The sequence below is a fragment of the Neopelma chrysocephalum genome, unplaced genomic scaffold (genome assembly GCF_003984885.1).
Source record: "Neopelma chrysocephalum unplaced genomic scaffold, ASM398488v2 Primary Assembly neopelma1_24, whole genome shotgun sequence".
Lineage (NCBI taxonomy): Eukaryota > Metazoa > Chordata > Aves > Passeriformes > Pipridae > Neopelma > Neopelma chrysocephalum.
The window spans coordinates 15,817,857-15,878,193 of NW_020897693.1; the positions used below are offsets into that span (position 1 = coordinate 15,817,857).

Genomic DNA, 60,337 nt, shown 5'->3' on the forward strand with positions numbered 1-60,337 from the left:
CCCCGCACCCCCGCGGCCGCCAGCGCGGCCCGTGACTGACGCGCGCGGCGGCCAATGGGCGGCGGGGGCGGACGGGCGCGCGCCACATTGGAACGCGGGGGCGGGGCCGCGCGGGGCGCTCCTGGGGGCGAGGGAGTGGGACCGGGACCGGGACCCGGACCCGGACCCGAGGGAGACGGGAATCCAGCGGTGGCTGCACCCTGCTTGCGGGCACCGTGCTTGCAGCATCACCTGGGCCCCGTGCAGAGCGCCAGGGAAGAGTTGCCCTCTCATGGCTTAACCAGGATGCTCTCTTAACTCACATGGAAAAACTGCAAATGCATACTCTTGGGCCTTTTTTCCTCTATTTTTTTTAAATTATAGGATCTTTCAAGCTTCCTTGTCAATGTTCCTGTATTCTTTGTCGTATTTCAAAGGGAAACAGAAGATGCCTCCTGAGTTGCCTTTCAGATCCCTGAGAAGAAAAAAAAAAAAGCTGGCCTGTGGGCAAAACTGTTGGCTTAGTGTTGCTTCCTCTTTCTCCTGTGATTAATGTCTCTCATTAATGGGAGGAGAACTGGCAGAACCAGCTTAAAAAAATACCAGCCTAACTGTAAGATAAGGTTGTTTTCCAGCACTGCAGGTGTGTGCAGTGTTTTGTTGAGCAGCAAAAGAGCCCCAGCCCCAAATATCCAGCAGCCCCCTGGATCCAGTCCTGCTGGTGAGGTTTGACTCCCTTGAATCCCCGAGAGACTGGCAGAGCATGAACTCACTAAATTTCTGTTTGTCCAGTCACCAAGATTATAAGCAGTGAAAGTCAAAATGGAAATGACTCTTCTGTCTCTCTGATGGATTTTGTATAAACCCCACAATAGATTCACATGTCTGATGAGGACGGTGTGTTTTTTCAAGTGCAGGCTGCAATCAGAAACGAAAGTGTTCAGTTGATGGGTGTTTGCTTCTTGCAAGGGGTGCTCAGACCAAAGGTGCTTCTGCTCAAAAAAGAATAGTTTAACACAGGACTGAGTGATGTAAGGCTCTTGAATCACATGCAGCCTGCAAAGAGTTCAGGTGTCGGGCCTGTTGGTGGGGCCAGCAGAAGGACTGTGTTAGTGAAGGAAGGGTTGGCTAGCTGGAGCTGCTCACCAGGGAGGATTTGAAGTAGCCACGGGAGATGCTGAAGGTTGCCCTGGCTCTTGGCTAGGTGCTGAATTGGCCAATCCCACTGCAGTGTGGAGTAGTAGGATAGGGGAAGTCACAGTTCCCTCCTGCCTGGGAGTAATGTCAAAAGCTGCTGCTCCTTCTGGCTGTTTGTGGGGCATGAAGGAGGTCCTGCAGCTCTCAACTCAGTGCTGGCTTTGGTGTGGAGCTTTCTGGTTTTGAGATACCAACCTGTTACTCCTTTAGCGTCTTTGTGGACCATGCATGAGGCATGGTATTTTCTGGGCCAGTTTATGGGGGACTCTCTCATTGTGAGCCTTACTGATCGCTGATAGCAATTACTTGCACGTTTTTGACAATTAAAGAGGAGGATTATTGTGAGTGTGATACCTGATTTTAAATAGTAATGGCAAAAGCAAGAACTTCTTTGAAACGTTATTTTTTATGAACTGAGGCAAGGTCCATCTAATTGGAATGGGGTGGGGGCAGGTTGTTGCTTGTATTTCTTGCTGGAAAGCGATGGACCTGCTTGTGATGGGTAGGAGCAGTGTAAAGGTTGTGTCCATGAGTACTGCAAGAGGAGCCTGAAGCGGGAGGGCTCCTCCACTGCAGCAGGCTGGTATTGTGATTGGGGACCCACAGGCATTGTGGTCAGTGGAAGTTGCCACCCTGAATCAGGAATCAAAGTATATATATATTGAGGAGAAATACAACAAGCCCAGGCAAGAGAGGTTATAGAGAGTACCGTGTACACCTTATCCCTCTGTGTTTTTTTTAATATTCTTTTTTCCTTTCATAACTCCCGTCTCATGCTGGTTAATTCCCAAGTGGAGTTGTGGGTTTTTAAGCTTTTTTTCCCTCATGTCCATTTATGTAAGAGAAGTACGTGCTTTTACCTAGCTCTTTATTCTTAAAGTTGCTGTTAGCAGGGCCTGTCTCTTGCTGGTTCAGCTGTAAGTGCTACTAAACCATTTCCAGAACTCTTAAAATGCTGCCTAACATTCGTGATGTTTTGGAGTAGCATATTTAAAATTGTTATTGCCAACCCAGTGTTGTTACATAGGTGTGAAAATTTGCATGGAGAAACTAAACATGGTCCCAAAGACAAAATGTTTTGGGTTTGTTTTTAGTTTGATAAATAATAATACTGTAGGTTAACTGGGGGTCCTCCAGAAGGAAGAAATAAGCTGCTAAAACTTGATCTGAAGATACAAGTCAGGGTAGCTGTGAGAAGTAACTATTCTTGTTCCCAGTGGCTTGAGTGCAGGTGGGAACTTCTGATGTCTCTTTTGTATTGGGAACATGTGTATCTGAGACCTATGATTTTCCTAAGTAAAGCCAAAACAAGCAAACATCACTTTTATTCTTCAGTTTGGATTGCAGCTTTCCGGCATTTTTTAAGAAATCTGGAGTCAGTTGGATGCACATCAGGGTATGCTTGATGTATCTTCTTGCATCAGTGTTGAGTTGACTGATCTGGTCTATCACCTGAGCGCAAACCCTTGGGACCCCAGGGTTGAGAGCTGCTTGAGGCACAGGCTGGGGAAGGGGAGTCAGTATGTGCAATTGAGCTTGCATTGAGCGAGCGGCAAAATTCCTCCTGGCCTGCCACTGGGCAGCCCTGCTGTGGGATGCTTGCTTTGCTGCTTCATGTTTCGCTCCTTGTCATGCTTGTGGTGTATTTCATTGCAAGTGCATCTGTACAGCACTCCTGCCTGAGGCTCTGTTGTAGTGGGTGAAGTTTCTTGGACCAGAGCTCTTGTGCAGCTGCAGACAGTTTTAGTGCCTCCTCTTGCACTGACCTCTCTTCAGCAGTGGAGTAAAGAAGGCTTTAATTTCACAGGCTTTTCCGTTCTTCCCGTGACCTCTTCTCCGCTACTGAAGGCGTTTATAAATAAAGCCTCTAGAGCAATGTTCCGTCTAAAGCTGCATAGTGAAATGTTGCTTTTCAGGAATCCCTGCTAGTTAAACTTGCCTGTACAAGTGGGTTCCTGTAGCAAGTCCAGCCACTCAAAGAAAAAGCAGAGATAAGGTGAGAGGTTTGTATCACCCTTAATGGCATCTTCAGAAAGATGAGGGAAAAGTGCTTTGGAAAGGGAGGAAGTTTGCAGATAAGAGGCCGAAAAGCAGTGGAAAACACAGCTGTTCTGGAGCATCTTTGAAAGGTGGGAACAGCCAAGGTGGATGGAGAAGAAATCTGGTGAGGAGGGCAACACAAGTATCCCATATTAGAGAACCTTTTCTTTATAATGCCCATCATGTGATAGGCACTACAATGCTGATAGAAAAGACCAGGAGGATTGAGAGCAAGGAGGCAAAAAAAGCAGAGGTGAAGGGGTAAATTTTGACTTGACATCTAGAATCATGTTTGCAATGTGGTTTTTTTAGAAGTCTAGTCACTGTCCTCACCATGTAGGCTTTGGACTTCCGCTAGAGTCAGTGAAGGTGGTACTAGCACTGGCATTTTTCCTCCTCCATTCCAACCTCTGCACATAATTGTCAGAGCCTATGTTTCTGCAGAGAGACAGTCAAGCAATTAAGAACATTGACACTTAAGGCTTTACTGTCATGCTTCTGGGTCATTGATCCCTTTGTGGGAGCAGGATAGTTTGTATCCTTCAGAGCTGTTGCTCAAATGCCTGGTTTCTCTTTAGGACTGGGAGACAGTACTCTGGCATTTCGGACTCAGAACAGTTTCCCTGCAGTCAAAAGGTAAAAACGTTATACATATAATTTAAGATTTAAGCTGCAGAAACTGGCAGCCTCCAGAGGGAGATCAGTAATGTGTACTGCAGAACTGTTTCACCGCAGTCCCTCAGTCATGGACAACCATAGTAAGGGGCCCATCAGAAGGGTCAATCATAAGCCAAGTTGTCTAGTTTGAACACACTCTGATAAATGGCTTGGTTTCTCTGCCCCCTTTCTTCTCTCCTCCTTATGCTTTGGCTTTTCAGCAAGGCTAGTTTTACTTCGCCTGTAGTGACTTGTCCCAGAGGAGGGACTGCTCTTCTAAAGTCTCGGCATTGAGCCCTACCAGGGCTGCCACTCCCAGCAGCTCAACCGGGCTGCCTGAGCTGCTGTCAACTGAGGGCTGGCTTTTGCCAGTGGAAACTTAAGTGTGGGTACTGGGTGAGATGTGTAAGGACAGAGTGGTAAAAGTGCATGGGAGGTGATGTGGGGGATTATCTTGTGTGCCAGCTATAGAATTGCTGTAATTAGCTCCCCCTGAGAGTCAGCGGTGCTCCTGCCTTGCGCAGTGGGGAGCTGATACACTGAGCATCCTTTGCCAGCCCCCAAGCCAGGTCATTGCTGCATGCTGCAGAGCACTGTCTCTAGGCTCCTGACTATGGATTCGGTCATGTGGGGCTTCAATGGCCCCCACTAACATCCTTTCAGTGTTGAAGGCTGGTACTTGGAGCTGATATTGGTCAGGGCCATCAGGCATTTGCAGGCTGATAATCATTTTGAAATATTGACCAGTACATTCTTTTTTTGGTACAATGAAGCTTGATTTTGAAAATGTGTTGTATAAGCTGTATCATAATATGCTGAGTGGAGTTAAATGTGGTTCTTCAGCTGCAGATTAAATGTACACAGCATCTTCCTGGAAAGACGTCATGAGTTTGACTGGGATTACCTTTCCGCTCCCAGCATGTTCCTCTTTACACCTCTCATTTGTATAAACCTTGACTTCCTCGTGTATATCTGTGTATATCAAGGGGGTTTGCTGTTGTTTGGTTTTTTAAAATCTCTCTTCTTCTGAGGCTGCTGGAGTACTTCATGTTGTCTTCTGTTTTCTTTACATTGGAGACCTCTTGCTTGGAAAGGCTAATGATAATGTTAAATATGCCACAGTTTGCAGAGTCCAGTCCTTTTATTCCTTCAGATGAAATGAATGGAAACACTTGGAAACTGACTGCAGGAAAAATCAGTACTGATGAGACAGAAACATACTTTTATGAACAATAAAATATGGTCTATAGTTGTCATATTTCACATCGAGGCATGCAGACTATCTTTTCTGAGATCAAATTAGTTCAATCAGCTTTTGAAGAAACTTTTTAATTACTAATTTTCTCTTCCCTTCATGACTGGAAAGAGAACATTCTTAGGTATGATATGTGTGTAAGTTGCTTTGTTCCTTGAGAAATTTTACCTAAATCAAGTAGTTAAGGACTGGTGTATGGGTGTAGTGGTATCTCACCCTCGGCACAGTCACACCAGCTAATGCTGCATTGCTGTTACAAAGGCAGTACCGCCAGGATGGTGGATCCGCTTACTGCGTCTCCTGGATGTGTTGAGAGCTTGCACCAACTAAATCAGATGCTAATGTATCCTCTTTAGGTTTGATGGACTTAATTGGTGGTTGGTTGGGGTTTTTTAACTAGGTCTCATTCCTAGTGAGGTGATGAAATGTTGCTTTTGAATTCTGTTAGGGTAGTTGGTGAACTTTTGTAGTCCCTCAGTGACTTATGTATGTGAAGTCACTCTGACGTGCTCCCTCTGCTTATTGGACTGGAATTGAATGAGTTCTTGGGCTCTTTTCATGCTTCTGTTAATCAACGTTTTAAAATTGTCCATAGCATGAAGGACCAGGTATTTCTGTGCAACCTAATACCTTTATGTAGAAGATGCACTTCAGGAGCGGGCGTTGCACGAATGGACCAGAAGTGCTTGGCCCCTGCTGGAAATTTTTTTTCAAGTTAGCTGTGTTACAATCTACAGGGTTTGAACACCTCTCTCTCTCAGTATGGAAGGGAATGTGCAGATCAAGTGGTGGTAGTGGTGCATTCAGCACACGGATATCTGATTTCTTGGCAGATCTGACACTGGAGTATCTGGACTCCTGCCTGCCCCAAGGAAAAGGGTCGGTGTGACCCATGCTCAACCAGTACTCATCCAAGCCGCGTAACATGAGCCCCTAACCTGTAGACAGATTTACCAGCTCTGAATAATGTCTGTTGTGCTGTGAGATCTTATCTTCCTAATGGCCTGCAAGAGGGTACAAATGAGGAGAAATAAATATGGCTCTTGCTTTTGCTTCCTATGCATTTTATGGAACAGTCGATTTGTTCTCATTCTTCCATCTGTGTTCATTAGTGCTTTTAAAAGATTGAGCTAGTTTGTCAGAATTTTGGGAACAAGTATGATTTGCTCCTACCTTCTCATTTTCCCCCAAATATTCTTTCCCTTTTTGCTGAACAAGTAAAAAGAAAGGAGCCACTTGCCTTGTCCTGAAGCTCAAGTAGAGTGAAACCACTGTAACAAGCATAGAGGAACTGTCATGTAACATCCTTCGACAGAAATGAACAGGCACCAACTGAATAAATGGTGCCAAAGCAGGATTTTATCTTTATTTTGCATCTGTACTCACAGGTCCCAATGGAATGGGGATCCCCCTGCACCTGACACTGCCTGCCTAGAGGTATCCATGCTACAGAGGCTTTACAATTTGACAGTTGATTCCTGAAGCTTTTGAGTTGGGTGGTGGGAAGGGGCATTGCTCAATAACCAGGTGCCTACTGGAAGTCCAGAGGTCTCTTGGAAGGGTGGGGGTTTCTCATCTGCCTTTGGGATAAAGAGTTTTGGATTGTGATTTGTAAGTAATACTTTCTGCTCAAGAAACTTTCCGTCATGTGGCTGTATCAGGGGTGAAATTGTGTTTTGTTGTTCGTGACAGAATTTAAGGGCAGTCTTACAAAAAAAATCGATGTATATAAAGGCAGACCAGCAGCTGGTTGTTGCTTTTGAGTGTGGTATTGGCTTTGTGCAGGAAAAGGGAGCTCCAGCAAAATGCACTGAGTTTTCTGACTCAGTGGGGCAGTTTGAATTTAATGCATAGCTTGACCATGGCTTACAGATGTGTATGCAAGCCTGTCCGTCCCGTCCGGTCTTCTAACACCACTAAACATTTGACACTGGAAGAAAAAGACAGAGTATTGCAGGTAATTTTGTTTTCCTAAAAAAAAAAAAAAAAAAAAGAAACTGGAACTTCTAGAAAAGTGTTAAGTGAAAGCATGTCTTGTTAGAATATGGATGTGCTTTCAGAGGGGCTAATTTAGACACTAAGGAAATATAGGTGGAGCTGATTGCTGGCCGGGTACCAGTCACTGAAGGGCACCGGAGGCTGAAATGCCAGGCACTGCTGGTAGTGCTGGCACTTCAGCTCATGACGGTTGGGTTGCATGAATTATCTCTCTGCCTTCCAGCTAATTTTATCCTGTTGATTTTTCATGAATCATTTCCCATCTCTGCGGGTTAGAAATTAAAGTGGAAGTTTGCTAGCCAGAATAGCCACATCTGCTATTTACAAAATAGTGTCTGGGGTTTGCTTCCTGCCCACCCCTGCGCCTTCCCTTCCCTTTCCCTTTTTACCTCCATCATTGTTCAAATACATGAATCACTGGTGTTGCTCACCCACAGAAATTTTTAGACTGGCCAACCTGCACAAGTGCAGGGGTCCTCTGGATGTGCGTGACCTCAGTGTGGGTGGCTGGGCAGTGGGGGTGGCAGGTGGGTGCTGAGTGCTATGTGGCAGGGTCCCAGGTGCACAGTGAGGCTGGCAGGACCTCACTGGGGCATCTTGAATTTCCTGCATGTGCCTTATAAAACATTAAAGGCACTTTTCCCTCTCCCAGCACAGCAGAAGACTAGGAGTGTGGCAGTGGCCCAGCCTGTCGCATGCCTGTGCAAGTGCTCCCTCACTTCGGCCTTTTTGTCTGTCCATGGATGAGAGTAGGTCATTTGGGCAGTAAAGTCACATTGCTGCTTCCCTTTGTTGAGCTGCGTGCCCTTGATTGCCATTGAGGCTGACGTCTGGGCCAGCAGCAGGGAAAGGATAAGTTCATTATCCAGAAGTTGAGCACTACAAGTAGGGATTTAGGGACCCACATAGCAGTTGTATAGCTTGGGGCCCTGTGGGTAAGCAAAGTTTTGCTGGCAGCTGTGCTAAGGAAAAAGCACATTCCCATTAAACATAGTGAGCATTAGATGAATAAGAGGAAGTCTCTAGCTTGCTGATGTTCATTTTTAATCAGTCTTGGGATCACAGCAAATGCAGGAGACTGAAAGAGTAATCGTATTGGGACGGTTTTGAAAATTGCCAAGTGGATGGCCCAGGAAATGATAGGTGGAGTAGCATGACACCAATCCTGGGTGAATATAAAGTTATTCATGCTTGAAAACTGGTGTTACAGAACGTGTCTTGTACTTCTTAAAACAGGTCTGATTTTGTTCTTTGAGAAGCCTATCATTGGTTTAAAGAAAGATCTGTAGATGTGATATATTTACATATATAAGGCAGTTAACTCAGTGCGTGAGAACCCAATTACTATCTAATGCCAGAGAATATTAATAAAATACGAATGGCTTAGGAACTGAAGGTAGTGATTGATAGAGAGCCAGCATCCAATAAATATATTAAAGTGGCAGTATAAATAGTAAAGAGGATGAAGGATACTCTAAGGTAAAGGACAGTATTAGCACACTAATAAATCAACTGTTTGCAGATTAACTTTAAGGTGAACATAGAAAATGGTTTTTCAGCATCAAAAGATCACAGTTCTGGCATTGCCACTTTAGATGAGTGGAGCAAATAATCCAGCTATTTTAAGCTAGAGCTTGATCATTTTACAGAAGAGTCTCTGCAACATGATATGTGGAGGCTGCATTTTCAAAGAAGTAGACTTGATGACCCTTCCCTTCAGATGAGGGGAAGGGAGAAGCTAGTTCTGCCTGACACTTACTCAGTGATGCAGAAGAAAGCATGACACCACTGACAATATGTGTAGATGAAACATGTTTGGTGGATTGTAGCTGTTGATGGGGGCAGGATGGTATAATGCAGTTGGTTTGGTAAATGGAGCCATTGAAACAAAATAATTTTCATGCAGCCAAGTGGAGAGTTATGAATCTGGAAAGGCACGTCCTGAACGTGATCTGTGAAGGGAGGCTGTGTGCTGAGCAGTCCCGTGTGAGAACATGGGGGTCAGAATGGGCAGGCAGCTCTGGGGAGCTTTCTGTGCCAGGTCCTAGCTGGAAAAGACAACCATGATTTTGGACACAAACAGGGCGGTAATGAGTCAGAGTGAGGAGGTAGTTTTATGTCTGTAACCCTTATATTTACTTCAGACTCAGTCTGACATCAGTGTGGCTTTCTAGTGCCAGCATCTTGAAGCAATGTAGAGAAAATTGGAAGGATTACACAGTAGAATGATGAAAATTGTTGGAAAACTGAGAAGGTATTGCATGGGTACATATCCAGGGCTCTGCTATGTATGTGGTTTAATTCAGTGCTTATCACTATTGCTATCCAAACACCTTTCAGTAGTGCTTTAAGGAAGAAGGCTTACACCTGCCACTTAGTTGTATGCTTATTCTGTCCTTGGGGAGAAAAATGTTGGTGGAATAGCATCTAGTTTTAGTACTGGGGTTTTGTGTCTGTTTGTTCTAACTTTATAAATGAAGGTATATATTTATGTTGAAGAAGCCAAAGGCAAAGAAGTGCAACTGGCAGTTCTGACCAAAGATGGTGAGATTTGTTACAGCCATTAACCTGGGAAGCAATTATTTCCATTTGTTCAAAGCAGTGTCCCAAGATGTCAGGTATTTCAGCCTTTCCTGCCTATTTGCAAGGCCTTTTGAAAGAACAACTGACTGGTGCCCAGAACTAGAGAAGTCACATAGAACTTGTCTCTGAGGGGGATTAACAGTTGATATGAACTTCTGATGAAGTGTTGGTTTCTCTCCCTCTTGCTAGACTCAGATGGAGACTTTTGTCCTGTTTGTAGGCTAATGGGACGTACAGGGGATTGGTCAGGTTGACCTAATACTCCTTCCTACCCTTAAACTGTGAATCTGAGGTCAATGCAGGGAGCTGAGCACAACAAAAATAAAAAGTTTCCATGTATTTTAAAATTGCAAGTCACATATTCCTTCAGCTGCAGTACCTGCCTTGGTTCTGTGGCATGTCACACTGTTTCAGAGGCTTTTAGGCTGCATGGGATCCATTTGAAATGACAGGAGGAGTTCCAGGTTGGCAAATGGGAATTTCCCTATTCCCAACCTGTTTGCAGTCAGGATGACAGCGGGAATTTGGTGTTGTGGCATCCCTATGCTGTTTGTCATGTCAGTTGCTGGTCTTGGGCTGGTCATTAAGACCACTGTGAACTCTAAGCCCTCCCTGCTGGAAAACAGGTTTAAGTCTTTGCGGTTTTGAAGCTTCCTCTCCAAGCTTCTTCAGAAAGCTGCAGAAAAACTGGTAATTTTTCCAGGTATCTTTCATGTAGTCCTGATATTCTTCAGTGTTCTTTCAAAACTCAAAGAATGTAGTGGAGTAATTGGCAATGATTTAAACAAGTCCTGATCACAGTCCATGGCTGCTCAAATCCTACATCATGCATGCCCTATAATTTTCACTAATTAAGTTTGAATTTGTGACTGCTTCAGCTTGTCTCAGCTGTGCTGGCTGCATTCAGCCCTGCTCTGTGGCCGTCAGAGAAGAGTCCTGGCTTTGCAGCAGGTTAGGAGGCAGGTCATTGGCTCTTGCTGTGCCACCACCAGCCTTCACTGTGCCGGGATGCTGCTTTGCTGCACCACAGGGTGGAGATCAGCTTCATCCACAGGAGCATTGTACTTTTCGGGGGAAAGTTATGCCAGCGCTGTGGCAACTGTCAAGGCAAAAGCAATTTTCCTAGTGGTGCATTGGGTTATATCTGTCTGTGGACAGTGGTCCTCCTCTGAGCAAACTGGTTCTCCCTCTTATTTTGTGGGATCTTTCAGTGTTTGATTTGGCTGCGAGCATGAGCTGCATAGCCAGCTGGTACTTCATAAAGTGACCTGAAGTGGTTGGCATGGCCGAGGACCTTGGTAAGTTAATTCACCTCAGGGAGAACGGTCAGCCTGCGTCTTCCATGGCTGCATGGGGGGGGAGAGCTCAGTGCCTTGAATGCTGTGCTTTATTCCCCCTTCTCAGCTCATCAGTAGCCGACTGTTCTGGATTACTATTTCTGGTAATAATATGCAACTGTAGAAAAAGCGTATGAACTCAAGTCCATCTTTCACCATTGGCCTGCACTTTAAAACATGGTACAAGCTGTGCAAGAACTTTCTTAAAAGAAGAGGGGATGACCTCCAGAAGGCCAGCAGAGAGAAACTTGAGTGAAGGAGCTGTGTGCTGAGAAGGGGATGGATTCCTATATGACTGTTTCACATGCAAGAATGTCCCAGTCTGGGAAACCTGCCAGTAAAATGTAAAATTAAAGCTCTGTTTTGAAGGCTGATCCATGCAGATAAGAGTCTGTGACTGTTAACTAATAACTACAAGAGGGGCAGTGATAAAGGCAGCATACTTGAGGACAGGAATTCACAGGTTTGTTCATGTTTAACCCCATTTGGAGGTTTTTTCCTGCATTAGAGATTAACAGCTCAGATGTTCTTGTGTTTTCTACTTGCCTGATTTTGAGCAATATGGTGAAATCACTGGGAATCTTAACCTGTGTCACGCAGAAATGTGACAGGTCCTCGCCTACTTTTGAAGAAAACAGGAGACATTATGTGGCAGTGCCTGTGAACCTGGGGACAACCCAGGGATGCCTCTTGGGATTTGTAGCAGTCACACTGGTGTCCTGGGCCCACTGAGGACCATTGTGCTTTATACCACAACTGCCTTTGCTGTCCAAAGAGCTTGATGTTGTGTGCAAACAGCACCTGAACGTCACAGCATCTCTCTCACCTAGGAATTTTCCTCTCTGACATGCTGCTAGGACTTTATAGTAGGCTGTGTGCACACTGACATTTGGAGGGCTGAACGTCCTGGTGGGCACAGGAACATACACATGGGAGGCTGAGTACCCCCTGGGAATACCTTCAGCAGTAACCAAGGAGCCTGCTCTCCTTATGCTTCTCGACATCACCTGAAATCTTCAGAGGCTCTTCATATTTAGGTGCTAGAACAAAAATAACTATAAAAATTGCCAATAAAACCCCACAGCAATGAAGCGGAAGGAGTGAAAACTGCAGAATGTGAACTTTTGTAGCTGTGGAAAACTTAAAGGGGGAGGAGACAGGGCAAGAAAGAGAAACTAATGGGCAGTGAAATTAGGAAAAATTAAACACCGCTTTAAATACATCAGAATATAAAAGAGTCCTAAAAGCACAGTCATCTGCTGAGGTCTGGAACTGGAGAAATCTCCTGTGTTTCTTTTCTGGCAGAAAAGCTAGAAGATGGCACCAGTTGCAGCAGCAGCGTAATGCTCTCTGTTGTAGCAGTAGCTTGGGAAATTACCAAATAGCAGCTACTACAGCAGTACTTTTTAAAGTTTGCTGTTCTGGCTAACTTGCATCCAGGGATTCTAAAAGGGCTGGCTGAGCAGCGCTCTCTGGGTCATAAATGCTAATTTAAAAATAATTTTTTTTTAGAAAAAGTATACATAATGACTTAGACTGAAAAAAATGTTGTGTGTTACTCATAAGCAAGTAAGCCAATTTCAAGTTTAATTGGGCAAACTAGAACACTAACTGCAGTCTGATGTTTGCTTTCAGTAAAATAATGTAATAGCTGATACGGATTGTTTTGGTCATGATTTGAGGGAGTGTTAATTGTAATATTCAGTCTGTACTGATTTTTTTAAAATCATTCTTTTCTAACAGTGTGATTTTCTGGTGTTGCTGTAATTTTACTTGATAAAGGTAAAACTGTTGGTATGTCTTGCATGTTTATTGCAGTGAAGTTGTGCCACAGGTCATGGGAATAAACAGGTAGGATGATTCAGTGTGTCACACACACACTGTTGGAGTGAGTCCAGAGGAGGGCTGTGAAGATCAGAGGGCTGGAGCACCTCCTGTGAAGACAGTCTGAGAGAGTTGGGGTTGTTCAGCCTGGAGAAGAGAAGACTCTGGGGAAACCCTATTGTTGCCTTTCAGTACTTGAAGGAGACTTGTAAGAAGGCTGGGGACAAACTTTTTAGAGGGGCCCGTAGCAACAGGACAAGGGGGAATGGCTTTAAAGTGGAAGAGGATAGATTTAGATTAGATATTAGGGAGAAATTCTTTACTGTGAGGATGGTGAGACACTGGAACAGGTTGCTCAGAGAAGCTGTGGCTGCCCCATCACTGGAAATATTCAAGGCCAGATTGGATGGGGTTTTGAGCAACCTCGTCTAGTGGAAGGTGTTCCTGCCTATGGCAGTGGGATTGGAACTAGATGATCTTTAAGTCCCTTTCAGCCTAAATCATTCTATGATTCAATGCATAAAGGAAAACCTGACTAAATAAAAGGTCGCATTTTTTGTGACAACAGAAGGAGAGCTATTGCTGATAGTTGTAGTAGTGTCATCTGGGAATAGTTTTTTTGGCTTGATGCTAATCAAGAGGCAGGAGTGGGTCTCTTCTCCCATTTAACAAGTGATAGGATGTGAGGAAATGCCTTCAAGTTGCACCAGAGGAGTTTTAGATTGGATATTAGGAAAAATTTCCTCACTGAAAGAGTTATCAAACATTGGAAGAAATTGCCCAGGGAAGTGGCTAAGTCTCCATCACTGGAAGATGTTTAAAAGACAGGTAGCTGTGGCACTTAGGGATATGGTTTATTGGTGGACTTGGCAATACTAAGTTTATGGTTGGATTTGATGATTTTAAAGGTTGTTTCCAGCCTAAATGATTCTATGATTTAGTGGTGGACTTGGCAGTGCTAGATTTACATTGGACTCGATGATCATAAAGGTCATTTGCAGCCAAAATGATCCTTTGATTTTAAGTTTGTTGGTGTCCTGGAAGAAAATCCATCAAATTGGATTATGTTTGTGGACAACATAAAGTCTGAGCAAGTTGCAAGTAATGAAAAGAGGTGAGTCAGTGGTGGAGTTGGGATTGAATGTGTGCTGAGTGAGACAACAAGGAGGTATGTGAAAACCTTAAAGCAGTCATCTAGTCTCAGAGCAGGTGGGAGGGCTGACGGGATGCATGGTGGCCTGGGAGCTGTCGCAGGAGAGCTTTTACAGCAGTACAGCAGCTCACCACAAACAGAACCTGAGCTGTTTGGGCAGCTTTACTTGGACACAAGCATGGATATCCTGAGCAGGGCCAGGGAGGGTGTTATCTTGGTGCAAGGTGCTGCTCCTGCCAGCATAGGAATGCTGTGACCAGTGCTGCACAAGAATGTTGCTGATAAGTTAGAGGAAGTTCAGGGGGGACCATGAGAAGGAAGGGCTGCAAAATGTACCATACAGTAAAATGTGGAGCTTTGTGTGTAAAATAAACACTGTGTTTCTTCCCTTTTTTTTTTCCCCTTGTTTGGAGGTATGCTGTAATTTAGCCTGAAGTTCACTGAAGGAAGCACTGTGACCTGTCTTGGCAGAGGGTCAGACTGTGTCATCACAGGGTTTCTCTTGCTCTGTAAGTCTCCATGAGGCAAGAGTGGGAAAGGAAAAGCCACTTTATCTTCAGAGACAGATGTCTGTAACTCTTCCTACTGAAGCCTTGGGGATATGGGTGTTTTAACTTCAGGTGTCCTGTCTTCCAGGCGTCCAAAATGGAAGCAGTTGGTTGTTCTGACGGAGAGCATCTGCCCTGCAGCCAGCATCCACCTTTCATGTGGCAGTATAGGCCCCACAGCTAACCAGCTCTGGGGCACCTGTCTCTTCTCGTCTTTTAACATTTTCCCCCTCCCCAAGCTTTTTCCCTCTTCAGCTACTTTACTGCAGACTTTCCAGAAAAGACTTTTCCTTCTCCTTTGGGAAAGGCAAGAAGGCCCTACCTGCAGCACCAGCTGGTGCATAGGTACAGGACTGGAGAGCTTCCCTCTTGCTCCAGAGAGCACAGACAAGGGACTCAGCTTGCCGAAATAATGAGCCCCTCTTTGCCCTTAGTATCGCTTTCCTTCTGAATGGTGGTGATAATTCTGAAAGAAAATGTGTTTTGTTTTTGGCATCCTGTACAGGCTTAAAAGTGCATGTGTTTGCCTGTGTCTAATTGCAGTTACGCTGAGGCTTTGCTTTCAGACCACTATATGAATATTAAGTAATGCTCCTTAATACAGCCCTGATAAATGTCTTTCAGAGTGCACATTGACATGTGAGAAGTGGGACTGGAAAAACTATTCATTTGTTCGCTGGCACAAAGAGAAGCCAGAAAGGTTGGGGATAGTCTTCTTGCTGTAAACAGAGCAGAAATGAAGATCAGACTTCCATGGTGTTCAGCCCCATACAAGCATGTGTGGAATAAAAAAATTCCTGTCTTTAGGGTTTTATGAGCTTAGAACTTGAATTTAGGAATGCCCTGAGCTTAGTCATGATGGGGATGGGCTCTTCCACCAGCTCCCCCGACAGAAGGAGTCTGATAAGCTGCTTAGGCCCTTCCATCGGCACTGTAGGTATGCAGCATAACAAAGCATGTCATCCAGCAGTGGACATGGAAAGGGCGATCCCAGGGGGCTTTGGGGGGAGCAGTGTGAAATCTGTCTGATGTGGTATGGTACTTGAGAGCAGCCAGTTCATGTGCTTTGGAGGAAGTCTTAAGATGAATGCAATGAAGTGACCAGCACTCAGCTTTATTGCTTTTCTCAAGCTGGGATGCTCTTAAGCTTAGTGGCCTTTCCAAAAATCTAAATTAAACCCATTCCGAATTATCATCACTTGACACATCTATATATTCTCTTCAGCACCACCCCATGATGGGATGAGGAGGGAAGTGTTATCATTTTGGAGCTTGCTGTCATTAGACATCATTAAGTGACTGTTGATTCTGTGATTTTGTGAAGTGGCTCCTGGCTCTTGTGTTGAGCAAAGGGAGAGGCATTTTCACTACAGCAGACTCACGTGCCAGAGGGGTGGCTCAGTTCTGGACCTTGCAAAGGACAGGAAGATTGAGAGCATAATTTGTGCAATCTTGGTGGACTCCTGAAGGGCACTGTAAGCACTTACCTGTTTGTTAGAGGTGTCCAGAGCACATGGAAAGCTCCATCTGCAGGGGTGTAGTACACTGCGCTCTGTTCTCGGACGGAAACTGGCATATGTTATGTCCGTAGACAGATCCTGGTTCAGTGCCACAGTCTGTATTCCTCTTTATTGTCATTCTGTCCCCAAAGACATGCTCTGAAGTAGTGGTGCTCCATGTTCCCATAACATATCACACCCATCAGTCTTAAATTCCATATGCAACATTTTTAATGGGCATTGTGAAGCATACTTCAGATTCTCCATGCCTCAGATTGCTCTGTGGTGTTTCATGCTCTTCATCTGACCTAGAGCTGAACTGCTTTTCCCTCCCCAGCCCTGGAAGGCTTTTCCACCTACGTGCACATGTAGGCTCTCCAGTGTGTGATGGCAGCTCTTGGTGCCAGGAGGGAGCCTGCTCTGCTGGCTGTATCCTGACCTGGGAGAGGAAGCTTGTGATTTCCTGATGCTCATACTTCTCCTCTCTTCCTTCATTCCCTTTCAGAACATGAGTGAGAACTTGAAGGACTGTTTGATCCAGACCCAGGCTTCCTTAGGTGAGATGGTGACGATAAAAACAGAGGCCTGCTCTCCATGCCGGGACCAGGAGTATGGACAGCCTTGGTACGTGGCTGAGCTTCAGACTGATGTACTCCTTCTCTCCACCTACCCCCCAACTGGTTTTGGGGAATATACTTGAAATTCTTGAAGTTATTAAAGCCCTCCCTTGTGAGGTCTGCCTTGGGATGTTTGACGAGGGTGGTCACCTAGTAGTGCACGTACTCTAGATGAAGCCACTACCTGCTGTAGGCTTTAACCTTAAGCCATCTCAGGTACCAGCTTTTGGCAGGTTGGATGGCAAGTTGAATTATTTCTCTGCTGCGGTTTTAGGACTAAAGGAGTTTGTCAGGCCCCATTGCCTCAGCTCCTCTCTGTGTGCAGTCCCAATATCTTGGTAGGTTAACATCTTCTTTCTGTTGTTCCCTCCTCAGCTCTGGAAGGCCTGACCCACAGTCCATAGAGATGGAGCCTAAGAAACTGAAAGGGAAACGGGATTTAATCATGACCAAGAGCTTTCAGCAAGTGGATTTCTGGTGTAAGTATATTGTGAGTGAGGGAAAAGCACCACTGCTGCTTGTATAGACTTTGGTCTGTCCCTGCTGGTACCCTACTGGTTTGGGGCAAGAAGCAGGGGAAAAAGAAGCCAGGGACAATTTTACATGCTCTCCTGCAAAGGCTGGCACATTTAAAAGAGAAGCTGTTGCACAAAATCGGCTTGTCCATGAAGGAGTTATGCAGAGGTGGGGAACTAGGTGGAAAGTAAGCTGGAAACATGAAAACACACGTTGGAAAATCCTGAGAGTCTGCAAAAACTGAAGACTTGAATTCACTAACTGCAAAGGGAGTATTGTGCAAATGACAACTCTTTCCCCTATAGTCTGGAAAAGAAAACTGCTGCTACTTATGCATACCTACAAAAAAGGCAGACCTGTATCCCTGTCTGGACACAGGGAGAGTGCCTGGCGATGCTGTCTCTCTCCCAAGCACAGAATGAAGGCTATAGGATGAGGAATGTTTGTTTTAGCTCCCTCTGGTGTGTGGGGAATCAAATCTTGGTTGGAGGACTTAGCTGCTAACCAGGGATGTGCGGGAGCCCCTAGCCTCTGTCTCTGCAGGCAGTGACGGGGCCTTTCCCTGTGCATGCAGCCATCAGTGGCGAATGTGTGTAGAGCATCAGGGTTTATGCAAGTGCATGTGTTGGTTAGGCAGGTGTGGGTTGGGGCAGAGCCCTTGCTGAGAGATGTGGAGAAACAAGGGAGCAGCCAGTGAAGTGACTGCATGTGTGGAGGCTGGATATTGGGGAGGGGGCCCAGCTCGGCAGGGAGAAGGACAGGGAGCTGGCCTGAGTGCTGTGCATCCTGTGCACTGCGTGAGCTGCACAGACATCAGGTGTGCCCAACCTAACCCTGGTTCCCTTTGCATCTGCAGTCTGCGAGTCCTGCCAGGAGTACTTCGTGGATGAGTGTCCAAACCATGGCCCCCCAGTGTTTGTGTCTGACACACCAGTGCCTGTTGGCATTCCTGACCGGGCAGCGCTGACCATCCCTCCTGGAATGGAGGTGGTTAAAGAGCCCAGTGGGGAGAACGATGTGCGCTGTATGAATGAGGTGATCCCCAAAGGTCACATCTTCGGGCCGTACGAGGGGCAGATCTCTAGCCAGGACAGGTCTGCAGGATTCTTCTCGTGGCTGGTGAGTGACAAATCTCCCCAACTAAGTGACACCTCAGCCATACAGCTCAGAGCTGGGGGAGTTATGGGCTTGTGGTGCCAAACCTTAGCCATCTTCCCCCTTCTCTGAAGGTCTTCTGCTGACCTACATGTGCACTACACAACCATCGACCTACCAGAAATATTAGCAACTTTAGGGTATAGATATGTGAAAGGAGACCAGGTGCCATGACACCTGAGTTCAGTTCACAGTTGTAGGAAGCAGAACTTGCTTCTGCTCTCTTTCTTGCCAAGAGCCATATTCTTCCATCCCCACTCTGTCTAGGTGTCCTCTAGTACCTTTCTCTGCTCTGGTCATCATTTTGATGATAGAGGAAGGATTCTATCTAGAGGTAGCAGAGCTCTCTCATGGGCCTGCAGCACTCCCTCCCAGGTTGCCTGAGCAGAGGAGATGGCCAAGAGGGGAGAAAAGAGATCCAGTCCATCAGGAACTGATCTACATGCAGACTCCAGCACCAAACCCTGTATTTTTTTCCCCTCATACAAGCCTTGGGTAGCATATGAGATAGACCTGTCACTGGATCAACAGATGTTAATTATTATGAGAAATGCAATGTGGGATTTGAGTTATAGGTGGGGAAAAAATTGAGAGCTGCTGATATTAAATGCTCCTCACACTTCTCCATTTGTAAAATAAATGTGTCTCAGCCCTGTCCTGAAAGGGAAGTTAATCTTTTATTTCTCTGGATTGTTAACAATTTTGTCAGCTGCATCCGTAGTTTTGTTACAGATATCTGTACATAAAAAAATGCCTCTTAGTTCAGAGTAGCCTCCACGCACACATTCAGGTCAGCAGCCTGTTAGTACCATGAGAGCTGAGATTGATGACATAGAGTTTCACATCTTGACTTAAGGCTGGAACTGAAGCAGCGATCTGCGATTCATATACATTCTTCTGCCTGGACCTGTTGGTTGACATGCTGCATCTGTTCTCTTGTTCCATAGATTGTTGATAAGAACAACCGCTACAAATCCATTGATGGGACAGATGAAACCAAAGCAAACTGGATGAGGTGAGTCCAGTTCTCTTCTGCCTTTCCTTTTGGGGCTCTGTCTTCAGGAGAGAGGCCATCAAACACTACTTGTTGTTTTGTGTGTCAGAAAAACAAACCAAAATATCACCACCCATTTTGTAAATGGTGTACTTGTGCTCTTTCAGTATTTATTTTAATGAGTATCCTTTGGTGTCAGATTCAATGAAAGGATCTAAAACAAGACATAGATGTGTGTATGCAGGGATAGCTGTTTTCTGGAATAAGGATAAATGATAAAGATGATCCTATTTATCCACTCTTAAAAGTGCTGACAGGTCTCATTCCATTTTTTTATTTTTTTTTTTTATGTTATGCTCAAATATTTGCAAAATGCTTTGCATTATCCCCAAGGTAACATTTGATTTGGTTTGGGTTTTTTTTGTCCCTTCCCATTTGAAAGAGACTGAAAGAGGTGCTTTTTTTGTTTTCTTTCTGGGCTTCACTTGAAACAGCTGTCTGTGGTGGCTGTCATTTGGCAGTGTCAGCTGTCCTGTGCGAGGAGAAAGGCAAAATGAGTGAGCTGCAGCAGCACTGAAGGCAGACCTGGATGTGTGGGCTTGCGCTCCCTCTGCCGGCCCCGCGCCTCAGCAGAGCAGGGTCTCAGTACTGAGCCAGGAGTGGGGCTGGCTCTGGTTTGGGAACTGCAGCAGGAAGGGAAAGTGTGTAACCATGACACAGTGTTTCAAGTATTGGCATATATCTGTAAAATGTAGGTCACTGAGGCCTAGTATGTGTGGTATGTTGCCAGAACAGGGCATTGCTCTATACTAAGGCCTGTCCAACATTCAGACCAATCCTGTTTTCAGGGGTGAATTTTGGAAGCAGTTATTGTCAAGAAGGCATTTCCTAGAGAGTAAAGCAGTGTGGAATTACCTGGTTTGTTGACCTGGCTGTCTAGGATTTTCAGCTGTCACTCACTGAGGGAATAAAGAGTGTAAAGTACAGGTAGATGCAAGATTGACCTGATTGGTCATATGTGGTTGCACTGCTTTTGCTCCATTTGAGTCTTTACATGGATAGCAGCTGTTCTGTAATTTGTGTTCTATAAGTTCAGCAAAGGATTTAATTTTTCTGCATGACAGTGAAGCTGGGGCAAAACAGTCTTGGAAAGCAAAAATTCTATGATGATCTCTTTTTTCTACTGCCATGAACATAAGCTTGATGTCTGGATTTAAATGGGCAGTACTTGTGGTCCTAGCACTGAAAAGCAGAATGTTCTTGCCTGAACTTGTACTTGCCATGATTCAGTCTCACGATGAGTGTGGTCTGTGCTGTTCTGTACAGCCTGGAAAGACAAGGAGGTTATGGCTTTGCAGAAGGGGTATGTTTGCAACTGTTCTGGAAACAGGTGTACCAAAGGACCTGTGCAGGTTATCCCAGTGTTACTGATCTTTCTGATTTTACTCTCGAAAATTGCTTCTAACAGTAGTATTATGTAGAGTCTCAGTGACAGTTCAAGTGCCAATAGAGGTCCTCAAAAAGCCTTGATTTGGTTTGTTAGCACTTTTCAAACTGAGATGTGCTTGGTATCCTATGCCAGAACAGCACCTGACACTGAGATTGCTCACAGAAACCATACTTTCAGGACGCTGTAGACAGCGCTCTTTTTGTTTTTCAGATGGTGCTCTTTGCTATCACTCACAGATGGAGTGCTTTGCAAAGTAGATCTACTCACCCTCTGAGTAGGTGGGTATGGCGTGGGGAGGGCAGCTTGTGCTGACTCCTCTCTCTTCTTGTAGATCTCTGCCTATTGTTTTTGTTGTTTGAGTACCACATCTGAGCCCATTTTCATTTTCCCACTGAGGACAATATGTATACTGCAGCACTTGCTGGTTTAATTTCAAGTGACTGTTTACCCAGGGCAGTGGATGACAGGGAGGAAGGAGTATGAAGCACAGCAGGTGGCATGACAATGGTAGAATCCTTGTGCCCTTTCTCTCATGGTTCAGTTAGCCAATGTGAACTCCTGATGCTGGGAGCATGTTCTCCTAAGCTGGCTGCTGGCGGAAGAGTAATGCACCCTTCATCTCTGTCCAGAGTAAAGTGCTCTTGTTTGCAATACTTTATAAAACTGCATGGCTTTGATTTGTGCAAGCATCTTCCTCTGTTTTTATTTTTCTGGGCACTGATAATCATGGATTGCAGCAAACCCCAAATGAAATTAATGCTTTCTTGGACACAACCTGTAAATTGCTGCTGATGGGAGTTCTTGGGGCTTCTGAAGGGTTGCAGAGAACCAGTCGTTTTCCTGATTGCTTCTGAGGAAATTCTGTTATTTAGTTGTTAGTGTCCTCTAGAAATAATGGATATGAACAAAAAATGAAAGTAATTCAGAAAGTCCAGGAAACATCGCTCTGTCTATGTGTCACTTGGCTCAGACTGAGATGCAGGATAGGAAGTACCAGAAAACTGATGGTGCCCAACTGAACTGTTGGAGTGCACTGCCTCATATTTGGGGTTTCCAGGCTAGTTTAGGCATTTATAGTCTGTATCCCTTCTTACATGTGAGTACCTGAGTTCTTAGGCTTTTGGCACAGTTCAGATTCATCCTTTCTCATATGAAAAGTCTGTGCAAGTCTTCCTCACTTCTTTTTCCTTTGTCTTCCTTTCTGCCATCTTTCCTCTCCAAGCATAGTAACAAAGAGGTCATGGGAAGCCAGACTGTTCTATAAATCTTCCTGTATCCTTATGGTGGAGATGTCTGTGATTTGATCTTCATACAATAATAGAGCTTGGAAGGGAGCTCTGGTCGAGTGCTCCAGCAGCCTGCTTAAAGCAGGACCAACTTAGATCAGTAGATCTTTTAAGTACTAAGCTGCTGTTTCAACTTTACAGGACCTTTTAAAAATAAACATTAAAAAAAAGTCAGGGTTACTGTGGCTGCCCATGTGTTCAGGGTGAGTAAAAGTCACCAGTTTATGAATGTCATTTTGTGGAACTTCATAAACTGATTTCTGTTACCTTGCAGCAAGTGGAGCAAATGTTCTTATCCATTACAAATTTATGCAGAGCAAAAGGATCCTAAAGTACAGTGATCCCTGTAAAAAACCCCAAACTACTGCAAAGCCCTGGGAAAAGTTACATATTTGTTTCTTAGAGGCCAAGAACAGTGGGGTTGGTTGATATCTTTGTGGGGTGATCATTAAGTGCCCACTCTTCACGTAGTTTACAATGTCATTTGTTTTTAAAGAAATAGCTGTACTGTTTTGCACTGCAGATTGTCCTGGGCTGAGGTGTGAATTCACAGCCTCACAGCTGGGACTCCTCTGGAGCTTGCTGAAACACCACATGGCAACCCAGAGAGGTGCTTGCAAATATTGGTGACTGTCTCTAGGAACATACTGTGTGCTAGAGGAAATGCACGAGGGGAAACAGATCTCTCTGCTAGTAATACTGTCTGCATTTTTATAAGGAGGAGGTAAATGTGCCTGCTAGGAACCTAACATTAGTTGAATTTGTGATTAAAACTGGCCAGAGTTCATTACTCTATCTGTGCAAGTTTGCTATTGGAATCCGTAAGTTATCTTAAATGCTGGAGCAAATGAATTGAAACTCTGAAATCTGAATATCCAGGCCTACCACAGGCTGTCCTAAATGCATTTGATTGGATACCCTGTCTGGGAAGAGCAAAAAAGCTCTAATTCCCAATCAGTGCAGTTTTGCTAGTGACAGCAGCCGTGAATTCAGCGAGAAGAGGGTGTGTCAGCTTTCCTGACCTTGCAGCTCTGGGGAGACTTCTGTTCTGCAAGCTCACTGCTACCCAGGAGCGCTTTGCAAAATATTGGTACTTTTCACCAGAGCAGCTTGTTTCCGCCACATGGAGGTTTGTTTCTGCCGCATGGAGGCACTGATGATACTGTGCAGTCCTGAGTACCTGCTGAGAATATACACGAACCCCAGTTTGTCTGAATGTGATAAAAATCATAGTGTGAATATTCCCTTGCTCAATGTTCCGAGTAGCCTTTTCCCTCTTTCCAGTGTTCAGCTGGGAGAACTCATTTTTCCTTTTAATTTGGTGAGGGTTTTTTGTTGGTTTTTTTTGAGGTCAGTGTAGCAAGTGCTTTGCTGGCTTTTCATCTTTCATTACCATCTTTTCTAAACGCTCCTTCTTCCCCTCTATAAATGAAACTCCACCAAAACAGTATCTCAAGCATGCATTTATGTCTGTTCCAAAGAAGTGCATCTGTGCACTTAGGTCCCAGCTCTCCCTGTATATGGCCTGGATTTGAGCAGCTTTTCCTACTGGTTTTCCAGCTTTAACCAAGCTTCTGACACTTGCCCCAATATAGGGCAGCAGCATCAGTGAGACTGATTAAACAACAGTGTTAACAGCACTAAGGAGAAAATAGAACAACAACTGACAAGGGTCAGTGCCTTTCTGTAGGTTTTTCTTACTCTGCAGCCCACAAGCACCTTTCAGAGGAGTGCATCCTAAACGACTTATCTTGCGCTGGTCCAAGGCAGTGCTGAGAGGCATCTATCTCTGAGGAGGCACCAGCAGGACCATCACAAATGTGTAACCTTCACTTATACCAATTTTTCAGAAAGTACCATGGGGTGGGTTTTCTGCCTGCACAGAGGGCAGTTGGCCAAGATGTTACGATTAAATGTATTTCTTCAAAAGAGGAGGGTCTGAGCTAGCCCAGCCAGAATTTATTCCCCTAACATTGCAATGATACTAACAATAGATCCCAAATTAAATGAAATCAAATGTTCTGTCTACTAGTAGTAGCATCTTTGGTTTCATTTAATTTGGGGCCATAAGCAGAAAGAAACTGAACACATTGAGAAACCAATAGGTTTTCCCGCCCATGGTGTCACTTCAGAGATACAGTTGATAGGTGTCATAACCATTAAGATATCTTACTTCTTGTATGTGGCCTCTGATCTCCTCTGTGCTGTGCTGCATACATATACACAGATGTCCATTGCCCAGGCTGCAAATTATTCCTCTGTCTGCAATTCCACCTTGTTTATGTGCAAAACTGTGTGTTCAGACAGTCTGTTTTTTCCTTCCCTATTAAACAGATCTGCTGCCTTCTTTTCTTTCCCCAATAAAAAAACATAGTTAGGACTAATGTTTTGTTTATTTTTAAAGTTTCCTTTGACTGTGGCTGGAAAAATTAACACACACTCCCTTTGGACAAAACTGCTTTTTCTCAGGATGGCTGCCTCTTCTTCTCAATGGGCTGAGGCTATGAGTTGTTTGTTTGAAGCACCAGAAACAGGGTGCAGGCTCCTGTCAGTGGCAGTGATGGAAAACCTAGCCAGGAAAAATAAGTGGGTGGCCTCATTCCTTTTGAGAACAATGGGAAACAGCATCCATTTCTGGGTGAAGCAAGAGCTTGCTGTGAAGCAGACAAATGCTGGATGTGCAGTACCATGATGCTGAAAAAAAGACCTTTCCTCAGGGAAAGTGAGTTGCAGAAATTGCCTGAGTCTAGTCAAAATTGCTCTACTCTAAAAAAAATCTGATTGATACAGCCTCTGCATGACATCCTGCAAGTTGTAACAGAAAGGATGGTGTAAACAACATTCCACTGCATGTTGTGCCAGGCAGAACAATACGATATATTTCAGGCCTCTAAATTTCCTCAAAATTTTGAGCAGTATCACCTTATAAGCTAATTCACTTTGTGAGTGATTGTGAGTTTACACACTTTTTTCTGTGTACGAACTGTGGCAAGTGATACAAGACTGAACTGAAATTCTCATATGTAAGTCAGGGCATCAGACGAAGTGTAAAATTTCATTTTACCTGTAAAGCTGAGAAGGCTCCTTCACACTGGTGTTGCTTGGTGTTTTTTTTCTTAAGCTTGAAAATTGCCTCTTAAAAACAAAACGACTGCCTTTTCCTGGTGCAATTGAGGAAAACTGAGAGGTTGTTGCGGGTGGGGGGAGCTGGATCCCACCGAACTCCTCTGCCCCAGTGCTGCACTGGCCAAGTGGTTGGATGCAGGGGGCTGCTTTGCGCTGATTTCCTTTTACCCAATTATGCTTTGTGGGATGTTCAACCCAAGGAACATGGCTGAACGAAAGAGGAAGCCCAAGTTTTCCAAGGAAGAACTGGACATTCTGGTCACTGAGGTGACCCGAAATGAAGCCATGCTGTTTGGGAGGGAGACAATGCGTCTATCCCATGCCGACAGGGAAAAGATCTGGGAAGCCATAGCCAGGCAGATCACATCAGTCAGCCAGGTCCCCCGGTCTGTAAAAGACATTAAACACAGATGGGACGATATGAAGAGAAGGACCAAGGACAAACTGGCATTCATGCAGAGGTCCCTCTCCAGCCCTGGCAGCATGGGGCGGCCCTCGGCCATCATCCTGACCACCCATGAGAGAGCCATCGAGTCGACACTGCATTCATCCCACCAGATGCACAGCTTCCAGAGAGTGGATCTGGACGTGGTTGACAGCCTGTCAACAAGCTGTAAGTATCATTGCCTTAACACCTCTTTGTCTTATGCTTGGATACCTCGGTTTGACACCATAAGAGCGTTGTGTGTTGTGTGAGATGCTGGGTTGCCTGTCAAGACAGGTCTTACTGCTGTGGTTGGTTTCAAGACAACCTGCTCTGGTGGTTGTGGGGTGTTGAGGTGGATTGTTTCCAAGTTAAGATCATCTTCTTTATCTGTTTATCTAGTTCTTTTTTATACTGTCTTCTAAGGGTAGATGATGGATTATAAGTCTGATCTAATCCTACAAGTGAGGGAGCATCTGTAGTTGAAGCGCAACTACCTCCAGTCTGTGGGGAAAATGCTTGTAATGGATTAGGAGATCTTCACTGTGATAAAACAACAATGTTATCAAGCTGGGGATCATCTGCCAGTCACTAATGGATCACTTCCAAAAGGGCTGTTGGGGATCTCAGTGATCACTGGTGTTCGTTGCTCTGAGGCTGGGCCACTTATGATTTCTCAGTAGTGGTCTGAAGGATCAGCATAAATGCTGTGAAAAAGATAGATGATAACGACTGCTTCTTCATTGGTTTTAAGGGAACTGCTGGCCCTGCTTTTGAAGTTATCTTCTTCCACCACAATTCTCAGACACCTTCCAGCGCTAAACCACAAGCTGCTTTTGCAAGTTCTTTCCATAGCTGTGTACACACAGGTTTTCTTCATGGAGGTGCAGCTTCTTGGTCTGTGAGCTTTTAGGGATACAAAGGAGAGAAAGGGGATAACTTCTTGGGAAGTGAGTCAACTAACACCTCATGAGCGGCACTGTCCACATTAGATCTGATCTCAAATTTGTAGCAGTGTTGTTAGTGGGGAAAGCAAGGACAAAAATCTTCAATAACTTAAAAAGTGGGAATTGGTCATTCTTTGCATCTGTCTTGGAAGCCAGTGGCACTATTTTAGAGGTAAAAGGAAAACAGCTTATGCAAGGAGATAGTGGGCAGTTGCAACAAGTGAAGTCTTGTCTCTTCTTACTCTTGATATGCCTGTACCTGTAAACTGGCACATCAATATATATTTATCAGACTAATGAGAACTTTCCCCTGGTGTTTTGCTTTGGTTTTGATTTTGCATCAAGTATACTTGCCTGATTAACATAGGGTGCTGTTGCTGCTACGCCTGACTGCCTGATTGTCTTAGTGATATCAAGCTACATAGTGGCTTTGCAGTACACACTTTGTGAGCAGCAGATGGTACATCTATGCTTCTCTCAGTGCAGGGATTTTAAGAAATGACACAGGAGCAGAATTTTTGCATGAGGGGTCTGTGTCCCTCCAAAATATTGGAGTGTGGTAGCTACTTATGGTTTTGGGGAAAGGGAGTCATTGCTACTGTCTGAAATGGATTTATATTCTACTAACGAATGATGCTGTGTACAGGATACCATAATAGCTTGGATTCATCCACTCTTCCAGCTTCTTATGGCTAAGCTTGTCACCCAGATGCTAACGTTGCAGCACTTGCATGTTGAGTTATGCATTAGAAACTACAGGCTTGTCTGAAATGGCAGACTGAGGGGAGGGGAAAACCCTTTTTTACATGTTCTTTGAGATACCCTGAAAGAGAAGCCAGAGTTGTGAGGGATTTCACACTAATAATTCATGCTTCCTCTTCTATTTAAGCTGGTGAAGATGAAGAGATGCCAGGCACTTCTCAGGAACACCACTTCGCTTTGCTGCAGAGGGCTGGTGCAGGAGTCAATCATCTCTCTGGGCCCTCCTTCCTCCGCACTTCTTCCTCATCAGAGCACTCGGAAGCTAGCAGCCAAAGGCAGGAACTGCGCTGTCCATCCCCACGCACCACCTCGTCCTGCAGACCCCCGCACCCCCGCACAAGGAACCCACCCCTCTCCAGCTTCGATCGCCAGCTTCTCCATTCCCATGCTCAGCAAACAGACATGTTCGGGCAGTTCTGCCAGGAGCTGGTGGCCATTCATAGGGACATGGCAGACAGCATGCATGCCGTCAGTCAGAGGATGGCTGACCTCACCAGCCAGGTTGGCCAGATGTGCCAAACGTTAACAGAAATACGTAATGGGGTCCAGGCTCTCCGTAGGACACAAGATCCTAGTGTCATGCAAGGGTCTTGTCAACAAGATGCTTGCCCTAAACAGCCCCCAGAACCTAGTGCAGCATCTAACCAAAACCCTCTAAAACAGACGACTCCTGCACGGACTACCAGGTCACAAAAGAGAAAACGTTTTTAGTCTGTGTCATATAAAGTAAAGAAGGGTGCCCCTTCCTGAGCTGCTGCATGCTCACATGGCTTCTCTATGTGTATCAGTACTCTGTGGGGAAGGTAAACAGCTGACCCAACCCGTCCACCCCCCTGCTAGCTAACAGAGCTGTATGAATTATGGCAGCTAAATAATAGGACTTTCCCTCTGCAATGGCAAAGAGGAATCTCAAATATTATAGAACTTGGAATGTAGGACATCTTTCTATTCATAGAGACTAGGAGTTTTCACTGACTTCCCCATGCTTTAAAGGCTCTATAAACTAAGAGATGCAATAGGAATCATTATCTGGATCTCTTCCCATACCTGTGAAATGTTATTTATAGCGACAACATGCTAGAGAGCTCCCTTTGCAATTGACTAAAAAATTTACCCTACTGCTGCCTTCCCATCATTTTCCCGAAAATTAGTATAGGCAATATGTGCAGAAATACAGCCCTATGACTCTAAAGACTCTTACTACTCATTCTTTTATTGTGCGTTCAGCAATAGTGAGCAATCCACGGTTTATTCTGACTTATACACAGTTTTGGGAAGAGGGGTATAAAAGAGCTTTTGCAGAGAAGTGAAGAAATCTTGATGTTGAGGACAGGTCTGAGCACGGTGGTTTTAGACTTCTGAGAAGGGCTGTGATGGCATGGGCTTGGATCCTGCAGTAGCACATGCACTTATATTAAAGAATTTAAATTTTGTTTGCTCCGGTCTGAAACCCCTACCTACCCTTCACAATTGCAGTTAAAATACAATTATTTCATAATATGACAACATTTAAAGAGAATTGTATCATATTATTTTCTTGCATGTTGTAATCTTCAGTTTTGAATCACCTCACCTTCTTCAGAACATGAAAGACTGCACAGAAACAACAAAAGTTATAGGGCCTGCTTCTGACCTTAAGAACAGTTTGGTTTTGTTTCACTGTAATTTTGTCAGCTTCAGTACAGTTACTCTGCACTTAGTGTTATTTAGGGTGGGATCTGTTCTGTGTTCTATTGTGAAGAGTTTACAGTCTAAATTCACAGCTACATAGATTAAGATCTTAGATGTGTTGGTTTTGTACTGCTGTCTTTCCCCATAGAGATGCAAGAAAGAACTGTGTTACAACACTTGAATTGTTTAGTGCTGTGTGAGGTTCCCATGTACAACCCTGATTCTGGAACTAGGCTTTAATAGTGTCACCTCAGGTGGTGATAATGTATGTGGTAGCTCTTTTATAACATGTCTGTTTTCTCCTTGATTTGCACATCTGCATCTACCATGCTGCCCCCATTTCTGGAAAAATCTGGATCATTTTCATGATCAGCAGGGAAAAGGGCCGAGGTGTTAACCACACACAGCACACCACTGCTCTTCAGGCTGTCCTGTTGTTTTTGGAGGCAGGTTGCAGGAAGCTATTCCAGTTAATATGGATGAGCATCATCATGCCATGTCTGGGCTACAAACTTGGCTAAAAATTTACAGAAACTTCAGTGGGAATTGAACATAGGCAGCATGGTAAAGCAGAAGAATGGCTTGTTTTGTGTGATCTTCAGGGATCTTCTCTAATCTTTCTGACCTGTCCTTTGAAAGTGTAGTGCACTAGCTTCTCTTCTGGAAAGTTCATTGTATATCTGTTGTGTCAGGCATACTTGACCTGCTTTTCCTTTTTTTTTTTTCCTAGATGTTCTGTAATTTTAATTCAAGTAATTTATTTTTAGTGGTGCAGTAAAAGGCCCTTGCTCAAGGAAGCAGTGGTCTGGCTAGGAGAAAAGCCTCCTTTCTGGGGAATCACTCGACTGTTTTCATGCAGAGCTCATTCCTTGTAGTGCTGGTGCCAGACCGGGGCAGAACTTGCTCACCTTCCTCTGAGAATGTCTTTTTACTTCTGTTGTAACATTTGTATTCTACAAAAGTCACAGTCTCTCTTCAGATGAGAGATTGGGAAATCTGGCAGAAGTGGATCTAATTTATGAATCAGAGAGAACTGAAAAAAGGTGATATGCTTTAAAGGCTTTCTGGGTCAATGTAATGCTGCTACTATGTATTAAAAGTGGTATTTTATATTTTTATAATATTTGGTCTCTGCTGATGTTCTCCCATGGGTATACTGATAAGATTAGATCCTCTCATGTTGTCCAGGGGGATCTCTTCTGGGAACCCTTGGATCTGCAGAGAAGGAGACTCCTGCAGGTGCTGGGCACTGGAGGGAGTTAGCATCATTGCTGCCATCCAGTTGCCCACACAGATTGTGTTAAGAGAGAGAATCCTGGTGAAGGATGCACAGCTCTCAATACAAACCCCCAAAGGCTGAGTACTGGTCAGGAGAAAGGACCTTTTACTATAGAGTGCATGATATCTCCCGCAGTTTCCTCTGTGGACTATTACAGATTGGTCCAGATCAGGGGACGTATCTCCTGCCCTGTGTAGACCCCTCGGTGGAGTGGCTTTTCTGTACTGGCTCACAAAGGATACTTCCTCCTGCACCCATCATGCTAACTGGCTGTTGAAGTAAGTGCCTGTGTCAAAACAAACTGCTGTGCTCAACCTCAGTATCTCCATGTCTTGTACATGCTGAAAAAATTCTCTTTTTAAAAGTATTTTTGTTAAGAATGCAATAAATATATAACACTTTTAACATGGCTGCTGTTGAGTCATTTGTTTCTCTCATACAATTTTTGCCTGAGCTGGTAACAAGCCTGTCACGGATGTGGGTCTCCTGGAGACACTCAGCATCAGAGTGTTGAGGCAGGGTCTGTGGGTATGGCATCCCAGGGCACCAGCCTGGCCTGGTGGCAGCTCTCTTGCACGGGACCTCCTGCCCTGGCTCTGTGCCCGATGTTGATTTTGGAAAGGCCAGTGGCCTGTTCCCTGTGGTGCTCTACCCTGCCTGGCAGGGTGAAATCAGAGCACCCCTAGGGCCAGGTGGAAGGTAAGCAATGGAGTGGGTAGGAGGGAGGCATGAGGCAAGGCCAGGGGGATAGCAGAGGGGAGAAAGATAAAAGCCTGAGCCTTCCTCCAGCTGAAAATGTCCCCTTCCTCTTTGCTATCTCTTCTGGAGGGTCTGTTCTCCTCCTGGGAGGAATGGTCCCAGCTACCAAAAAATACCTTGACATTTTTCTGGGCATGCTCACTTGGCCATCCCAAAATGTGGCAATTTGGTGTCCTGAGTGGGCTGTGGCTTAGAAAAAAGGGCGATATGAGAAAGGTGGTCCTGCAGAGCAAGGAGCTGTGCCTCCAGCAGTGATGGGGTTGATTGAAGCCCCAGTAGCTACAGCTGGATCATAACTGGTCTCCATTGGTACAATGGCTGGTCCTGAGTAGCCTGGGCAGGATCTGTGGCGTTCTTGAGCCTGACCTGTCCCAAGGACTGGGCAGGACATGAAATTACCTATTTGTGGCTGGTAGCAATGCACCTTTGTAGGACCAGGTGCAGCTGAGGGTGGCTGGATCTGTCCTGGGAGCAGTATGACCCCACTCCTCTGAGGATCATGGTCCCTTGGGAAAGCTGCTATGCAAGCAGGGCTGTGCCCATCTGTGTGCATTGCTTGGGTCAGCCTAACCATGCCTGTTCTGGGCATCCAAACCAAGGTAGCCTCCTTGCCTCAATCCAGATTGAGTATTTGGCATTGGGAGGGGAACTGGGTACTTTCCAGCCTTCACAGGAAGGGTAGGTTGTTCAGGATGTGAGCACTTTGGCTTGGGGACATCAGAGAAGGCAGATCCTGCAATCTCTCCTCAGCCGGCAGTTTGTGTCCCCTGTTCACCAAGCAGGCTGCCCTTTTGTGGAATGACTTTCTCCATCCTTGGAAAGCACCTGTGGTGTGCAGCGGCACTAGGTGTCTTAGACCAATATGAGGTTTATGCAGTCCTTTGTAACCTGGGTCTTGAGCTTCTGGGGACACTGGAGCCTGGGGCTGGGCAGCACTGGTTTGTTTGTGTGGATGATCTCATCCCATTTACCTTACCCCAGGGAAGTATCACAGGTGGAAAGCTTCCTCTCCGGAAGGATAAACCACTTACTAGCTGGGAGCAGCTGTGGAGAAACATGTTTGTGACTGGATTATTCCACAATTCTCTGTTCAGGGGTCTTGGTGAAATTGGCAGGGCTGGTGGCTGCAGGAGGCTGGATGGGAGTGAGCGGCCAGGCAGCATGCTGCAGGGTTGCAGCAGTTCTGCAGCTTGTACCCTCCAGCCTGCACTCTCCTCCCAGCTCCCCACTGCTCCAGGAAGTGGCCAGAGCTACCGGACACAGGCAGCAGAGCTGAAGGATGCTCTCAGGCAGAAACTTGGAGGGCTGTAGAGGCAGAAGGAGAGCGATGAATAGGAAAAGCATGCTCATGCTTAACAAAATACTTAATAATAAAAGTGAGCCCTGGTGGGAATAGTTAACCAGACTCTCCCCTTCCTGTTCAAAGTTGTATTTTAGGGAATTTTCTAAATCTCACTGTCAAATGCAGTTTTCTGTGACTGCACCGGACCATCCTGGCACTGCTCAGTGAATTCCTCAGTGCCACTGGCTGTGGGGGTGTGAGTCCTGTATGTTGTGTTAAGGATCTCTGAGTGACTTCTGGTTGGTAAATCTTTGCAGGTAGCCAGGCTCCTTTGCAGGGGCACCCTGATCTTGTCACTGTACTGTTGCGGATAGTGGGATGCTAGGAAGTGTCCTGACATTTTGCTTGGACTGGGGAGAGCATCCTCTAGGATCTCCTGCACTGCAGGGCATCAGACTGACCACAGTACACTGGTATATTTCAAGGGCTGTGTATCTCATGGCTATCTGAATGCCTGATCCATCTTTTGTTAAGTGATCACTAACACCCAGAAGCAACAGCCTGGCAGCTGTGTGCCGTTGCAGGGCCTCCTTCCCACTGTGCTGGTCCAAGTCTTTCTTCCTTTTCAAATACACAAACTGGTAGTTTAAAAGTTCTTTTATTTTGTGACCAAAAGTAAAAGAAGGGTTAATAAAAGCCAATTTTGGCAGTGCCAGAGTCTACTGTTTAAAAAATTGCTGAAAATGGTGGAGAATCCTGGGTAACACACATTAGGAAAAATACAACTGCTTGCAGGCACATGCACAGTTGCTTAACATTAAAACCAGAATTACTGGAGTCTCGGGCAGTCTGAGACAATACAGACTTGTTTTATGTGTTTTGTGTGAAGTTTCACCAAGTTTGTGACCTTATGTATGTGGGTTAGTGTGATCACGTGCAGGTGGGCTTGTGTCTTAATTTGTGCATTCACATGGCTGGAGAAGGGAAGAATATGCAAGGAAACTTTGGCAGATTTCATAAGCCAAAGAAATACCTGTCTATATAAGGGAACTTGAGCAAGGACTAGTAGCAGCAGATGTCAGAGGAGCCATATGCCACTTCCCTTCATTAATATTGCTGCATCACAAAGCACTGAATAACAGAGGCGAATGGCATAAGAAAAGAATAAGCTTTATCTGTGAACTGTTCGGGTGTGCTTTGGGGTCTGTACATGCCATGATGGGTCCTCCTCATAGTCTTGGGTGGGTGTTGCAAGCTCATGCTGGTGGCAGCTAAAGCCAGTATTACCAAGCCTTTTTCATGTCCTCTAGTAGGAACATGAGTAGTGTGAGAGCAAATATTATGACCCTAGTGATAGATCTCTGTCTTAGCAGGTTGCTTGGAGTGGGAATAAATACATTTTGCTGAGCTGAAAATTAGCTGTTTTAAATCAGGAAAATAAATCCCATGCCCAGAAAGTGATCTTTCTGTCAGCATTGCCAGGAGATCCCCACAATGTGGTGCTGGGGTTCCCACTTGCAGAGCTGTTTGTATTTTTATGTCACACCCTGCTGACCTCTCAACTGCAAAACCTTCCAGTACTGGAACATCCTTGGACTACCAGCACATGCCCCCATGCACATTAGGTATCCATGTTTCTGTCCTTAGAATCTCAATTCTTCTTGTCTGAGAGGAGAGAAGCAAGGAAATCTGTTATCTACTAAAAGGGAGGGCAGTGTATTGGGGAAGTAGATAGGCAGAGGAACCCTGCCATATTCCAGATGTTCCTGAGAACAAGGAAGGAAGCCCTGGGATGTGAAGTGATGGTGGGGAGTCACAAAGTCCTTGTTTCCATCACTAGACAAAGATATTTCTGCCCAGGAGAGTCTGTGTCACCCTTACGGGCAGATACCCCTTCAGGCTGGATATGCATTGTTGTCGTCCCTTCCCCAGCAAGAAATTGACCCACTGGCTTAGTGCTCTCTGGATGTCCATGCTCATTGTTCTGTATCTCTGGAAATTTGCACACCATTGCTTATAATTCCATGCTTTCCAGTCTGGCTGTGTTGATGGCTCTCTCTGAAGGTCATTCTGGCTTCTTCATAGTTGTCATTCTGATACGAGGTGGGGCACAGGAGAGAAGTTTGTGCTTCACACCTGCCTTGTCACCTTGCCCTCAGGTACGTCATCATCTCTCGGGAGGAGAGGGAGCAGAACCTGATGGCCTTTCAACACAGCGAGAGGATTTACTTCCGTGCCTGCCGTGACATCCACCCTGGGGAGAAGCTGCGGGTGTGGTACAGTGAGGATTACATGAAGCGGTTGCATAGTATGTCCCAGGAGACTATCAACAGAAATTTCACAAGTGGTGAGTCCCTTCCATTTCCATCATCTCTCCTGATCCCCTTGGGCTGCCCCACTTGTTGGGCCAAGTGTGGTGGGTGAAGTAGGTGATGCACATGCTGTGTGATGAGAGATGCATTTCTAGAAGCAGAGCATCTCTGGGTGAGAGCCCCCAGCTCTGCCTGGCATGGATGGATGGGTGTACAAGAAGAATAAGATAACCATTGTCATGGAGATCATGAAAGAAAGATTTATGCTGTGGTGTGTCATGTCATGTGTTGTGTTGTGTCATGTCATGTGTGTGCTACAAAGGCCTAATGCAACACCCAGGGATCACAGAGCACCCCTGTCACAAGACTTTCTGGCCTGAAGATTGCCAAGCTGGTGATCCTACAGACAGCATTAGGTTTTTCCTCTGAACATGCTGCTCCCTCTGGCTCCTATGAGCAGGCTGTTTGAGGGAGCTCAAGTTGGTTTCATGGGCCTATGAAAGATATTTCCTTGGTGTGTTTGTATGTCCATTTTCCTCGTTTAATTTATCTCCTCTTTCTTCAGAAAGATAATTTGGGATCAGCGCGACATCAGCTAGAGACTCCTTAGTCTCACAACCTTAGAGTGTATGTACAACATAGAGGAGGCTTTGTAATTATCAGACTGATTCTTCCTTGGATAGAAACTGTTATCTTATCTAAAGAGTAGCAGTGTTGGAACAAACCCAGCAGTCCTTTGGGCCAGCATATTGTCAGCAGTACAGGAAGCCTTAGAGGAAATCAGAAATTCTTAATGCATCTGTTCATCTATACAATGCTGATACCTGAAGTTAATTAGGAGCATTTCTTTCTAGGCTAGATGCAGAATGGCAGGGCCTCAGAGGGGCAGCCACACTAAATATAACTTTGTAGTTAAGATTCCCATGTATATTATTACACAGCTGCTGTCACTGCCTTGACTTGGTAAAAGGTGTCTCCTCTTCAGTCATGGGATGGACAAGATGTCCTGAAAAAGCTGGTTATCTCTATCACCTTAGGGTTATTATGCACTTGCAGTGTTACATCTTGGTGGCTGTACTTGGGCAATTCCCACTTCTGAATGAACATCGTTATGAATTTGCTTTTTTATATTAATGAACATCGCTGAGTGATTAGGTACAGCTTCAGTGATTTTGCTGCAATAACATGCACACATTAGTCATCCAAATGGCTTAGTACTTTCTGAAAGTACAGCAAGACAGTCTGTGCCCTTGGACCAGCTGCTGTAGAGGGGCACCAAGGCTATGAGCTATTGCCCTACCATACAGACATGCCTTTAGTCATGGTTTGTCATGGTGTGGCGGTTTGTGTGAGCTGAAATGGTAACTCACAGCCTGCTCTGTGCTACAAGTGCAGTGAGGATCTGCCTCTGGACTCGTCAGGACCTGCCATAGCCTAACATGTGCTCAGGTAGAAATCCATGCGGCTGTGGAGACCATTCCAGAAATGTCTTGTTGACCTCATCCTGCTACAAGTTGAGCTCAGCCTGTGTTGACAGGGGCGCAGAGATGTTGTTAAAATGGGGCATCACTTGGGCCATTTCTAGACTTGCGAGACGTCAAAGCCTCAGCTGGGAGGGCACTGGGAGGTGGTCAGGAAGCAGCACAAAAATTTGTTGAGTCACTTTCTGTTTAAAAGATTTCAAATCCCCTGCAGATGAGCCTGTCAAATGAAGTGAAGTGGCACACTTTATTCACTCACAGAAAAATGACATGGTTCCTGGGTTTTGTTTCTGTAGATAGTCTCTGACCCGCCTCATCATTAGAGCTGAGACCAGTGTTATGAGGGATTGTCTTGTGATTTTTAGCTTTTCCATAGGGCTGAAGCACTCGGCTAACTGGGGGAAAAAATCACCAAGAAAGAAGAATTTGTTCTCTAAATCCCTACCTCTGAAAATAGTTGTTATAGTCTGTAACAGGGGAAATACTAAGACAGACACTCAAAGCTTTGTCCATAGAAATTCTCATCAATGTGTTGAAAATGAGATCTGTTGTTATGGATTCACTAAAGAGTGGCTGGGACTCCCAGCCAGCATCCAAACTCAGTGCAAAATCCCATCCATTCAGGACGTCCCTTTGTACAGTGCCTTACTCTAACTGTTTCAAGTCTTGCATCTTTTCTGCATTCTTAGCATTGCTCTCCTTAGAGAGGGAATGGTAGCTTTTGCTCCATAACTCTTATGAAAGCATGAATACACTTTAAAAGCAAACAAAACCAAAAATCAGCATAAAGCAGCGTCTTGTTTGGGAAGCCTTCAATGCTTGAAGTTATTTACAAGATAGAAGAATGATGGAAATTGAGCCAAACCTATCGACTTTTGAATTTTCAGGTAAGGAAATCTGGCTATTCCCTTTATTTTAAGCAATTAATAATTTGTATGAGGTTGCTTTTATTTTTTTTTCCTATTACTGAATGGCCATACTCTCAGACTCCACTGGGACAAGCTACATGTCCTATCCTTGGCGGGCATTCACCCGTTGTAGCTCTGTTGACAATGAGTACCTTAGGTTTTAAGAGTGCAAGTTATTTTTACTCCTTTACATTTGCATTTCTGGAGCAGCCTCCAAACTGAATGAGAGTAAAGGGGCTTGCAGACTTTGTGCCATGGCGTGCACAGACGCTGGGGTTGTCATGAAATGGTGTAAATCTCTCACTGCACTGCTGTACACTTGATACCTTTTACCAAGTCAAAACAGGCACAGGACTTCCAGCCAGCCAAAATGGCGCTTAGGCTCTGGGTATTAGGTTCCACTATGATCAGTCATTCACCTCATAGTCCTCTTCCAGCACAGGTTGGTTACACCTTTAGGTTAAACAAGCTGCCTGTAGCTTCTCTTCTCTTTAAAGTGTGTGGGTTCTACTCTGCTGCGGCTACCCAGGACTGTCTCTGTTTTTGCAGACATGGCCATTAGCAGGGCTTCTCCTCTTGCAAGCCTCAGTTTCCACTGAGTTGTGTTGGTTCCCTGGCTTGTAACACAACATGCAGACCTGCAGAGATCCAGTCTGCCTTTTTGTTCTTTTTTTGTTTGAGTTTTAGATTGAGGGATGTTACTCGGTTCCCAGTGATAATCCCCACACCCCATTTTCCTTTCTAGGAGACAAAAAGTTGCAGAGTGGAAAGTCAGAAAAGAACATAGAAAATCAAGAGGATGCAAGGGGGCCACTCCACTTCACCACCTTAAAGCAAGGGAAGAGCCCCTACAAGCGCAGCTGTGACGAGGGGGAGTCCCACTCCCATACAAAGAAAAAAAAGATTGACCTCATCTTCAAAGACGTCCTGGAGGCTTCTTTGGAGTCTGCCAAGTTTGATGAGAACCAGTTAGCAACAAGTACACCACTTGCCATCAGAAAAGCATCTAAATACCAGGCTGAAGACATCTTTGAGCAGTGTGGCAGTGCCATGCAGCACAGCTCCCTGAGCCTCAGCAGAAACCAGAGCGAAGGGGAATGGAAGGCCCCCCATAGTTCCTCTTTCATCTCAGCCAAGGAGGTGGGCATCCTTGAAGATGAGGAAGAAGAGCCCCTGTCACTCAAAGCAGATAGCCCAACTGAGTTGTCACTGGCCTCTGCACAAGGCAACTCCCATGAAATCCCCACCACATCCTTCTGCCCCAACTGCATCCGGTTGAAGAGGAAAATCCGGGAGCTACAGGCTGAGTTAGACATGCTGAGATCTGGGAAGTTACCTGAGCCACCCGTGTTACCACCCCAGGTACCCGAGCTCCAAGAGTTCTCAGACCCCACAGGTAAGCCCTGCCGAGTTAGAGCATTCTCCAAACCCTGCCTAAGGAGAGTAGTGAGATGCCTGTGTGCTGTGTACCCATCTAAAGCATTTTGCTCTGAGTATTTAGGTGAACCTGTGGTTCCATGGAAGGTTCGTTGTCAGGTTTTGTGACTGGGTGGGCCAGGAGCTGACACTGTGGGTGCAGTGGAAAACACTGTCTGGGAAAGACTCTGTATGACAACTTGCTCTATTTGTTGCCATTGTAATTGATAATACACTGTCAATAAAAAAGACATTCCATTGCAGACAGTTTGTTTGCTGTATTTTTGATGCATTCTCTTTCAGCGGAAGCCCCTCCACAATACCTCACATGCTACCAAGAAAATCTGAATGACTCTGTGGTAACACTGAAATGTGCTCTCTTTGTGTATGAAATGATGTCCTGCTGTGTCCCTTGTTGGAAAACCCTCTCTGTTTCCTCCACTGCCTTAACACAACCATGTGTCCCTTTCTGAAGATACATTTCCTTTCCTCCAGGAACATGCTGTCAAGCAGCCAGGAGTCTTCAGTAAAGGGAACATTTGGGTCAAACAATGTATTGTTCAAGTGGCCAGGATGTAGTGTCCTTTCTTGCTGTTCATTGTGGCATGTTGGAGACAAAGTTCATATGCAGAAATATTGACTTCTTTTCCTTTCTAAGCCATGATTCAAATTCTATCCATAATGCATTGTGGGCAGGAGAGGGGAGGTTGTGTCCAGCTCATTGGGCGATGCTCTACTGTCACCAATAGGATGCTTCTCTAGCTCAGTGACTTTGTAAATACCGTATTTTTTCCTTTTTTTTATTTTTTTTTGTTACAGCTTCAGAAAGCATCATCTCAGTTCCCACCATCATGGAGGATGATGACCAAGAGGTGGATTCTGCTGATGAATCAGTTTCCAATGACATGATTGCTGCTACAGATGAGCCTTCGAAGATGTCTTCTGCCACAGGCCGGAGGATACGGCGGTTCAAGCAAGAGTGGCTTAAAAAGTTTTGGTTTCTGCGGTACTCCCCAACATTGAATGAAATGTGGTGCCACGTCTGTAGACAGTACACAGTGCAATCCTCTCGGACTTCAGCCTTCATCATTGGCTCAAAGCAGTTCAAGATACACACGATAAAGCTTCACAGCCAGAGCAACCTCCACAAGAAGTGCCTGCAGCTTTACAAGCTCAGGATGCACCCAGAGAAGACAGAAGAGATGTGCCGAAATATGACCCTGCTCTTCAATACAGCCTACCACTTGGCCCTAGAGGGCAGGCCCTACTATGACTTTCGGCCTCTGGCAGAACTTCTGAGAAAGTGTGAACTCAAGGTGGTGGATCAGTACATGAATGAAGGAGACTGCCAAATCTTAATTCACCATATCGCCCGGGCTCTTCGAGAGGACCTGGTTGAACGCATCCGGCAGTCTCCCTTCCTCAGCATCATTCTAGATGGGCAGAGCGATGACTTGCTTGCAGACACGGTTGCAGTCTATGTGCAGTACACGAGCAGCGATGGGCCTCCAGCAACTGAATTCCTGTCCCTTCAGGAGCTGGGCTTTTCCACAACAGACAGTTACCTCCAAGCATTAGACCGGGCTTTTTCCAGCCTGGGAATACGATTGCAGGATGAGAAGCCAACTGTTGGCTTGGGAGTTGATGGTGCTAACATTACTGCCAGCCTCAGAGCCAACTTGTTCATGACAATCAGAAAGACCTTGCCCTGGCTTCTCTGCCTGCCCTTTATGGTGCATAGACCCCACTTGGAAATTCTGGATGCCATCAGTGGGAAGGAACTACCGTGTTTGGAGGAGCTGGAAAATAATTTGAAGCAGCTGCTCAGTTTCTACCGTTATTCTCCCCGACTCATGTGCGAGTTGAGAGTCACTGCTGCCACTCTATGTGAGGAAACTGAGTTCTTGGGGGACATTCGAGCAGTGAAGTGGATCATTGGGGAGCAGAATGTGCTCAATGCTCTAATCAAGGATTACCTTGAGGTTGTGGCCCATCTCAAAGATGTCAGTGGCCAGACCCAAAGGGCAGATGCTTCTGCCATTGCCTTGGCCCTCCTGCAGTTCCTGATGGACTACCAGTCAATTAAACTCATCTACTTCCTGCTGGATGTGATTGCTGTGCTTTCACGCCTTGCCTATGTCTTCCAAGGGGAGTACCTTCTTGTGTCGCAGGTGGATGATAAAATAGAGGAGGCCATCCAGGAGATCAGCCGGCTAGCAGACTCACCTGGGGAGTACTTGCAGGAGTTTGAGGAAAACTTCCGTGAAAGCTTTAATGGCATTGCTGTGAAAAACCTACGGGTGGCTGAAGCCAAATTCCAGTCGATCAGAGAAAAGATCTGCCAAAAGACCCAGGTGATCCTAGCCCAAAGGTTTGATTCCCGCAGCCGGACATTTGTGAAGGCCTGTCAGGTATTTGACCTTGCAGCTTGGCCCAGAAGCACTGATGAGCTCATGAGCTATGGGAAGGAGGATATGGTACAAATATTTGAACACCTGGAGACAGTCCCATCATTTTCCAGAGAGGTTTGCAGAGAGGGGATGGACACCCGAGGGAGTCTGCTGATGGAGTGGCGAGAACTCAAGGTGGATTATTATACCAAAAACGGTTTTAAAGACTTGCTCAGTCACATTTGTAAATACAAACAGAGATTTCCCCTCCTAAATAAAATAGTTCAGATCCTCAAAGTCCTTCCCACCTCTTCGGCCTGCTGTGAGAAGGGGCGCACTGCCCTGCAGAGAGTGCGCAAGAACAACCGCTCTCGGCTCACACTGGAGCAGCTCAGTGATCTGTTGACAATTGCTGTTAACGGGCCACCCATTGCCAACTTTGATTGCAAAAGGGCACTAGATAGTTGGTTTGAGGAGAAGTCCGGTAATAGTTATGCGCTGTCAGCAGAAATGCTGAGCAGGATGTCATCTCTTGATCAGAAGCCGATGTTGCAGAGCGTGGACCATGGCTCTGAGTTTTACCCTGATATTTAGGAAGGAATGCCTCAGATCAGAAAGCAGTTGAATAATTTTTTAATCTATACTCTAAACTTTGATATATTATATAAAATATATATATTATCTATATTAAGGAAAAACCCACACTGAAAATTTAAAAGTTAAGACGATGTGCGTCTGATAGAAGCTAAGCAGAATTTTAAAGATTGAGACAATGTTTAGACATTTACTGGTGTCTCCAACCATGGCAGCTGCAATGTAGGTGGCAACATTTCATTCTTCAGAAGCGTGTGCTGGGGCCATACTCTACATGTTCAAACCTAACAATCTATAAGCTACACAACGGGTCTTTGTCAGCCTCATCCTCCCAGTGGTTTCCTTTGTATGTGTGTTGTCGGTTTGTTGGGTTTTGGGTTTTGTTTTGTTTTGGGATTGTTTGTTTATTTGTTTGTTTTCCCCTCAGTTTTAATCTCTGCCTCTCCTTCCATTGTTCAGTCCAGTTATTGAGCCATTTGAGCCTTTTGTTGGCAACCGTCACATTTCTGATTTCCGACAGAGCATCCCGTGTGTTTATGTTGTCCTCAGCTTCCCAGCTCCACCCAGTTCTCTTCAGTTGAATGGAAGCTTTTTTCACTCAAGAGATTACTGGCAGGAGGGAAGAGCTGAGGGCATGATTTTGGGTTTTTATTCTGACTTAGAAACAAATGCCTCCACTAAACTGTGATGCCTCTTTCTCAGTTCTCCCTACCTTTGGGCTGTAGAGTAATACTTGGCTTTCAGCTCCGTTTATGATAACCATAATACCAGTCTATTATACATATATTATATAACATGATGTCATGTGCAGACTATAAAATAGCAAAATAGAGAAGGCAGGGGGAAATTTTTGCATTTATATTTTTATATTGTATGAGATAAATATATATATATATATATATATATATACAACTATTCATTCAAAACCAGGGCTGCTGTGGAAGCTAGACAGCCAATGAGTTGAGAGCCATCTCTGGGCGGAGATTCAAAGGCTTAAAAAAATTATATTCTAATTTACATTATTTATACTATGTCTTTATAATCCTAGATTGTTGTGGGTTTTTTGTTTTGTTTTGTTTTGTTTTGTTTGGAATGACTGAAAGAAAAACCTGCTGCGGTTTGGTGGCAGGAGCTATCAATGCAAGATTATCTTGGATTATATTCATGTGATGATGTCCTACAAAGGTTCACGTATTCTCTTGTGACCAAGGTAACATGTTCCACAGCACAGCAGACTGATGATAGCAGGAAGAAGGGATGCTCTGCTTCTTCCTGCGAAATCTTTCTTTCTTGAAGGAAGGAATGTGGAGTCCAGCTGAAATGTGAATGGGGGACTTGCACCTTCCATCACAAAGAGATTGTTCTGTGGGCTTGGGGCTCTTTTTTGTTTTATTCTTTTAAAGTAAACAAGCTCCAGGCATCCACACAATATCACTTCAGGTTAGAAAAGAAAAAAAAAAATAAAAAAAGCAACAACCAACCAAAAAAAAAAAAAAAAGAAAAAACACAAACCACACAAACAAAAAAAGGTGCAAAAACTCCACAGATGCTAGTGCCTTGCCCTGCTGATGTGGCATGGACAGCACCAACCTGACCAGACCATCATGGGAGTGAGACCTGTTGTCCAAAAGGTGTCCAAGCCAACATGTTCTCACTTCCCAGAGGGATGAGCTTTGTGCCAAGCTGTGTTGTTTGGAAACATGATGGTGGTATCAGCAACACTGAACCTTTCCTTTCTCCTGTTACCCCCCTGCCCTTGGTCTTGGTGCTAAGATATCTCTAGAACCGTTGCTGCTAGTTGATAGCTTTTCATTTATATAAAAATATATATATATATAATATTATTTTATTTTTAAAACGTTTTTGTTTGTTTTCAATGGAGATGTAGCATGTTTGGAACCGATCTCTCTCAGAGTCACTTTCACTGCCAGGGTTCACGCACTGTCTTCCCCAGGAAAACACACACTTCTACCTAGGTCTCACTCACCTCCTGCTAACCCCTTTGCCTTCAGTAGAACTTCACAGCCAGCACTGGGCAGAGGCATGCAGCCAAGCCACTACGGACTGGTTCAGCTTTCAGACCCCACAGGAACAGCTAGAGTGGTGTCGATCAGAGCTTTGGAAGTGTTTGCCGCTGTCCCTATAGGACTCAGGAGGGACTGAGCCCACCCAAAGCACTGGTGGTGGTCCATCCTTGTGCTCAGACTCTGCCCCCTTTTCTGTAAAATGGGGCCTTTTGGTCAGACAGTCCGAGTGGAGTAGAGCAGACCCTGTGAATATAGCAGCGAGGGCTGGTCAGGCAGCGTACCCTCTGTAGCACTTATTCCCTCTGCCTTACCTCTGACAGCATGTGCAGCCTGAGGGTAGCTCAGGCAGGAGGGGGCACCTGCGCCAGCACCACCCACCTTTTGCCAAAGCGCTGTCAAGGGTGTAGGCACTGAGTGCTTTTCCCTGTGGTCCTCATGGAAATGTCACAAGCTAGGTCAGGGCATCACACTGTCACAGCACAGGGACATCGATATGTAACACCTAGCAAGCAAAAAAATGGCTTTGCATTTTTTTCTGTTTTTCCCTATAAATGATGTGATAAAATTGACTCATTCATCCAGAGGAGTAAATATTAAACTGGAAACCCTCTGCCAGCTGTGCAGACTTGGGCAGTTGTTTGCCTGACCATAAAGTAGGGATCTTTCTACACAAGTTACTTGTAGCTCTCTGGGCCTGGTAAATAGGCTCTGCTCAGGGTGCTGCCACTAAGCTCATGGAGCTGCTGCCTGTTGAGGAGATGTCAGGCTTCCTCCCTTTTTAAAATGTAAGGAGATGCAGAAAGATTAAAAAAAGAAAGATTGCTGCTCCATTAGTTTCTGACCTGGAGATGGGCAAGGTGAGCATAGATCATAGAGTCCATAGGAGCTCCATTAGCTCTTTGTGGATGGAGTCGAAAATCACCTGCCTTTCTGTTGGCAGCAGCAAAAGTTCCTTGGCACAGAACCCCATCAAAGTGCCTGGCCCACGTGGAAGGAAGGGATACTTTAGGACGGACTCCAGACACCTTTGGAGACAGGAGTGCTCCCCCAGGGCTTGTGCTGAACCACCTGAGGGGCCTGTTTACAACTCCTGTTCTGAGCCTCCTAACTTTTGCCACTGGGGAGGAAATGGTGCCTTGCCTTCTCTGCAAGAGCTGCCAGAGACCCTATTCAGAAATGATTCCTCCGATTTGCCACTCCTTTCCTTTGCTTCACTTGCAAATCCTGCTCTCATCAGTGACACCTTTCATCGACAGCTGTTATTCCTAATGGCAGAGTGCAATGTACAGCAGGTGGGGTTTTTTTCTCCAGGCAGTCAGCTGACACAGGGAAAGTGCTTGTTTCTTTAGCAAATAACTTTGCTTACACCTGCAAGCGATGTCAGTAGGAAGCATGATTCCCTGCCACTGGATGTTGCAGATATCCATGATGGGAAAGGTCAGAGACCCCTTGCATTGGTGATGGGGAGAGACAAGAGGTTGGCAGAGCAGCTGGCCCAGCCCAGGCCAGCTCCTTCAACACAATTCCCTGTTACACCCACGTCAGAAAATAATCTTGGCCTTTATCCTAGGCTAATGCAGGTGCTTTGCAAGCTTTCCCTCCAGGGTTACTTGCCTATCTCAGATCTCTAGCTCTTTCTTTGATGGATGGTCTGTGGATTGAAATGTGCCAGCATGAGCAAGATAGGGAGGAGGGAGGAATACTGATGCAAAATGCCCCTGGCTAACCAGTGCCCCCCAGACTTTCCTGGGAGCGGGTGCATTTCTGTGCCCTGTTTGCCTGGGCCTGTCCTGGTGTCAGTGAGGACAGGAGGCAGCAACAGGCATAGGGAAGGCACAGTGGAGCACAGGAGGAGGCCTCCTTGGCTTGGAGATCACCGTGCATCAGGTTTAATCGATGCCTTTCCTGCTGTACTGAGTGAGTGAGAGGAAATTGTTTTGAACATGTTGCTCACAGCATCTTGAACTTGTTTTGCTGCAAAGACAGAAGGGTTCAGTTTTTCTCAAATGAGCTCTTTATTCTCTTCTTCTCCCTGCATCTTAGCTATGGCATCTGACTGTGAATAATGCACACTTCTCCAGACCCTTGGGTTTGTATTTCTAGCCCATGGGATTTTTGGTTGCCAATTTCCCTTCCCCACTTTTTGCTCAGACTCCTTGCCTCTTTTACCCTGCTGTGAAGCAGAAATCTGTGAAGCACATTCAGACATGTCCTTTTGCAGGGCTCGCCAGTGTCTGCAGGGGTCCGGGCCCTCCAGCCATGAGACTGACCTCAGCAGGGATAATCTTCACAAGAGACCAAAGCTCTTCCCATACCAGCAAAAGCACACAGGAGTTATAGTGGCTTGTGAGGGGACGCAGTGGGCAGGGTCCTGGTGTGTCATCTGCCTTGGGTCTTGAGCTGAACACAGCAGTGTCCCTCGTGCTGGTCACGCTTTTGCTGATATGACTATTCAGACATGATTCAGGCTTGGTCCATCTCTTTCTCACAGCAGAAACTCAACCAGGTGGCCCGTGGAGTCTTTGGAGTCCCCCTCCTTTCTTATCTCATGAGGATTGCTGTTTGTTTGTTTGACCAGTGTGTAAGACAGCCTAGACAGCCAGCTTGCAGATAAGCAGAAACAGCCTCTGCCTTTGCAGATTCCCCTCTCAGCCCTGTCAAAAGAGGTCTTAAAAGCAGAGAAATGGTACGTTGATCCCCCAGCCATTGTATACAATGCAGTAATGCCTATGCAATTCCTGTCTCCCTTGGAGACATGTATGATGTGTGTGCATGTAAGCTAGTGTATGTATACAGTACATATGCATATGGTCTATATATTGTATATACGCACATCCCAGTACATATACACACAGTACAAAAGATTAAAATCACATGCTTATATATCTATAAATAAAATCCTATATATTTATATATTTCTATGTTTTCGATAGATATAAAGATATAATATAGACTCAACCACCCTTGTGTAAGGCTGGCCCTGTGTTCTAGCACAAGGCATGTAACACTGAAGACTTTGGACTTTGAAATGGTTTTAGCCATACACTGAGGCCTACATTTACGTGTACAGCACTCTATGGAGAGGGGCTTTGCTGTGTTTGGGGCAAGGGATTTCCTTGCTGGCATGTTACCCAAGTGATAAATAAGGCTTGTTTAATAGAGGAATGTCTTGGTAGGGAAAAATGCTCGAGTGTCCTTGTCTTCTCCCAAGTAAGCCTCTTGCTGAGGTCCTGTGTGTTCACACTTGGACAGATACATATCCCACCCTCATATACACTTTTGTCTCTCTGCATGGATGCATTTAACAACTGTGGGTGCTGGTGCTGTGGAAACATGACTTTCTGCTCTTCCGCCTGGTGTTCTTCAGTAGTTGCCGGCACACTGCTAGGGACACCCTGCACTGGCCAGTGCTCACACAGCACGCAGTGAGAGCGTGGGTTCAGCTGGGGGCATCGGTCAGTGATACAGCCATGATGCTGGGATAAAGGCAGCAGGAGAGCAAAGGTATTACTGAGCGGAGGGAAGGTTACTGCCGCAGTCGGACATGGCAGGGATGGTATATGGAGCTGGAGCAATACGAATGAGAAGGAACCATGAATTTGGAGCAATATGGATGGGAGTGTGTGATCCCCACTGGGGTGCACGTTCAGCTCTGTTGGGTCAGACTGACTGCTCCCTCAGGTCTCACAGCTACTCTTCAGCTGGTGAGCAGCCTGCCTGGCTGGGGTCCCAGGGAGGTTTTCTGAAGAAAAGGGATTGATGCGATTGTGTGGAAGACATGGTCGGTGATGCATGTGTGCCTTTGGGCCCCAACACACAGCGTATGGACCTTGCCAGGCTGAAGCACCGAAGGGTGCAGCCCTCTTGCCCTTCCCATGCAAAGAGTCACCTGTTTTCCCGTGACCAGCATTTCCATGCTGGGATGGGGGTGGATCCGAACAATGGATCAGCCTAGTGTCTCCCGATGCCTGTGGGATGGATAGCTGCCTCATCCCTCCATCCCTCCCTTCACACAGCTGCTTGTAGGCCACTGACCCTGCTGCATCCGGAAGCCTTTGGCTGACTCTAGAAAGGACCCGCGAGGTGCCTCTGGCCAGTTTGGCAGCTGGTGGTTACTCTGTGAGCTGCTTCCCCACAAGGGTTGAAGGAGGAGGTTTGTCTTTGCAGCTCCATGCCAGGCCTGGCAACCACTGCACTCCTTGCCGTTTGTTTTATTTGTTGACTTCAGTCTGGAGGAGGGTGAGTTGTAATTCTGCAGTCTGAGTGACTCGTTACACTGGTATTGCCTGAGCAGACACTGTGCAAGCTCCCCCCAAACCCTGTCACACACCTCAGTGCCCTCTCCCAGGCCTCTCTCCTCCACACAACTGATAATCCACCTCAGCCGCCCCTGCCTGGTGGCGGCTCCCCACTCTGCCACAGCCCCTCAGCTGTGCAGCACCGTGGGGATCTCCTTGGCACCTGTTCCTCACAAACCTCAGAGACAGTTTTCTCACTCCCAGCCCCCTCCTCAGATGCCACTGACACTCGCGTAAGCTCAGCCCGCGGCCTCGCCTCCCACCCGCCTGTGCTGGTGGTGCTGCCGCCCGGCGAGGGGCTCCCATGCACTGCACCTCATGTCAAATAAGCTCGCTGGGCTACGTGGGGGAACCATGTCTCATATGCTGTAATGTCCCAAATGCTACAGGAGGGCTACAGAGTTTTCTGCCAGTCATGGCATCCTCATAGACTCACCCGACAGTTAGCAAAAATGCATTTCTACTTCCAGAAAATGAGGCTTTGTCTCAAACCTCTCTGTATCCACATCCAAGCACAGCCCTGCTGAACTGTTTCAAGCGATCTCTCACCCACCCACTCACCTACCACACACACATATGAAATGAGAGAAATATCTAGACGTCTATTACTACATATGTATTAATATGTTAATATCACTCTTTTCGAGAACATTAAAATGTTATTACTTTACAGACTATGCTTTATAGTACCTGTGTGAAAGGACCTAGGACACTGGATACGAATAGAGCTATGTTGATATATCATAGTATGTACACGAGAACTTTCCTTTTGTCATATTATCCTTGTAATGTAAAATGATTGTTAATAAAAAAAAATTAAATTTATCAAGTTGGGTTGCTTATTATTTAAATTTTTCTTGAAAATTAATGCCATTTTCCCAGACCAAGGTTGTCTAAGCTGATGCACTCTCACTTCCCCAGCTCAGGATTGTAAGGAGCACATCCAGTCCTAATTAATTGAGAAGGGTTAATTGCAGCCCCTTGAGGTGCTGGTAGTTCTCCCTCCTGAGTGACTGGCTCCGTCACATGCTGAGTGTCACTGCAGCCCCTCAACAGCCTTACCTCAGTGATCAGGTCCAGCATATCCTGTGATGGAGCTGCATCGTTTCACCATGGGCTGGGTTATGCTGGTGCTGTGCCAAGGCTGCAGCTGGCAGAACAGGAGCTGACACCTTCCAGCAGCCTGAGGCTGCCCTGGGTCAGCAACAGTGCAGCTACGTCAGAACATGCTATTTTTGGGTAGAGGTGCAGAGTGAGTGCCCTTGAGGCTCTGTGCTCCCTTTCTAGTCAGGTACAGTGGCATTATTGTTGGCTTTGCTGTGGTGGGCTGTGCTTGTAGTGCACATTGACAAAACCTTGTATGTGTGCCTGGTTTGGTTTGAAGGATGGAGAGACTTTTCCTGAGCTCTACATGCTCCAAATCCAGGGGAAACTGTACTTTTTGTATCTTAAAAGAAAGGGCTGCCTTAACTTTGGATTATTCTTCTTTGACTTGAAGTTTGGCTTGAGGCTGGGTTCACAGTGGATTAGCTGAAAGTGTAACTTTTAAAACAGTTCAATGAAATAAGAGTAATCTTGTACATGGAGGGTCTTACATCTGCTAAGTCGGTGTGGGTGAGAGAGACAACCTCTGAAACACGTATGTGTGTCCATGTATTAACACTGGGCTGAAAACATTGCCTCCTTGGGCTGAGCCTGGCTTCTACTGGGGATACAGCCCATGGCAAAGGCACCACAGGGATTATGGGTCACCCTTCCTTCACTGCAGCTCAGGTTTGCATGGTAGTGCAAGCAGGGGCAACCTTGCAAAGGTTTAGGCAACTCCTGCTACAGAGTGGCAACCATAGCTAGAGAGAAACATAGGCAGAAAAAAAACCCTTCCAACACAAAGAGTTGATTGCTCAGCTGTAAATGTGTCCATGTGTCGGGGGGGGGGGGGGGGGGGGGGGGGAAGCAGAAAACACAGGAGCAATCTGTGGAGCTGACGGTATAGATCCTGTGTGTGGCACTGTGTACTGCAGGTGTTGATACCAATAGTATTGCTGAGCTTCATTATGTAGAAATGAAAGCATCAACAGGACTGGCTCTTTAATTTAATCAGGTGTGAGGGATCCAAGTTTTCCAGTTGGTCTTGGGAATGGATACCAGTGAATAAACAAGTGTTAGATAAAGTGGGCAAGCAATTTACCCCTCTAGCAAGGGTTTATGCAATAGATACATATGGTATAAAAAGGGTTTTGCTCTCCGTTTGAGGTTCCACAGTCATGAGTGCTCATAGTCTTGGGCTTTAACTTGATGCCCAGCTGTGTTGCTCTGGTGGCTGTTTTGGTTGCAGGGTGCCAGTGCAGCTTGCTAGTCCTCACAAAGGAGGGGAAATTTGGATGGAAATTCTGGCTTTGTGGGAGGTTTGGGCTTACAGGACTCCAGGCCCTGGAGAAGCATGGAAGTGGACCCATCAGTCCCCACAGGTAACGGGCTGTGCAGAAGCTTTGGTTTCAGAGCAAATGCCTCCAAATTTTACCAATGGAGAGTAGCCACAGGAGCTGGAAGCAAATGGCAGTTTTTAGGCTGAGAAGTGAAAATACCCCAAATTAGTGATCCAAAAGAAAAGGTTGTTTTGGTGACTTCACCAAATCATCAAGCACTCCACATATTACAGTTTGTCATTTTCTGACAACTTTGACTGTAGTGATTTAAAATCACTTATTTTTGAGCAGTAAGCAAACCCAGCAAAATCCTGGTGGTTGTCAGGGCTTACCTTCACTTTAATGGGCTCTGGGTTTGCTGGGCACCTGGCAGTCAGAGCTTGAAACCTCATCTCTGGTGTTTTGACTTTGCTAGTCAATTGGCAGCAAACAAAGCAGGACAATGCTTCACTTTCAGCAGCTCAACCACGTGTAAAGAGTCAGAGCTGCTTGTGAAATGCATTGCTGGGTTGTAATTCATTTTTAATAGGCAGTTTTGAGCTGTAGGCTCTTGTTCATCACCACTGGCAGTGATCAGCCTCCTTGCTGATAACTTCAAACCAAGGACTTAAAAGCAAGATCCCTTAAAGCAAAGTACACAGTCTGAGCTTGTGTCAGGAAGGGAAACTTGCACAAACTCATCTGATCTAGGGCTAAAGGTGTCCTTCCTTTTTAGGACCACTGATTCTCATGTCAATAAGAGTGAAAAGAAAATTGAAAAAATTCTTCTGTGATGGTTGTCATAGCATTAAAGCCTGGCGTGCCTTTCCCCAGCTCTGCTGGTATCCTGGACATGCTCCATGGAGATGGCTGTTGTCAGCAGCTGGCACTTGAAACTTGACTTAGCAAAGAAACCAAATGTGTTGTTTCTTCCTAGAAACAGGAGAACAGGTGCCTGTGATGCTAAGAGCTTGCAGGCATAACCAGAGGGGGTTTGCAGCTCTTCCTTGGGGTTGTCTTCCCTATCTGACTCTCCTGAGGTGGGAGGGAAAGCATGGGCAGCTGAGCACATATGTGGATTTAAACAGGCGCCCCCCAAGGTGTTTAAGTCAAGGGGTAGAGGCAGGGTGTCTGGGCAGCACCAGGTCCAGCTCTGCGGTGGCACCGAGCAGTGGGCACAGGGGACCAGAAGCTGTTTCTGGCAGAGCTGTTGCCACACAAATAGAGCCGCAGTTCATTTACAAGGGGCTCTAAAAATATCTGCAGGATAATCAAAGGCTCCCAGAGAACAGCATATGCGTTAACGACTTTTTGATTCTCTGAAGTTTCCTGTTTGAAGTTGTTATGATCAAGAGGAAAAACAAATGTGGTGTCTGCATGGCTGTCAGACGCCCTATTTCTGGGGACGCTGGTGGTACCTCTGGAGGTACGCAGGGGTGGGAGAGCCTCATGGAGGTCCCAGTGCTCGGAGGGGGAGACAGGTGCAGCAGAGGGTCAGGGTTTGCAGAGCTGTGCTCCAGACCACCATTGCACTTTCTGGTGCTTGGGAGAGCTGTCTTGAAAACTGGATAGTGTGTAGGTTTCAGGTCTGACCTATCTTCTCAGTGGCATCTTGGGGCCCTGTCCTCACTGGTCAGTAGGAGTTCAGGGAAGTGGAGGAACTGTCTGCAGACCTTCAGGGCTAGCACCGGAAATGGCTGGATTAGGTTACACTCTCTCCTGGCAGACAGAGGATTAGGGGACAGTTACATTTCAATTTTTAAATACGGGGGGGTGGGGGGGAGGCTTCTAATAAATCTGAAGTGACAATGAACAGCGGAGTTAAGAGAAGACTGGTTCTGTGGCAACTATTGCTGCTTTCCAATATGCTGGGCTGGGAATTACTGAATAACCCTGCATGAATCCCCCAGGTGTGAAGGATTGTCCCTGGCAAATGCACCACCCGTTTCAACTCCCCGTGCAACAAAAACAGAGCTCCTTTCCCTTCACCTCTACAGAAAATTCTTCAGTGGCATCAGCCTCGCTGTGCAGCTGACAGGCTGGTGGCACCCCTCTATATGAAGCCAGTAGCAGCCTGGGGCTCCGGCAGACTGCCTTTGTTTTTTCTCCTTGTGCTTTAACACTGACTGTGATGGGTGAGAGAGTGCCCCCAAACTGCCAATGGAGTAAATACTTCCCACTCCTGCTCCAAAAATCTGTTTTCTTTTACTTTTATGTGCAGTCTTTGATCTCAATGTCTTGTTAGGAACCAGCTAATTCCAGTGATGGTATTAGGTTAGATAAGTATGTATTCCTCCTTACGGATTCATGGTTTACAGAGTATCAACAACACCACCAGTACTGAGATTGGGGAAAAAAAAAAGGATCTAAATTAATTTCTTAGTTTTGTTTCAGAGAGCCAGTATCTGGGAGGAACCTGGTTCCCAGATCCTGTTCACTAACCTCCTTGCAGCTGCTGGAAAGCCTTTACAGCTTTGTTTACTTGCCACTTTGCTGAAGAAGCGAATAGATTTCCTATGCTTGCCCAGGATAGGACTCTATTGCTGACTGCTCCCCTTCTCATATACCCATCCCTTGATGACACCCTTCAGAGGATCTTCTGTTAACTCATCCCAGCACTCTGTACCCCTGACATGAGCTGCAAGCAGAGGGGACTTACCCTAGAGTAAACAATGCAGACACAATGTTGGTACAGCTTGGAATTATTTACTTGCAGTATTTTACATGTGCTGTAATATTAGACACAATGGCTGAGCATCATGCTCTGGTTTTGTGCTTTGGATTGTGAGAACAATATACAGTCTTGACAAACAATATCTGGCTCTGTACAATAAACAGACTGGGACACTAAAGGACCAAGTAAGTAAAAAAGCCTCCTCATGCTGAAAGGCCACACATCACTATTTCACTTTGCTACTATTCTTGTGCATTTTGAAAACAGAAGAAATAATATTGTGTGGAGTGTCACTATTTACTCATCACATTTATCTTTCAGTAAATGAACCAAATACATTTTAATACCTAGTTAAATTCTGAAACACATGAAAAATGCTGTCAAAGCTCTGTCCTTTAATTCAACCAAACTTCAAATTGACCTTCAAAAGAGTGCAAGAAGCATTGTTCAAGCCACTTAGCTTCCAGCTCGTATTAAGTTATTGTACTCAACTCAGACTTCAGGAAAATTTGGGCAAATCTTGGGCTTTATTTCTAGAGCCCACATTACAACCTACTTCATTCTGAAAAAAAAAAAATAGTGGTTTTGATACTACTGATGACAGATGCTAGCAAAATGCAAGGTACTGTTCAACAAGATGTTGAAAGCACAGTAGTATCTAGGAGAATAGTAGAGCCTGAAAATTTTCCCGGCCCTGTTGAAGGGAATTTTCCATTACTTTCTGATGTATTACCTCTCTGCAAAGCAAACATGGTTCCTATCACGATGCAAGGATATTTGGGACAACAACTGAGGAGAAAACTCTGCACTGGAAAAGTGCTACCCTTACAGGAGAGCAGCTCTAGCCACTCCACTTAAAACTGAAGAAGGGTGCTGAGAGTAGTAATGAGTCTAAAACATCCCAGAGATATTTTAGTGACTATTGATGACTTGTGCTTATTAATCCTTCTACTCTAGCAGAAATTGCCTAAAATCAAACTAGATAATTTCCCTGGGAAGATCTAATTCTGAGGGCAGGTCAAGGCAAAGCAAAATACAGCTACAATCTATATTTTAACCAAGGAACTCCTTAATGTAGTCACAGGTTATTTCCTCTGGCCTCTCAGTCCCCTCCTCTGAACAGAGGCCACATCAGGAGACCACCACTCCCAGGGGAAGCTGGATACAATAGGGGAGCTGCATTTCTCATTCTGTTTTACAAGTAGGCATGACGTTTGGGTTTTGTCACTGAATGAGGAATCTCTGTCCTTAAAGTCGCAAATCTGGCCCTTAGTGAAAAGTATCATTCATTCTGACCAGGTAGACTGCCCCATGCCTTCCTTTTTTTTTTTTTTTCCTTCCTCCCTACAGTCTCTTGGCTTCCAGCTTCTTCATGTTAATGGTTATAACTGGCATAATAACCAGTCCAACCACAGACTAGCCACTGGGGACTCTAATGGCTGCTTTTGGTCACACATATATCTTAGGAACATTAATTGCCATAACTGGGGTTTTTTTCCCTCTTCTCTTATGATGAAATTTATAAGCAGCAGCCTTTAATTTAATACATAGTGGTGTTTACTGATCCTCCTGTATTTTCAGCTCCAGGAGCTGAAAACTGTAGGGCTGTCTGGCTCCATCCTCTGGCCTTATTGCACTTCAGTGATACTTGGACAGCTTGTGTTGCTGAAGCTGATTGATACAATGGCATTTCCAAATACTTTGCATTTATATTCATGATGTTGTCGTCTACCAAAACCACTCCCCAACCACTCCCCGCTGTTTGTCTGCTAGGGCAGTTTAGCACCTCTGGCCCTTGGGGTGCTGAGACTCAGGGGCACACAGGTATTGCTACACAGGCAGTTCAGAGGGATGAGGGCAGAGCCCTGGACAAATGCTTGAATGTTATGACAAACAGCTCCAATTAGCAGAGTTCAGAAGAGCCGGGCTGGGCGTCCCTGCCCCTCCGGTACCACACGTACGCAGCATTCCTCAACTCCTCACACCCATTATGTGTCCATGTCCGCTGTCAGCCCCAGCGAGTGGTTGCCTCCTTCCAGGGACGTCTGGCAGCCTTTGTTCAGGCTGCACTGATGGCGAAGAACATTCTTTCCAGGCTAAAATGCCAGACAACAAGAATGATCCAGCTGGGAAAGATGCATGCATTTTCACTCTTTCTCTCTTTCCCATTAAATCCCACTGTAGCAAAGGAGGAAACAATGCCATTCGTTAACACTGATGACACCACTTTGCTCCTAAGACAGATTTGTGGTTAAGCAGCGTGTATACACCTATTTTTCTGTTGTAAAAGAGGACATTGTTTTGTCACAGCTAAGTCAGATTCTGAGGAGCTATGCTTTTAAGTGCTATAGGACTGCTATCTATTACAGGGTGTGCCAAAATCACCAGGGCACAGGCAGATAATGTTGTTTACAATCAGCCATCAAGATGTTATAAAAGGCTCAGTAAAATAAGCAGGATGCAGAGCTAGAGGAATCTCTTGGCAGCAAGGCAAATATTTGGGCCTTCAGGCTTTCCAGCACCAGCCAAATAGCATCCTAGCATGAAGTTATCCTTCTTATCATTATCCCCAAAAGAATCACAGTGCTGCCAGGAACCTATATGTAGAGTAGGCCAACATTCCAATGAATTTTGCACTTAAACAGAAATAATTATTCCAAATTTATAGGTATATCTACAAGCGAATCATGATCACAGCAACTATTAAGAATTCACTATCCACTAGACCCCTGTGTCTAGTTTACACACAGTATCCTACAGCTTTTTGTTAATAAACAAAATCCCATAGAACAAAACAAGAAGCCATTTTTCTTTTTTCTTTACATCTCCTCTAGCCAGTAGATCAATATCAGAGATTAAAACATTGGACATAATATTTATTGGCATACTTAGCTTTTCTGTTTGTCTGCTTGGTCAAAGCTGGTTTTATCATCTCTTCAAAATGATCCTGTAACTCCTGGCTACACCACCCATAAAGGGAATAGTAGTATAAGGATAACAGTTTTCAGTGTGCATCAACATTGTCAATCTCTTCACAGTCACAGCATTACTCAGGATACAAAGGGCCTCTGGAGATCATATTGTCCAAACCCAGCCCTGCTCAAAGTGAGATAAATTAGAGCAGGTTTTTCATGCTATATCCCATCAGATTTTGAGTGTTTCCAAGGATGAGAACTCCCAACAACCTCTCTTGGAAACTTGTTCCAGTGTCTGACTATGCTCACAGTGAAAAGGGGTTTTCTTCTTTAATTTTTTTCATGTGTTCAAATGGAATTTATTATATTGCAATTTGTGCCTGTGCCTCTTGTCCTGTCACTGGACACCACTGAAAAGAGTTTGGCTCTATCTTCTTTTGTCCTCTCCCAGATCAGGTATCTATACAGACTGATCTAAACAGTTCCAGCTCTCTCAGCCTCTCCTCTTATAGAAGATGCTCCACTCCCTTAAACATCTTCATAGCCATTTGCTACACTCTTTCCAGAAACTCCATATCTGTTTTGCAGTGGGGAGTCCAGAACTAGACACAGCACTCCAGATGTGCCCTCACCAGAGCTGAATAGAGAGGGAGGGTCATCCCCCTGCTGGCAATTTTTGTCCTAATGCAGCACAAGACACTGTTGGCCTTCTTTGCTACAAGACCACACTGCTGGCTCATGTTCAACTTGGTGTCCACCAGGACACCCAGATCCTTTTCTGGAAAGCTGCTTTCCAGATGGTCAGCCCTCACTTCTTCCCTGGTGCATGGAGTTTTTCTTTCCCAGCTACAGGACTTTGCCTTCTTCTTGTTGAATTTCAGGAGGTTCCTGTTAGCCCATTTCTCCAGCCTCTCAGCATCCCTCTGAATGTCAGCAAAACTGCCTCGTGTATCAACCAATACTCCCAGTTTTGTGCCATCTACAAACTTACTGAGGGCATGCTCTGCCCCATTGTCTAGCTCATTTATGAAGATGGTAAACAGTGTCAGTCTCACTACCAGCCTGCGTCACCACTAGTTACTGACTTCCAGCTGAACTTCATTCCCCTGTTCATAACCCTTTGTGCCTGGTGCATCAGCCAGTTCTCAGACACTGGTTCTGGTGTTTTCCCTTTGCCAACAGGATGGCAGCCTTCACTTGACAATGTGCTAGACTTATCTGACTGCACCATCAGAATGGGCTGGATACTAAAAAAAGTTTAGCTTAGTATTTTGGTTTAAACAGAGGGTCAATCTGACCCAGCAAGTATGAAGTTCTCTGAGATTTTCAGTGCTATGGACTATATGTTTCTGTTTTCAGATTTTTGGATGCCTTTTCCCCACGGAAGTCCCTTGAAGTTGTGTCTACAACTTGAAAAAAAGTAGTAGGACAGGCTTATGGGGTCATGACATCATCACTGCTGATGCCAGACTTTCAGTCCATCTACACACAAAAAAAAGGCAGTAAAAAGTAACATTTAAGCCACATCAAATCTTGAAAGTGCACACAGAAAAAACAAGCCCTGGAGAGTCTGTCTGTTCAGTGAATTCCTTCTGTCTGGAAGTGATGAAATACATGGCAGTTCTTAAGGGTTGTCTTTGAGTAATGGTGGTATGAATATTTGAGTGCAATAGTAACTGTCAAACCAAAACCATCCATCAGCTGCTAAGATATGAAATGATCCCACTTCTTTTGCCTAGTTTTAGATGTTGCTTGAAATATATTTAGAGTATTTGAAACTTTCTAGCTCAGAAAAAAAAACAAACAAACAGAAAAGATGGCAGTAAACAGAAAGATTTGGTCCAAGTTTTTGGAGGTAACGTCGACAATAACTTTTTGTTTGTGTTTAGGGTCTTCCTGGGTGACACCATAGAAAGATAGAAGGATATAGGCATTCTGCTAAAGGGTCCTGAAACATTCATATTTTCAGCAGTTTTCATGAATCCTAAATACAAGGTATCCAACTCTCTGGGAAACAAAAGTAAAGTAAGATATTTGACTTCTTGTTTGGCAGTGTTTGCTTCAAAGGCTGCACAGGATGATGGTGTTGACTGTCTCACCCTTTCCTCTTCCTCTGTTCTCTCCCTTAGTTCTGTATCTTTTTCTAGGTATCCCTTTGCTGGACGTTGGCTTCACTCTCTCTTTCATACTGATACTTTGTGTCTGCCATGACAGTTAGTCCTGTGATCTTCATTTCTCTCAGTCTTGTAAGGTATTATGAGAAGCAGTGACTGGCACAACAGTTGTGTGTTTGTGATCATGGAGCCAGCACTCATCAAGGGACCTGGGGACAGTGCCAGATGCCAATGAGTGGCTTACAGTTCTATGGTAACTTTGCTCCCCTCTGCTCTGCCACAGAAACAGGGACCTCTCTGAAATGACAGTGGGCAGGCTAATAAAATTCATTCAAATCATCCGGGCAGCCAAACCTCTTGTTTGAGACAACCACTTAATTAGGTGAGAGATTATGCTTTAAATACCTTTTTCAGACAGTTTCTCTGGCCAGGATGGGCAGGAAAATCAGAGAAGGGTGGTATAATAAGAGTGCTGTGCTGAGAAACTTTGAGGAGGGGAAGATGGAAGGTGGAATGCAACTTATTCCCCCAGGCTTGGAGGTCTGGTGTAAATCTTGTCAGTAATCGTGATGAGCCTACATGTGGAGCTGGTGCCACATGGCTATCTGTCTCCTGGGGTTCCTCAGCATCTCTTCCCAGTGGTTCCTCTCTGTACCTGTGACATGTAAGCCCAGACTGCACTTGCCAAGCACATGGCTCTGGCCAGCACCATCCTGGCTCAGCATTTCCAGCTCTACGCTGGAGGCACGCAGGAGCTCATGAGGCACCTCAAACATGATCATCTCATTCCACACTGGGTTGATCTTGTGTTTTGCATGTTTGGTCTGCTTTTTCTTCAGCTTCAAGGACTGATGCCTCAGTGTCACCTTGACAGAAACATCTGTATAGGAAGTGGAAAGAGACACCAAATTAATGAGCATGCAACAAATAGATTAGACTAGACTAGACTAGACTAGAATATGCTGAGTTAGAAGGGACCCATCGAGTCCAACTCCTGCCCCTACACAGGACACTCCAAGAATCACACCATGTGCCTGAAAGCATTGTCCAAAAGCTTCTTGAACTCAGACAGGCTTGGTGCTGTGACCACTTCCCTGGGGAGCCTGTTCCAGTGCTCAACCTCCCTCTGAGTGAAAAACATTTTCTTGATATCCAACCTAAACTTCCCCTGACTCCACTTTGTGCTGTTTCCTCAAGTCCTGTCACTACAGCAAAGAGATCAGTACCTGGCCCTCCTCTTCCCCTCACGAGGAAATTGTAGACTGCAATGAGATCTCTCATCAGTCTCGTGTCCTCTAGGCTGAAAAAACCAAATGACCTCAGCTGCTCCTTGTAAGGCCTCCCCTCCATATCCTTCACCATCCTTGTGGCCCTCCTTTGAATGCTGTCTAGTAGCTTAATGATTTTTTTATATTGATCTTGGGCATATTTGGTTTTCATTTTTTAGAAATTATTCAAATCTCTTTGGCTTTCTAAGCCAAACTTTTTTTTTTCTTCCAAACATCACCTTTCCCACTTTCTTTCTAGATTTACATAATAGCAGAAACAACAGTCTCCTTGCTATTGCACTCACCACTGCCAAGTAGATCTTTCAGCTGCTTAGAATGGAGATTTTTAGCCTTAATGATCACCACCAGAAGGCGGTTAGCTGCTGGCAGGTAGCTAATAGAGAGCAGAACCTCCCCATGGCCCATGGATGGCTCCTGGAAATGGAGACATAGAAAGGGTTAATTTTTTATACTGTCTTGGCCATAACATTAGGAAAACTAAGTAGTACGAGACTGATGGGTGGAAGGCCATGAACCAACCAAGTTGTCTCTCTGTCTTTGTACAGGAGATCTTTCCAGTTACACTGGATGAGAATAAACCATCCAAACATGCCTGAAAGGCTCCTCCATTCATAAGGCCCCAATCATGTGAGTTACTGAATTCTTATGTTGCTGGAAAGTAACTGCTTCCTGGCATCGACTTTTAGTGGAATATTTAGTCAGAAGAAGAAGATTTGGGTCTGGAATACAGTGCAAGTAGTCAGCTACTTCTATTTTGAGAAACCACCTAGCTGCCCTGTATTTATGTCCACTACTTCCATTACTGGTTTTCATCATTCACTTTTTGTTTCAGTTGCTTCATTTCCCAGGAGGCTCTGATGATGGACACAGCCCCCAGCCCATACTGCCCAGCAGAAGTGTAGGGCTCCCCGGGAAAGCACAGGTGATGCTCGGGACTGAGGCAGACCGGGAGCTGGAGCTACACCTTCTCTGACACCCTACTTGATATGGGAAAAAACCCAGCCAAGGCAAAATCCTCCGCGAGCTTGGCACAGTACTGTACTCTTACTTCCCACCTGCCTTCTCTCAGGACTCTGAGCAGCTCTCCCTCCTGCCTCTGCAGGAGACTTTTTCTTTTTCTTTTTCTTTTTTTTTCTTTTTCTTTTTCTTTTTCTTTTTCTTTTTCTTTTTCTTTTT

General features: G+C 45.4%; 3 protein-coding genes across 6 annotated transcripts in view; 2 read left to right on the top strand and 1 right to left on the bottom strand.

The window, feature by feature from the left end:
* Positions 1–16,578: 16,578 nt before the first annotated feature.
* PRDM11 (PR/SET domain 11) lies at positions 16,579–48,589 on the top strand. 3 transcript variants are annotated; one of them, XM_027704562.1, is made up of 7 exons: positions 16,579–16,694; positions 17,063–17,166; positions 18,060–18,322; positions 19,306–19,373; positions 34,498–34,685; positions 37,785–38,435; positions 39,275–48,589. In XM_027704562.1, the coding sequence occupies exons 1-7, from the start codon at positions 16,579–16,581 to the stop codon at positions 41,437–41,439; spliced, it is 3,555 nt and encodes a 1,184-aa protein (XP_027560363.1). In that variant the 3' UTR covers positions 41,440–48,589. The 3 variants fall into 3 exon arrangements, with proteins under 3 accessions (XP_027560363.1, XP_027560372.1, XP_027560378.1); XM_027704571.1 differs by lacking the exons at positions 16,579–16,694; positions 17,063–17,166; positions 18,060–18,322; positions 19,306–19,373 and adding an exon at positions 19,928–20,339; XM_027704577.1 differs by lacking the exons at positions 16,579–16,694; positions 17,063–17,166; positions 18,060–18,322; positions 19,306–19,373; positions 34,498–34,685 and adding an exon at positions 36,872–37,018.
* On the top strand, positions 25,232–30,696 carry LOC113977994 (myb-related transcription factor, partner of profilin-like). Its single transcript, XM_027704588.1, has 2 exons — positions 25,232–25,827; positions 27,475–30,696. Exons 1-2 carry the CDS (start codon positions 25,389–25,391, stop codon positions 28,056–28,058), a joined length of 1,023 nt encoding a protein of 340 aa, XP_027560389.1. The 5' UTR covers positions 25,232–25,388; the 3' UTR covers positions 28,059–30,696.
* Positions 48,590–52,855: 4,266 nt separating the features above from the next.
* SYT13 (synaptotagmin 13) overlaps positions 52,856–60,337 on the bottom strand; it is a 20,585-nt gene continuing 13,103 nt past the window's right edge. For both annotated transcript variants that reach the window (XM_027704600.1, XM_027704608.1), the window contains 2 exons: positions 59,446–59,575; positions 52,856–58,752 (listed from right to left, as the gene is read on the bottom strand). In XM_027704600.1, coding sequence (XP_027560401.1) covers positions 58,448–58,752; positions 59,446–59,575 — 435 coding nt within the window. In that variant the 3' untranslated portion in view covers positions 52,856–58,447. The remainder of the gene's footprint in view (positions 58,753–59,445; positions 59,576–60,337) is intronic.

Bases quoted from the DNA above. Each gene is read 5' to 3' on its own strand.
- PRDM11 (XM_027704562.1), top strand. From the start codon at position 16,579: ATGAGTGAGAACTTGAAGGACTGTTTGATCCAGACCCAGGCTTCCTTA. The intron at 19,374-34,497 runs GTGAGTCCAGTT...CCTTGCCCTCAG, and splicing joins ACCAAAGCAAACTGGATGAG to GTACGTCATCATCTCTCGGG. The intron at 38,436-39,274 runs GTAAGCCCTGCC...TTTTTGTTACAG, and splicing joins AGAGTTCTCAGACCCCACAG to CTTCAGAAAGCATCATCTCA.
- LOC113977994 (XM_027704588.1), top strand. From the start codon at position 25,389: ATGCTTTGTGGGATGTTCAACCCAAGGAACATGGCTGAACGAAAGAGG. The intron at 25,828-27,474 runs GTAAGTATCATT...CTTCTATTTAAG, and splicing joins TGACAGCCTGTCAACAAGCT to CTGGTGAAGATGAAGAGATG.